General features: G+C 43.2%; 3 protein-coding genes across 3 annotated transcripts; 2 read left to right on the top strand and 1 right to left on the bottom strand.

The window, feature by feature from the left end:
* Positions 1 to 11,420: 11,420 nt before the first annotated feature.
* On the bottom strand, positions 11,421 to 15,291 carry NANP (N-acetylneuraminic acid phosphatase). Its single transcript, XM_056852932.1, has 2 exons — positions 15,196 to 15,291; positions 11,421 to 12,269 (listed from the first exon to the last, which is right to left on the bottom strand). Exons 1-2 carry the CDS (start codon positions 15,283 to 15,285, stop codon positions 11,547 to 11,549), a joined length of 813 nt encoding a protein of 270 aa, XP_056708910.1. The 5' UTR covers positions 15,286 to 15,291; the 3' UTR covers positions 11,421 to 11,546.
* Positions 15,292 to 23,209: 7,918 nt separating this feature from the next.
* Positions 23,210 to 34,443, top strand: LOC130480481 (sulfotransferase 6B1-like). Its single transcript, XM_056853022.1, has 7 exons — positions 23,210 to 23,411; positions 26,044 to 26,162; positions 28,320 to 28,409; positions 29,016 to 29,142; positions 30,652 to 30,746; positions 32,192 to 32,348; positions 34,298 to 34,443. Exons 1-7 carry the CDS (start codon positions 23,210 to 23,212, stop codon positions 34,426 to 34,428), a joined length of 921 nt encoding a protein of 306 aa, XP_056709000.1. The 3' UTR covers positions 34,429 to 34,443.
* A 7,303-nt stretch (positions 34,444 to 41,746) lies between these two features.
* Positions 41,747 to 68,758, top strand: EIF2AK2 (eukaryotic translation initiation factor 2 alpha kinase 2). Its single transcript, XM_056853350.1, has 15 exons — positions 41,747 to 41,868; positions 43,704 to 43,824; positions 46,463 to 46,677; positions 48,104 to 48,230; positions 49,495 to 49,565; positions 50,988 to 51,084; positions 51,644 to 51,678; positions 51,948 to 52,013; positions 54,316 to 54,435; positions 56,262 to 56,396; positions 56,603 to 56,698; positions 61,155 to 61,335; positions 63,198 to 63,332; positions 64,537 to 64,635; positions 68,648 to 68,758. Exons 1-15 carry the CDS (start codon positions 41,747 to 41,749, stop codon positions 68,756 to 68,758), a joined length of 1,731 nt encoding a protein of 576 aa, XP_056709328.1.
* The last annotated feature ends 2,738 nt before the right edge of the window (positions 68,759 to 71,496 follow it).

Genomic DNA, 71,496 nt, shown 5'->3' with positions numbered 1-71,496 from the left:
CTTGTAGCATAAAAAATGGGGAAATATATAACAAACACCTGCTCTAAAGACAGAAATGCACCTTTCCTTACTTTTAATTTTTTTTTCTTGTGGCTCATAAAAAGCTAGTTTTAAATCACACAAACCTGCTAATTTAAAAAGAACAGTGAGATGGACTGGGAAAGAAGCAATGCATCAAACACGGCAGATCTGTTATAAGGAGGAAATTATAAACTGGACATGGCATGTGGGTACAATAATAAAAAAAACCATTCCATGCTCATCTGAACCCAACAGGAAGGAGATAGCTGAACTCAGAGAGTAATCACACATTATGTTTTTCATGTGCTGTTCCTATAGATGTGCATTATGAGTTCCATGCTGGGAACTTCATTCCTAAATGCATGTAGGGTTGCCAGCTGGTGGAAGAGTTTTTTTGAGGGGGCAGGGTCAGTCTTCTTGATGTTGCACTGATATGCAATGTCACTTCTGGCAAAAAAAACCAGGAGTGAGGTTATCATACCAGGATGACACTTTAGGATTTAGAGTATCACCCAGGCACAACGTCACAGCCAGCAAATACCTGAAAGTGACATCACATTGCAGGCATGATATTGATGTGATGTGCTAGGATTCAGACAAAATCATAGAGTTTTGCCTGAATCCTAGAGCATCATGTCAGCATTACACAGGTGATGTAACATCACTTCCACCTATTAACCAGAAGTGATGTGGTGACGTTGGCGCAACCCCCTTTTAAATATATTTTCCCACACTGGCCCTCAGTGGGCCAGTAGGCAACCAAGAGAGAGGCCAAGGCAAGAGGTCTCCTGCCTCCGTGGAAGACTTTGTCTCCCTAGTGGTGACAAGGAGTCCACTTAATTCCCACCAGCTGGCCTTTAGTTGGCAGCAGGAAACTGCAGGCTCAGCCATGAGGTCTTGGGTATAGCAGGAGATGTGGCCCTCCCTAGGTACATATGGGCCTGATTCAGACCATGTGTACTGATGTTGCTGCACACAGGTTTCAGGTTGTAAAAATGGCACAAGACGAAAAGTTAAGCATCCCATCTCCTTACATCATGGTCCTGAGTCAACTCAGCCTGCATGTGCCTGGGAATTAAGTTCCTAGCACAGAACTTGCAACACATGCCTAATCAAATGGACCAAGAGAAGAAGTGAGCTAAATGTAATGTGTAGCTGGGCCCTCATACAAAGGAAAGATGAGAAAGAAAGCTAGGAAGACATTCTCAGTGCATTCATGAGAGGAATGCCTGTGCCGGGCTTAGGAGGCAACCCAGCGGCAGTGCCGAAACCTCTACCCGGCACAAAAAAACCGTGCATCCCTCATAGGGTTGGATGGGAGATACACCAGCAAAAAGCTGGCGTATCTCAACAAAAAAAAGGGGGCGTTCCTGAGCCGAAACGGCTCAGGAGGCCGACTAACATCTACCCCAGCGAGAGGCCATGGGGTAGGGACATAGGGTGGTGGCCATCAGCAATGGTGTGATGACACTTCTGGGAAAACCTAAAAGTGAAATCTCACCTATCTAGGAAGCTAGGTTTTACCATAGAGTTTCCAGTGATTCCTAGAGAGGACTCATATCACTTCTGGGTTATCCCGCAAGTGATGATGTCACACTGTCACCAATGGCATTTTGTTTTTAAAGTTCTTTCTCCTGCTAGCTACTAGAGTGCCAGTGGGCACATGGCAACCCTATTGGCCATGCATGAGCTTGAGTTCCATTTCACAAAGGTTGTCAATTTCAGAGCCCTCAGTTAAGATGAAGGTGGAAAGTTCTGTAGAACTTTTCTGAGGATGTTTGAGCATGGCCAGATTGTTGGGGTGGGCAACTACAGAAATTAAATTAACCAGAATAAATAACTACACATTTCCATGCATAAACATACAAACGTCCAGACTCAAGAAGATTTGAGATAAAATTTGAGCTATGCCTTGATAAAAAACAACAACACAGAATCTGCTGTAACAAGAATCACTTCTCATGTTCCTGGCTGAATTTTGCTACCACAATATTCCCATCTCAGACAGGAATCAGAGCTCAAATTCTGAACGTTCTGTACTTGATGCCCTGGTACGGCTAAACCGCACAGCCAGCATTGCGTGACTGACTTGATAAACTCAAGGTGTAGCATGCCAGAAAGACTGCCAAGTCTTTTGAATATGCTTTTGTTATCTCCTAGGCTGTAGGCTGCCAAGGTATGTGGTTTGGCAGAGTGGAAGCGAGCTTCTTGTTTTGTTTTGTTTTTGTTCCTCTGTGTCAACACAGTGGACTGGTCGATCAAAAATAGATTCTTATTAAGTTCTTGCACGCATGAGATACTAGCAAATACGGTGTTTCTCCCCCTAGGATAACTGGGAGACACAGGATGAATTCCTGTCCTTACTGTTTGCTTTGAGCACACAGTGGGTTTTTGGAAATGATTGCTGTATTATAGCCCAAATTAAGAATGCCACAATCAGAAGGAAAAGAAAGTGCTTTTCTTTTCCTGTTATGGTTCCGGCACATGGGCCTGAGACAACTTGAAATTGTCTTGTTAGTGAGGAATACTACATAAACAAAAGAACATAGTATATTCTATTCATTTTTATTTCAGAGAGAATGCAACAAAGGCAAATGGGGTACAGCTCAGTGGTAGAGTATGTATATTACATACATAAGATCCCAAGTTCACAGGCTGCTACTTATGGCAATCATTGACAAAAAGAATTTAAGGGTCACAGATAGTTAGGGTTGTCAGGTCTCCCCTCGCCACCGGTGGAAGCTTTGTTGTGGTGGGGCTGGGGGGATGTGATCCATGTGCTGCTTCTGGGTTTTCCCCAAAGCTAAGGGGACATTCTAGCACGTTTCTTTATAGAGTTTTTGGAGGAATGTGCTAGAGCGTCTCCATCGCTTCGGGGTATAGAATCATAGAATCATAGAGTTGGAAGGGACCACCAGGGTCATCTAGTCCAAACCCCTGCACAATGCAGGAAATTAACAACTACCTCACCCCACATCCCCAGTGACCCCAACCCTCCCCCGCCATGCAGGATCCCACAATCAAAGCACTCCCGACAGATGGCCATCTAGCCTCTGCTTAAAGACCTCCAAAGACGGGGACTCCACCACTCTCCGAGGCAGCACATTCCACCATCGAACAGCCCTCACCGTCAGAAAGTTCTTCCTAATGTTTAGGTGAAATCGCTTTTCTATAAGTTTAAATCCATTACTCCGTGTAATTGCCTGCCATTACCAGGCATCTGGGAACTCTAGGGATAATTCAGTCTGACACCCTTAGCATTGTACGTACTGCTAGTCCTGAAGCTTATTGTTAAGAAGGTGGACTGGGGACTACCACAATCAAAAGCTGCAGCACAATTCCAAATACTGGCTGTACTAATAGGCCCCTTATTGCTTCCTTGAGGTATTTCCCCCCCCCCTACTCGGGGAGTCAACTCTGGGGAAATCTACCACCTAAACCCAAGGAAAGGCATTGGTTGAATTCTGAGTCACACAAAAAATCCCAGTTCATGAAATGAACAAGCCTTGATTGATGCTTCTTTCCATTCCCTTCTATTTCCTGGTTTGACATTTGGCTTAAAACACCAACAACATGGTTTTGTTTCTTGCCTACAAAGAGGGATTCGAAAGCAGGATAAACTCAGGGTAAATCAGACTCATTCTCCTTACTGACAAGCTGGGTTTGTTTGCAACATCTGAATACAGCCTTAACGTAATGGAGTTAATGGAGATTTATTTGTGTATGAATTCTGATCATTACTGATGTAAAGTTTTGTTCGTGTATGTTAATTAAAAAAAACTATATGAGGAAGACACTGAATACCTCACTCAACAACAACAACACAACAATAGAATACCTTTATTGGCATCTTGAAATAATAAAACACACTGAACAGCCGGCAAAAATAGGTTAAAATCATTCTTATTATTCATTAGTAATGATAATTTATCGATTAAAATTGAAGTTTATAAAATACTTAAGCTCTCTTGAACCAGATGATATTTGGAGATTCTCTCAGTGAGGGCTGTAGCTAAAAAGGAGGCTACAAAAGCAGTGATGTTACTATCCTGATCTGCTAAAAGGAGGCGAGTCACTCTCTCCATGTAATCTGAATTTATCTGCTGAGAATTCCCTCAGCAGCTGAATGAGCATGCTGATGCAGCTAGCTACAATGCAGAGGCGGCGGCCTGATTACATTGTAAGAATATTTAAATGTATGCTAAGACCAAGGAACCATTACAAGCAAAAGTTCATGCCATAGTTGTAGCTAAATTGCTAGGCAGCATCTTAAGCCAGAGTATAGGATCATGATATGAGTTTTTCATTGCTCTTGGCCTCCCACTGGAGCTGGTGCTGGTTCAGATAGTCCATCACCTCATTAGTTTTTGAAGATAAGAAGAAAGGATAATGATAGAATTCCAAATCCCTGTTCAACCTCACTCGGTGATGATAAATATCACGGGAACAAGTTAGAACCCTACAGGACCCCAAGTAGGATTGCCAACCTCCAGGTACTAGCTGGAGATCCTTCTGTTACAACTGATCCCCAGTCAATAGAAATCAGTTCACCTGGAGAAAATGGCTGCTGTGGCGACTGGACTTTATGGCATTGAAGTCCCTCCCTTCCCCAAACCCCACCCCTCCTCAGGCTCCACCCTTAAAACCTCCTGCTGGTGGCGAAGAGGGACCCGGTAGCCATAGACCTCAACTGCCATGTTAAAAAAGCATTTTAAAAACAAAACCAAAAACATAGAGTTCTCTAAAAGGAACGGGGTTGGGGGAGAAATGCAACCCTCATTTTTAAATGCCTCTCTTCTGGTCAGAAAGAACTCCCAGGAAGCAGGAAGAATTTGAGTCCTCGCCTCTTGACGCGCTGCTTTGTAATTGACTGTAGTGCTTTCTGTAAGAGCAACATCACTCCCCCAAGCTTCCGTGTCCCGTGCTTTGCCTTATTCATGGGGATTTCACCCAGGCTGATCTCTTTAATAGAAGTTTCATGGGATCATTTACCTCCATGCCATTAAGAGCTTCAACAACTGATTTCCACACATTAGCCTCTGCTACATGGACAGGGCATTTTTTAGGGTCTACAAATTTTTATTGTGTCACGTATTTTTGTTGAAACCATCTGGCAACCCTATGGGCTTGACAATCCTAACAAAGAGAAAGGCCTATCACTACAGCACATGTAAATCATATGCAAGTCTGAATATGCCACCTGGTGCACACTATCTCAATTGCAATATGCTCTGGCTCAAAAATTATTGATAAAATTTAGCTTCCCAAATCCACATTTATCAACCTCACATGAAAAACTACATTTCAGAATATTTCAGTTTGCTGAAGTGTGTGTCAGTGCTGGGTGCGTTCACTTCCAACTGGAATCTCTGATAGGATCTTATAGAAATAAACCTTTCCTTTATGCAGACACTCAAAGGACCTGTGGAAAACAAATGTATTGTTTTATTTCCCCTAATGCATGTTAAGCCACTGTGTGTTGTGTGTCATCAAGGGACTAAAAGGAAATACTCAAGTATACACATTAAAATGGAGCAATTACTCAACTAATAACTATAAAGAATAAATCTAATATAGGTACAATCAACACGTTTCTATTATAACAGGCACTGATACAATTTAAATTATTCCTCTTTAAATCTGGTTTAGCATGTGCATCATAGAAGCACCATCCCATATTTCACAATATATGTCAGAATTATATTTCAAACTATTTCTTTAAAACAGCATTTTCTGGTTTAACCAAATCTCCATTTGTTAATCAAACAAGTGGATGGCTAGGAAAGCCATTCTTAAAATAGCATGAAAGGATTTAAAACTATTTGTTTAAATAATACCATTTAACACAAATAACATTAATTAATTCACTTTCCAACAAATCAACATTTCCTGTATGTGTATTTAACAGCAGTAAATGAAGGCCTTGCATCTCTTTAAAAAGTCATGAAACAGAAGTCTCCATAATCACATTATCCTATATTTATAAAGGTCAGGGCTAACTTCAGTCTTGGCTCATGGATCCGCTGATATGTATTAAATGTATAAAGAAAGAGCGCATGTTCAACACTTCTTTAAGGTAAGGCATACATTAATCTATGTTAAATTCAGGATCAGGCTGAGAACTTCCTAGTCCAGCGGTTTTCACGAGCACCCCAGGTACCAGCACTAGGTGATTCATGGGAAATTGGTGAGGGATGCACTGCTGGTACCCACTCTACCTTTTGCCTACCCCAATAGGTTTTATGGTATGCATGAATACAAGGTGCGCCATCACATTGGTATTGATGAAATGAGTGATACACTTTATAACTCAAAGAAATCAGCCATACTGCATGTTGTATGGAAACCTGAAACTGGATCAATGTTAATGGTCAATCTGATGGTGTGTTAACGGTGTGGGGGTGGGGGTGAGAAACATGTAAGTGCTGCGAAAATATTTCATTTGACAAAAGGCCCTTTGGGTACAACTTAATTTAAAATGCTAAGAAAATCAGAAAATGCAGACCAACAAAACCTTGCTATGCAAAACTCAAAAGAACATAAAACAACAGGATTACTGATTAGTATACAACAATTCACAAATGCATAATGCACAGAAAGCTCAAATATGCACATCAGAAACTAACTAGCTAACTCGCATATGTTTTTTCTCTTTCTCTCGACACAAACACACACAAATATATGAAGTCTAAGTCAGAATGAAAGCAAATAATATTTTCATCCAATGGCAGTTAGGAAGGAAGCACGTTGTTTCAGTTGCTGATCTGTTTTCACACTGAAAGAAAAAAGGAGAATATTCAGGACCCCTCTCAGTGAAATGCCAACAAAAAAATACAGTGAAAAACATCGTTTAGAAAACAAAGGTTTCAACATGTTTGCATCAGATGCTCTAACTAGTGAACAGGAGCTTTTTAGATGCTATGAAAATGTCATGCAGATATCAAAGAAAGATAGAGCATTAGGATTGTTAAACTGAAAAGAATAAAATATTAAGCACATTAGCTTAATGAAAATACCTATTTCTCCCATTAGAAGAAGAGTTGGTTTTTATATGCTGATTTTCTCTACCACTTAAGGCAGAATCAAACTGGCTATTGCCTTCCCTTCCCCTCCCCACAACGGACACCCTGTGAGGTGGGTGAGGGTGAGAGGTCACCCAGCTGGCTTCGTGTGTAGGAGTGGGGAAACAAATCCAGTTCACCAGATTAGCCTTCGCCGCTCATGTGGAGGAGTGGGGAATCAAACCCAGTTCTCCAGATCAAACTCCACCGCTCCAAACCACTGCTCTTAACCACTTCACCATGCTGGTGTACACCATTAAGTGAAGAAAGGTGCTCTTAGAGAACTGATTAATATATATACACACATACGTTTGTTGGGAAGGGGGTTAGTATTAGCTGTAAGTTGACCAAATGTTTCTTTTGTAACTTGTCTGCTGAGTGTATAAACTGTGGCTGTTAAAGCATGGCTAGAATGTCATTGGTTTGTCCGTTATTTATAATAGGGACAAAACTGGGATTGGAAAACCAAGGGAAGTTTCGCAATGGAAGTGGGTTGGTCCCGCAGGCGGGAGACGACCATGCATTTAGACAACAAGGATTTGCTACATTTGCGGGAGAACCGCAAGACAAAATAGCCATGCGTTTTCTTCCTATGTCTAAATTAATTGAAAGGGTTTTCCTGACTTTCTCGTGTCTTCATATGGCAGTCACAAACAGGAAATATCTTGGGAAAGGTTCTGATCCCCTGAGCGGCAGAGGTGGAGGAAGGAGCTCACATAGTGACGGCTCTGAAGTCATGAGCTGCAACCAGAAGCTACGCAGGGACATTCTGAGACCCTGGGGGCAATATCCATGCTAAATGATGCCCTAAGTCATGTGCCAGAGAGAAGCACTCTTCAGTAACATATAATAGGCAGAGCAGCCACCACTAATACTACAACTCTCAGGCCTTCTTTTTCATCTAACGCTGCTTGGATTGTTTCCATTCGTCAACCAAGTTTACAATCTACACCCACAGATTGACAGAGATAATTGCATTATATAGATCCCATTAAGATACAGCTGTTGTCTTGTGACACCTCGAAGGTATTCATGACTTGGTGGTGGTGATGGATCTAGGGCTGTTTCAGGTGCTCACTGCCCTTTTATACCCCCGTCTTGGCTGCTTGTTGCTAACGTATTTTTAGAGTAATATTTTGACTCTGTTTTACCCCAGCAGCCGCAGAATCACCAGTACACTGAGTAAGAATGGAGGTTAATAACTCTAGCTTTACATAAGAACATAAGAAAGGCCCTGCTGGATCAGACCAAGGCCCATCAAGTCCAGCAGTCTGTTCACACAGTGGCCAACCAGGTGCCTCTAGGAAGCCACTAACAAGACGAGTGCAGCAGCACCATCCTGCCTGTGTTCCACCGCACCCAAAATAATAGCCATGCTCCTCTGATACTAGAGAGAATAGGTATGCAGCATGACTAGTATCCATTCTAACTAACAGCCATGAATACCCCTCTCCTCCATGAATATGTCCACTCCCCTCTTAAAGCCCTCCAAGCTGGCAGCCATCACATCCTGGGGCAGGGAGTTCCACAATTTAACTATGCGTTGTGTGAAAAAATACTTCCTTTTATCTGATTTGAATCTCTCACCCTCCAGCTTTAGCAGATGACCCCGTGTTCTAGTATTATGGGAGAGGGAGAAAAACATCTCCCTGTCCATTCTCTCCAAACCATACATAATTTTATAGACCTCTATCATGTCTCCCCTCAGCCGCCTTCTTTCCAAGCTAAACAGTCCTAAGCGTCTTAACCGTTCCCCATAGGACAGTTCCTCTAGTCCCCTAATCATTTTGGTTGCTCTTTTCTGCACCTTCTCAAGCTCTTTTTTAGATGTGGTGACCAGAACTGTACACAGTATTCCAAGTGTGGTCTCACCATAGAGTTGTACAAGGGCAGTATGATATCAGCAGTTTTATTCTCTATTCCTCGTCTAATTATGGCCAGCATGGAATTTGCCTTTTTTACAGCAGCTGCACACTGGGTTGACATCTTCATTAAGCTATCCACTACCACCCCAAGATCCCTTTCTTGGTCTGTTGATGCCAGCACAGATCCCATCAGTGTATATGTGAAGTTGGGATTTTTTATCCCAATATGCATTACTTTACACTTACATTGAATCTCATTTGCCATTTTAATGCCCATTCTTCCAGTATGCAGAGATCCTTCTGGAGCTCTTCACAGTCCGATTTTGTTTTAACCACCCTAAATAATTTGGTGTCATCTGCAAACTTGGCTACTTTACTCTTTACCACTAAGGCCCTACATTCAGGACCTTTTAAAAACCCAGCTCTGCTGCTTAGCATCATCTAACTATAAAACCCTATACCTCAGTCAAGCAGCCTCCCAACTGGAAAGCACTTGTGGCAATGTTTTAGGAAAAGGTTAACTAAGAGCTACAACTGGGGTCCACAGTGATGCAGATAATGGAAGAGAGCAGAGTGATCCAAACTGTTGCTTTCTTAGAAGCTGTACTGCAGTCATTTACACAATGGCTGTTTACTCTGGCTTAGATGCTGTTGGAAGCAGGTCCCCCCTCATATACACACTTCCCCACAGCATTGTGGTGCTTCTATGCAGTTCCCAGGTATTTCTAATCTGTACTGTGATCCTTCCCCAACCTGCTTTGCTGCAACGTTTTGGGATAGACGTCAGTCGTGGTGGTGCCCATGTAGACAGAAAAATCTGGATCGTTCTGGTCTCGTCCACATCAGTGCCATTTTTCCATACACACACAATACTGGAGGGTTTTAAACAATCAGCAATTGAACATCGTTATTATTCTATCAGGTTCTCTGAATCGCCAAATAGATGTCTAAATATATTGCATTGTATTCTGTCGCCTCCACACAGTGAATGGAATTCAGAAACAGGTGGAAAGGGGAAAGGAGCACTGATGAGAGGAAAGGGGCAAGGGAGAAAGAGGTAAAAGAAGAAGAAACCCCCACCTTATTCAATCTGGTTTAGGTAGGGGCACTGCAACATGTATGCAACTTCCTGCTGCGTTCAGGGTTTTTTGGGCCAGAGGTTTGCCTCAGATGTAGGGTTGCCAACTACAGGCCAGGAAATTCCTGGAGATTTGGCTGCAGAGCTTGGGGAGTTTTGGGAGGGAGCTCCGCAGGGATACGATGCCACAGAGTCCACCCTCCAAAGTGGCCATTTTCTCCAAAGGAACTGATCTCTGTAGTTTGGAGATCAGTTGGAATTCCAGAACTCCACATCCCACCTAGCGGATAACATGTGGGAGATTTTGGGTCACCATTAGATAGCAGCAAACGGTCAGTGGAACAGCTCCTGCAGGAGATTCCAGGATCAATCCTTGGCATCTCCACTAAAAAGACATCTGCCTAAGACTGTGGAAAGCCGCTGCCAGATTGAGTAGACAATACTGACCTTGAAGGACTGATGGTCTGATTCAGTATCAGGCAGTTTAATGTGTTCATGCTGTACTCTTCTTTTATTTACTACTATATAGCAGTGCCATTTAGGTTTTGTGCCTCAGGCTGTTCCCAATTCAGTGAATCCAGAAGGCTCAGATTCAGTGAATTCTTCAAGGATCACCCAATGTACAAGTACTATTCAATTCTGGTAAAATATTCTGATCCATATTGCAGAAGGAACTAGGATATGCTCTACATTATTTTTTGATGTACCGAAAACCATACAGCTGATAATTGGAACTGCTTAGATCAAACTAGGAGCCCCAAAACAACACCTTTCAGATAAGCTGAGGCAAGAAAAAGCCTACATGCTTGTTCTGCACCCCTTGGAAATGGCTCTACCACACTGCTGTAAAATATTTTGCTAAAACAGTCATAAATCTTCAATACTGCACCACAAAATGCATATCCTTGTCATATCTCTGTTAAATTTATTGTGTTTGCATATACTTGAATGTCCGTCCATCCTGCCCCAGAGGGTTGGGTTCCTTTTTAAGAACATTCACTTCAAAAACCAACATATATTCATAAAACACTAGAACAGCAAAATTTAGAAGATGATAAAGATCAAAGTGGTGACCATACAAATCTTTAAATACTAATTTTGATTCATTGTGGATTAACTCTATAGTTCTAAAACTGCCCTCTCACCAGAAAGAACGATGAGTTTCTACAATCTCTTCTCAAGTCATACTGTTGACGGTAGATAGATTATTGTGAATCTTGACATAGCTTTTCATCTCTTATACACTTTGCAAAGAGATCAATCAGTAAATAATAGAGACTTTTCATGTCAACTGCCATTTCAGTTAATTCACAAATTATCTATATTGTTCATACCAATAAGCTTACCATGGTTGAGTGAGAAACTTTTGAGCATACGTAAAAGTAAATGGTGGACATGATGTAGAAATTAGAGAGAAATCAAATGTGCTTTGTAGCCAGTATACATTTTATGTTCACGTTACTGAGCAATTTAAGAAAACCAGTTTAAGCCCCACATTGAAAACATCCTTTGGCACTACCACTAGTAAGCTAAAGACCTAGAATCCTCACTGGAGCAATCGCATGCATTACAGATGCTAGCCATTTTGTTCATTTCTGAGTTAGCAACTCCATTGTTCTGTAGAAGCCCAGGGAGATCAAGGACAGAAGAAATTACATAGTGGGGGACTGGAGCAGCGTCTTTTGGGGCAGTTACTGTCCTATTTATCCAGACCGTTGCTTTCAAACCTGCATTCAGGCCTCCTTGAATGTCTGTATCTAGAGAGTCACCAACCATCACACAATCCTGAGGCTGAACACCCAGAAGTTCACAGCAGTGATGAAATATGGATGACGCCGGTTTCTCTTCTTTCTGCTCTCCACCCACTACGATAGCATCGAAGTAGGGCTGGCAAGCACAAGCTTCGATCTTTTCTCTCTGGGTCTGTGTGTCTCCGTTTGTCAGTAGAAGCAAACGGACAACTTTTCTAAGGTCACTGAGCATCCCTCTGGTCTCATCTGCTAAGGTCAAATGTTTCAGGCGGGTGGTTTTCCAAAGGAAATAACATTCCGAAGCCAGATTGCGATTGGCGTTTCCTCCCTTTGTCTCTTGTATCGCTTCTTCCCAGTGTTGAATCCTTAGGTCAGTAATACACATCTTAGCAGGATCATGACACTCTTTGAGAAGTTTGGCTTGGACTTTATCACAGATCATGTGAGCTTCTCTCTCATCACAGTGATGCACTGACTGCAAAGCATCTATCACCTATTAGCAAAACAGAACCATGTTAGTGTGATGGATTATTTTTCCGGTCCTAGGAAAGAAAATTGTAGCAGTGGAACAAACATGGGGTTAAGAGCATCATTTGCATCAGTGAGCCTTTTAGGATGCTTTTAGTCTTGCTGCGTGTATTTGCAGAGCCTCAGACCAGGTCCCTGGACCCCACACTGAATCTGGATGGGTTCCCTCAATGTCTCTTCTTTAACTCTTACTCATTGTGGGTTTTTAAAAATTTCTTTTCTCTAACGTGTGCTTCTCCATAAGCCTCCTCCACTCATGTCACACTGATATGAGTGAGTGATAAAAGTTTATTCTGCGGCCAAAGGCCATCACAATCCGCCAATCAAAACAACATAAAAATATCATAAAATAACATTAAAATAACTTTAAAACAGTCTGACCCACAAGAAACTAGTATTTAAATATGTTAAGTTCCCTGATTAAAAACAGCGTTAGCTCGGATTTTCTTAGCTGCTAAAGCAAAGAGTGACACTTTGTAGGAAACATCAGGATTGGTGTCTGATAGGAGAAAGAGCAGCTTCTCTGGATCTGGAGAAAGATTTAGGGCCTTTAGAATCGCTCCGAGGAATTTAAGTTCCTCCTTCTGTGTGCTGATGCTGCCCCCGGTAAGTAGAGGGTCCAGGGCTGTAGTACCCTCCAACTCTTCCTCAGGTGGCATCCTTCCCACTCCCCCAGGGCTGCCTCGCCATTTTTCTCCACATGAGGTCCCACACCAGCCTCTTCTGCCTTGCCCTCTTTTGGGCCCTGCCCACCCAACAGCAGTGTTGTGTCACTTCCTGTACAGCCCTGTTTACATTGAGCCAGGCCATCTGGAGCATACTGCTGCCCAGGACTTGTCCCCACACCTGGTTCACACAGCTACTACATTTGGATGCTTTCTTCTCTCGCAGAAGTTACTTGCAGCAAACATGGAATGTGAGCTGCGAGTCCTGTATCTCAACTGCTTCTGCACTGTTCAGAATTTCAACATGTACCTCTAAAGTTACAGAAATGTCTAAAATGGATACCCATGCAATTCCTGCCCTTCCTTATATTGCTCAACCAAATAAACAAAGCCGCCAAAGTGGGTTGCTAGTGAATGTTACACCTACACCTAGAGAAAGCCGTTAGCAATGGGGGTTACTACACTTGTATTCCCAGCGAGTTTGAAAATGTTATAAAAAATACTGCTCACACTTTCTATGTATTCCCACCGATGTATTAAGAGTTTGAAAACGTTATAAAAAATACTGTTCGCACTTTGTTTGGCCCCTTTAGCTGTGACGACCTCTTCCAACCATTCATAAGCCGTGGTATCCAAAAACCCTTTTAAAGCGATATTTTTTATAACATTTTCAAACTCTTAATACATCGCTGGGAATACAAAGTGCGGTAACCCCTAATTTTAGACCTATGCTTCTGTAAATTAGTTTCTGGTAATACTATTGGGCCCTGACCTGGATGGCCCACGCTAGCCTGATCTCGTCAGATCTCAGAAGCTAAGCAGGGTCAGCCCTGGTTAGTCTTTGGATGGGAGACCACCAAGGAAGTCCAGGGTTGCTGTGCAGAGGAAGGCACTGGCAAACCACCTCTGTTAGTCTCTTGCCATGAAAACCCCAAAAAGGGGTCGCCATAAGTCGGCTGCGACTTGACGGCACTTTACACACACACAATGCTATTGGAGTTTCAGTTTTTATACGACACTTGCAACAGTAGTTATCCTGTTGTAACAACATGGTATAACACAGTGGTTCCCAAAGAGGGCAGTACTACCCCGAGGGGGGTGGGATTACCTGGGGGCACTAAGAGGCAAGGGGGCAGCAGGGGGGCGCGAGATGTGGCCCCCTTCAACTGTGTTGTTCACTAATTTACAATAGACCAAGGTAAGGCACCATGCTGGCAAATTTGGTGGAAACTATCAGATCCCCCCCGACTTTGAAGAGCTGGTACCACTGGATCAAGTTCATCAGTTTTGTTGAATAAATTTCAACCAAAAAGTCTTAATTTGATTTTGAACAATGTGCAACTGATTGGTACTATTTTGAAATTTTATTTTATTATCTTCTTTAGTGAGTCATGCAAAACCCCTATTTTGAATAATGCTTTTTATAGGGTAGGGGGTGCTGGGGTCGAGTTCGTGGAACCAGGGGGGCGGTGGCCCGAAAATTTTGGGAACCCCTGGTATAACATATGGGGGTGGAAGAGAGAGAAAAGTTGGTACATTAGAATTTTGTTTATGTAAAGATAAATGTTTGGTTTTTTTTGGGGGGGGCCATCAGGTCAGAGCTGAATTATGGAGACCCCAAGGGGTTTTCAAGGGAAGACACGTTGCCTTTGCTTGCTTCTGTAGCAACCCTGGACTCCCTGGGTGGTCTCCCTTCCAAATACCAACCAGGGCAGACCCTGCTTAGCTTCCGAGATCTTGTTATGTAGAAAATACTCGCAATACTGATAACAAGAAGCTGGAGAAAAAAACAGTACAACTCACTATATTTAAAAATTCATTAACAAAGTGCTAACAATAAGACAACCACAACAAAGTGCAGGATTACAAAAAATTACACACAAAATATATACAAAAATAGTTATTTACAGGATAGTTATCACGAGCATAATAGCAAACTCCAAATAACCAGTCAACAGTCTGTGTCCAAGGCAAAAAAATTCTTCAGATCCAACTATGGACGACAATTTGATTTGACACTTTGTTAAATGAATTTTTGAATATAGTGAGTTGCACTGATTTTCTCCTCTAGCTGCCGAGATCTGGCTCGCCTGGGCCATCGAAGTCAGGGCATAGCCAGAAATGGGATCCCCCACAACCCCAACATGCTGCCTCCTTCCTTCCTGCAGCGCAGTTCTTCCTTGTCCCTTTCGTGCAAGGGGGCGGGGAAAGAGGGGATGGACGTACCGCCTCGATGGCTGCCCTGCTCGCCGCGGCCGTGTCGATCAGCGTGTTGTCCAAGTCGAAGAAGACCGCCTTGATCCCTTGCAGCCCCATGGCCGCCGCCGCAGCTGCTACTGATGCCACCTGCGCTCCGGGACGCCGCCCTCCTCCCGGGCCAGCCAGCGGGCTCGCGCTCGCTGGAAGCGCCCAGGAGCCGCGAGGCTGCACGCGCGGAAAAAGGGGACGATGACGACTGCAGCCGACCAGCTGGGCGCCGCGGCCGGGGACCGCGGCCGGAGTGGTACTGCGCGTGCGCAATGCGTTCCACGGGGTGGCGGACCTCTAGCGCAGCGTCCAATGCACGCCCAAGGGAAGGGGAGGCGCTCGGGGAGATCATGTCCAGCGCTGGAGGAAATCTGCCTTCCCTTTCGTTTTTTGTTTTTTTTAATTTTTATTGGTTTTTAGGATACAAAATTAAAAAGGGACTGGAAAGGGAAAGGGGAAACAAGAAGGAATAGTTTTACAATAGTAGAAAAGGGCAAGAGTCCAGTAGCACCTCAAAGACTAACAAAGATATTTTCTGGCAGGGTGTGAGCTTTCGTGAGCCACAGCTCACTTCTTCAGATACAGCTAGAATGTGAATCCATCTGTCTTTTAAGTAAAGGAGAGTGAATTCAGACAAGCATTAGTATGTAAATGTTAACAGTACGTAAGTGTGAATAGCAGGCATGATGGGATGAGGTGCGGTACGCACAAGAGTCTGTGATGTCCAGGGGAGAGATGGGTGTGGAGAAATCAGCATTGGTACTGAGCCATGAATGCAAGGTCTTTATTCAGCCCAGGTAAATGCATTGACTTTAGTTTGAATATCAACTGTAATTCAGCAGTTTCTCTTTTCAATCTCCCTTTCACACATGCCTTTCACACATCTCCCTTTCCATCACGCCTGCTATTCACATTTACATACTGCTAACATTTACATACTAATTCTTGTCTGAATTCACTCTCCTCTACTTAAAGACAGAGGGATTCACATTCTAGCTGTATCTGAAGAAGTGAGCTGTGGCTCACGAAAGCTCATACCCTGCCAGAACATATTTTTGTTCGTCTTTAAGGTGCTACTGGACTCTTGCCCTTTTCTACTATTGTAAAACTATTCCTTCTTGTTTCTCCTTTCCAGTCACTTTTTAATTTTGTATCCTAAAAACCAATAAATATTTTTTAAAAAAAAAACAAAAAACATCCCCAGCGAGCCAGGCTCAGGGGGGATAACAATAATTAAAACATAAGTACATCCAATATATAAATCCAGTACATCCTTAAAACCATAATCATTAAAACCATTAAAACCCTACTCAGATGGCCGTAACTAACCCTAGGTGCCACAGCGACAAATGTCAGCAGATCCGCCTACCGGATTTCAAGATGGGGGCGGGATGGGGAGGCCAGTAAAGATGGGTCTTCTTGCGGCTGTCCTCAATTATAGGCCTTGTGGAATAGCTCCGTTTTACAGGTCCTGCGGAATACTAAATAATAGAAACTAATACACTGCCTCTTGTCATCAGAGGATCTTCATTGCCTTATCCATTCAGAAGCTTTTTGCTGATGTGTTCTGTATAACCGAAAGGTTTGCGTATTCTTCCAATAAATATTAATGAAATGTTAAATGTCTCTTACTGTTTTATTTCTTCCATTACCGAAAAAATACAGTAACTTTTTCAATAGCTATTAAGATGTGAAGGTTTTAAATAGCCACTCTATCATCAGAGTCCAAAATAACATGCTTCCTACCTTTGACTTGCGCTACAGAGCTAGAGAAAGGATCTCTATGGTGAACCTGATTTTTATTTGTAGGTTGCACATCAAGAAACTGCAGAATGAGAGATACAGATCTGGCTAAGCAGATGTTGCCACACCAATTTTGTATATTTTGTAATTGTGAAGCAAAAATTTAGTGTAAACAGGAAAGTTCCAAAACTAGCATAGAAGGCAAATTACAGATTTCAAATTTTGGGTTTTATTAAAAATCCAAGTGCTGTGACATGCAAAGCAATTTTACAGTTTGAGGTTGGCCATAACAGGATTATAATTGCTTCATTCCAGTCATGGTAGAATTTGCTAGAGGGAAATGCATGTGTCAGGCTGGCAGGAAATAGAATGATTCACTGCCTTGTCCTCAGTTTCCTGATCGGACTTTCGCATGTATATACGTGCTCAAGAAGAAACAACATATTAATAAGAATACAAAAAAAGAAAAGAAAAGGTGGATAAAGGGATGGCAAGGAATCTTAGGGACCTGTACATCCTGGCAGATACATTGCTATGGTGGGCTACAGCACTGTTCAGGCCAATTCATACATTATGGAGTACACGTGTTGGCTCTGGGGACCACACCCTGTGTAACAGTCAGATGGGAGTTGTGGGTTTTCCTCAGTACCTGTGTGTGCAGTGTCCACTTAAGATTGGGACACAGCATGCATAGAGAACAGACGCTAGAATTTCCCTCATAGTTTCTTGACTGGAAATGTTCCTGACGGGCAGTATTTGGCCCCCTGGGAAAACCCACAAATTCCCTGTAAGTGGAAGACTAACAAAACATGCAAAAGAGCGTGGTATTGGTTAAAGTGTCAGACTAGGATCTGGGAGACCCAGGCTCAAATCCCCGCTCTGTCAATCAATCAGTAATTTATTTGCAGTCATAGACCATCAAATAAAGCAAATTTACATAGTTAAATAGAATAGGATAAAAACAAATACAAAATAGATTTGCTATTAAAATGGTTAAAAATGGCAAGATTATCAAGATGCATAACTAATTAATATCCGGACAAATACTAAATGTGGGCAAAATTAGAATGCTTGATAATATCCTAAAATTACAGTGGCTAAAACTAGAAGGAAAAACAAACAAACAAACATGTATTCAAACTGCAGGATCAACTGGTATCCATTCTCTATTTCCTTAGCTATTGTAGGTTCTTAAGCAAACTCTGCCTGATTTTAATTGCTAGCCAAGCAAACCTGGCCATGCTTGCAGATAAGTTAGCCATTGTATCCGATAGGAGGAGCTCTAAACGTCGCTTTCTTAAAGGTCTGGGGCAGTCCACTAATAATGGGATCAATGAGCCTGTACGAATGTGATCATAAAGATTACACTCAAATAGCACGTGTTCGATTGTTTCAAGTGCATCGTGTTTACATATGCATTTACGTGCTTCTACTGGTCCCCGCTCTGTCATGGAAGCTTGCTGATGACCTAGGGCAACTCATGTACTCTCAGCCTGACCTACCTCATAGGGTTGTTGTGAAGATAAAATGGAGGAGAGGAGAATGATGTAAGCTGCTTTGGGTCCCCATGGGGGAGAAAGGCAGGATATAAATCAAGAAAATAAAAGACTAGGCTAAGTATTTTGCTGTAGCAGTCTCGTGTTCCGGTACATGTCAGTAACGTGAGAACATAGTTTCATTAAAAAAATATTGTACATGTTTAAACAAATTTTAGAAATTATTCATATTCATTATTGAAAAGAGCTGTTCACAAACATAATGTTGTCCAAAACATAAGCAGAATGTTTAAAGGAGACTTCATTTGAGGATAATTTGGTCCTAGATATGAAATTTACTAACAGTAACATCAGAATCAGCAGAGCAATGGCTCTGTAATAGAGAGTACTATTTACCAGTATATTGACATTGTAGTCATAAGCAGAGTTACACCCTTGAATTCTATTGAATCAATGGGCTCAGAAGGGTGTAACTCTGCTTATGACTGCACTGGCAATCACATAATAAAAGAAATAATTTCTCACGCTGAAACTGATTTTCAGCACCATCCTTAATTAACAGTGTTATATTCTTTTAAATCGTTAACTTCAAGGGACTTAGAAGGGTGTAACTCTGGTTGGAAACATCAAAAGGAAATCCAGTGCCACTTTAAAGACAAACCAAATTTATTCCAGCATATGCTTTTGTGAGTCAGGGCTCATTTCATCAGTTGCAAGGATAACTCTGTAAGGGTCTTTAAAATATGCCTTTTACTTGAGAAAGTATTTTTCTTCACCCATTCTTGAGATAACAGCCACTCACTACCTCTTCCTCAGGTACTTTCTACCTGCCTGGCTATGTCATTGCATTTGGCAGCTATCTTAGCTGGCAACACTATGCAGGTGTTACTTTGCTTCAAGAGCAGGGGAATCAAGAACAGATGCTCTTCTTCAGGATCAGGAGGCCGGAACAGAGCATGTGCAGTGGGTCCAGCCAGAACAGCTTCCTTACAAGCTTATATTATGTTCAGTTGCCTTGAGCTCCTGTGCAATGCTCCAGCCTCCCCCCCCCCACCCCCAATATCTGCTCTGGCACCCCACAGTGTTGCCCAGAGGAGCAGATTGACAGGCTGTGCAGTACCCCATGGGTCATACATTTGACACCACTGCAGTAGAGCTAGGGGTATTACAAGTATTGAAAAATAAAGTCTGGAACAAATCAGAGAAGACTAGAAAACCATAGTAAAGAGAGGATATGTAGAGCTTAAAAAAGCAAGACAAAACACCACTTTTTAAAAGTGTATAGTGCCCAGGCTTTTCTTTCTTACCTGCTAAAAGAGATTCATCAAATGTAATGAATGTGAAAAGTAAGAGCAAACCACCGGTTGTTTCTGCTCACTTCATCTGCCCCACAATAAAAGGAGTAGTTGTTTACTACCTGTCTTACTATTTTTGTAATAGCTCTCCAGGTACAGCCACACACTCTATCAAACCAGTCATATCTGATATATGATGACAAGCTTATACAAGATGAAATGATTAATATAGCCAGGTGGATGTCAAATTACAGCAGTAAAGCTTTCTTTATGAATGTTTGTAAAACTATAACCTTTAGACAGAATTAAACGTCACCTACTTTTCAACCTTTGTTTTGAAGATAATGTGTAACTACTGAGATGTTGAAAAAAGGCCACAAGAAGGACAGGGAAAAACCTGACAGTCATACTTTCGTCAGGGTATTATTATTATTGGGTTGGCAATGAGGGGTTATCAATCCAGTATGAAAAGCAGAGGAGGAGGATTGAAGAATAGAGGATAGTGATGCAGGTTCATGTAAAAAAATACCAGCTATATCTTAAAACAAATTAACAACTATTTATTGCTAAGTTGGTTATGACATGGTAAAAATTCCTGCTTTAATTAGAAGACATATTTCTGTGTGGAGCTGAGATTTTAATTAGTGTTGGCAATTGGGAATATGGAACCAACCAGAAAGCTGCAGTGACTCGACGTTAATCGATTCAGGATGAGAGAGATGTGAATTTACACCTGAGTAAACAGCTCAAATTCGGGCACTCCAGCTGAACTGGTTTACAAATAAGGCTGTTTATCCTAACCTAAAGGGAACTTTAGACTGCTTTTCAAAGGTATCCTGAGAATGGAAAATACATCACCTGGCAGGATTCAGAGGAGGATTGGTTTCCTGATTAAGCCTCTGTCATCTGTTATTCATTAATCTCCTATTATAAATTTGTTGATACGCTGGGAACTATAGTTCTAAATCAAACCAGTTTTCTAGGATTAAGTAGATGGTGGCATAGTGTTTTGCCAGTTTGATGTATAAGGTTACCATCAGAATACTCTTCCTGCATGGGCTACTTAACAACATTAATACCATTATTTTATAAACTTAATATTTTTAATAGTGGGAACTGGAATTTCTTATGTGTAACTACCAAGACTTACCATCTGGCCTGCGGGGGGGGGGGGGAGTTGTACTCATCGAATGCAGCCAGGTGCTTTTCAACAACCTCTCTGTTCAACCAGCAGCCCAGACACTGTGCCTTGCCTACTACAATCTCTAGATGAGCCTGTTCTCTTGTTCAGGGGAAAAAAATGAGGCAAAATAGGCATTGAGCCTATTTGGGACTGTGGTATAATGCTGTGGCATGTTGTAAATAAAAGGTAAAGGTCCCCTGTGCAAGCACCAGGTCATTCCTGACCTATGGGGAGACGTCACATCCCGACGTTTACTAGGCAGACTTTGTTTACGGGGTGGTTTGCCAGTGCCTTCCCCAGTCATCTACCCTTTACCCCCAGTTAGCTGGGTCCTAATTTTACCGACCTCGGAAGGATGGAAGGCTGAGTCAACCTTGAGCCGGCTACTTGAAACCGACTTCCGTCGGGATTGAACTCAGGTCATGAGTAGAGCTTGGACTGCAGTACTGCAGCTCACCGCTCTGTGCCACGGGGCTCCTATGTTGTAAGTAGGAAACTATCTATGTAATTTCTGTACTGCTTAATGTGTCTTGTGAATACTTATGCTATGCTTCAGTTCTTTCAGGTGGCTCCAGACTTCTAAAATCCTAATGCATTGGGTATTGAATGTCCCATTTGGTCGATTGTACTGTTTCACTATGTGTAATCTGCCTTGAGTCCCTGTGAGAAAGGTAGACTGTAAATAACGTAAATAAAACAAATAGGAGTGAGGGAGCCTTTCTTACCTTGTCCAAAAAGCCATTCTGTCAGGGGGAGTCAGAGCAGAGAATACTTGGGTAGAGGCATCTGTGGTTCTTACCCCTTCACACAGGGTGGCATCTTCAGAAGGCTTTGCTAAGCCAAGCTGTCTCATCAGAGCATATTGAGATAGACAGTCCTGCAGATACATGGGCCCTAGGCCATGAAGGGCTTTGAAGGTAATACTCAGCACCTCGAATTGAACCGTTTTGTCAGGATTCAGTTTCAACTTGTTCACCCTTGCCAGTTTAACCACCATAGCTTTGCTCTCCAATCTATTAATCTGTTTTAAATCAAGTATTTCAGGTATGTGGCATAATGATATAGCAATGGGACGTTTTAGGCACTTCTGGAATGTTGCAGGAGGAAATCCTGGTTTCTTACGAATCCAAATATACCAGCATATTATGTGTACCCTAGCCCTTGATGTCCCCCTCTCAGTGGATTTTTGATCTGCACAGGGCCACCCATAGGAATTAGATATATGATACTAGTCTACTTTATAATGCTGTTGTAAGCATTGCAGCAAGGCATGTGAAGTGCTTTGAATGTGTCTGCATTTCTTATGTTTTGTGCTGTTTTATTGCATTGTTTTCTAATGGGGTAATTCATTTTTATTACAACCGTTTATACTGCCCCTCTTACATTGGTTACTGAGCCCCGTGGCGCAGAGTGGTAAGCTGCAGTACTGCAGTCCAAGCTCTGCTCACGACCTGAGTTCGATCCCGACGGAAGTAGGTTTCAGGTAGCCGGCTCAAGGTTGACTCAGCCTTCCATTACTTCTGAGGTCGGTAAAATGAGGACCCAGCTAGCTGGGGTAAAGGTAGATGACTGGGGAAGGCACTGGCAAACCACCCCGTAAACAAAGTCTGCCTAGTAAACGTCGGGATGTGACGTCACCCCATGGGTCAGGAATGACCCGGTGCTTGCACAGGGGACCTTTACCTTTTTTACCTTACATTGGTTAAATTTTGTTATCCACCTTGAGCCTCGGTAAGAAAGGCAGGCTATAAATAAAGAAGCAAACAAAAAAAGATATGTATGATTATTCCTAGTTCTGAAGCAAATGAAATATGCCCAGATTCTTATGATTTTAAAAATTAATATCACAGAGTTACCACAGAAGTGGAAAAGTAATAGGTGTATATTCGTGTTATTCTTTGTATAGTCAGGAGCTGCATTTAGATGATTTCCATCTGTTCTTTCCACCCCTGGAGGACCTCTTGCGTGACAGTCCCTAGTTCATTTTTTTTTCTCTCTCAGCAACGGTACCGCCCTGCCAGGAAAAAGTTTAAGTAACTCTTAATTACCCACAGTTGTTGAAACCAGATACATTTACAAGTCAGGGTGTAAATCAAAGTTTGGTGCGTGAGCTCGGGTGATGCAAGGTGGTTTTCTCTTCAGCAATATCCTTCCTGTCTTGAGCAACAGAGTCCGGGCAAGAGCCAGAATCCTCTTTTACCCCTTAGCTGAAGGGCAGCCGCTTCCTTCCCTTAAAAAGGAGCAGGACGAGACAGAGCCAGCAGCAAAAGTCAACCATGGCCAACAAAAAGACAGCTGCCGCTCAATATTTTGAGGATTTTTTGGCTGCCGTTAAAGAGAAGGAGAACGAAGAACTGCTGATGAGTTTCCGAGGAGTGCTGTATCCTGAACGCCTTTGCAGCCCTGAGACCTTCGAAGCGCTGGAAGCCCTGGAAGCCAGAAAGGATGATGTTCTCATAGTTGCTTATCCAAAATGCGGTAAGTGTCCACTTTTGAAGCTCGACATTAAAAAGGGAAGGGCTTTAGTTATCACTTCGCCTCTGGCCATTGATAATGGATGTGCAAGTTAATTTGTAAAGAACGAAAAAGCTGCCCTGGGCTCCAGTTTACCTGAAAATCACACCTGTTTTCTTCCATGGGCACTGCTTCCTGTCCCAATAGGCTGAGATGTGCAATGCAAAAAAGGAAAAACCCCTTGAATGCACTCTTCCGACACGTTTTCAGATTATTTGTTTTAGTGGCAATGTAAACGAGTTTGTTAGGCAGCAGACTCCACAAACCCGTTTTGGAAGAAGTGTTTTCTGCAGTGCTGTACTTTTGCAAACGCCCTTGAAACAATGCTGAAGTTAAGTTAGGATTGGCTTCGGAATATGGGAACCCAGGGAACTGTATCGACAGGTTCAGCCCAGAGAACTAACATGGATGTCACTGTGAGCAATTCAATTAATTACAAGGGTGCCCCTTTTTTATCAAGAAGACCCACTTGCAGAGAGGGAATAGGCACCGTTAGGATTATGGCAATACACCAGCTATAGCAACCCATACATGTAGGGGCAAGATTGCATGAGATGTAGAGAAACTTTATTATTCCCATCCTTCTCATTTCCCTGCATCTCATGCAATCTTGCCCCTACATGTATGGGTTGCTATAGCTAGTGTATTGCCATAATCCAGTGTACTATATTAGGCATTAGTATAGTTGTGTTTTTTCTGTCCCTGAGCGTAGCCTTTGGAGCTGAAAAGTTGTGGGGGGAGAGATTATGGGGAAAGGGGCTTTTTAATCCCCCCCATCCAAAAATCACCATCCTTCTAGCTCCTGTTTTGCTTCACTGGGAAACAAATGCCATAAGGCAGGGGTCGGCAAACTCATTAGTCAAAAGAGCCAAATATCAACAATACAACGATTGAGATTTCTTTTGAGAGCCAAATTTCTTAAACTTAAACTATATAGGTAGGTACACTGTTTATTAACTTAATAAACTTTAATTAAAGTTTTAAGTCTTAATTAAACTATAGGTACACTGAATAAAACTTGATATCATACTTAATAGTGATCTTATTTATTCATAAAAATTAAATTGTAAGTCCCTGCCATTTCCCCCTTCCCGTCCGTAGTCCTCGTCTGGAGGCCTGGTCTACCGCCATAAAAGCCTATTGGTAGACCTGGCCTCCGGCTGAGTCCCATTGGGAGGCCAGGTCTACCCATTGGCTTTCTTGGCAGTAGACCTGGCCTCCGGAGGCCCTTAGAAGCCAATGGGTAGACCTGGCCTCTGAAGGGGGACTTTTCCCCCTCCTTGGAGTCCAGGTCTACCGCCAAGAAAGCCCGTGGGTAGACATGGCCTCCCAATGGGACTCAGCCGGAGGCTAGGTCTACCAAAGGAAGCCCGCCCCGCCCAACAGCTGATAGGCGGGGGGGCAGGAACCGCCGAGCCGCCCGCCCAGCAATCACACGGCTAGAGGGGAGGGGAGGCTTTAGCCTCCCAACCATTGAGGGCAAGGGAAAGGGGGACCCGGCCATTCTCCACGGCGGGGGGGGGGGGGAGAGACAATGCGCCCTCTCGCCCGCTCTCTCCCAGGCGCGCCAGCTCCGCAGCCCGGCTGCCGGCACGAGCGGGCGCAAGAGCAGGGGCTCCGAGCCAAGTTCGGAGAGCCGCACTCAGCGGGCCAAAGAGCCGCATGCGGCTCTGGAGCCGCAGTTTTGAGACCCCTGCCTTAAGGGAAAGAGTTTTAAAAGACCCTAGCTGCATGTTCTATATGTAGAAAAATGTTGTAGTGGCACTGCATTAATCTGTTCATCTGGAATACTCAACATTGGCCATCTTCTGTTTGGTGGGATGTTTTAGGTTTAGAAGCTCCTGAGATAATGGCCTTTCTTGTTACTGGCAGATGTCTACTTAAGTTTTGAAAGATTATAGGGTTGCCAACTCAGTGTTGGGACATTCCTGGAGATTTGAGGATGGAGCCTGGGGAGGACTTCCATTTCTCCCGTACTCTGTGGTATATTACCCAATCTGCCCTTTGAAGCTGCCATTTCCTCCAGGGGAACCGATCAGGGTGCAAACTCTGGGTTGGGAAATTCCTGGAGATTTGGGGATGGAACCTGGTGGGGGTGGGGAGCAAAGAGACCTCAGCAGGTTATAATGCCATAGAGTTTACCTTCTGACGCAGCCATTTTCTCCAGGGAAACTGATCTCTGTCACCTGGCGATCAGTTGTAATTCTGGAAGATCTCCAGGGTCCACCTGGAGCAGGGTTTCCAGCTCTGAGTTGGGAAATACCTGGAGATTTTTGGGGTGGAGCCTGAGGAGGGCAGGGTTTGGAGAGGGGAGGGACTTCAATGCTATAGAGTCCAATGGCCAAAGTGGCCATTTTCTCCAGGTGAATTGATCTCTATTGGCTGGAGATCAGTTGTAATACCAGGAGATGTCCAGCCACCACCTGGAGGTTGGCAACGCTATGAAAGAAAGTGGTAGTTATTTTTATGCTGGTGGCCACAGGTGTAGCAGAGTTATGCATGCTTAAATTCTGCATGTTTCATGTAAATGTATCCTGAGTTGGGTGGCTAATGTCCCTGGAATCTCCTTATGACTCCATTCCCTTTTCTGTTCCAGGCACTAACTGGATGCTACATATTATGAATGAAATGATAGCTGCTATTCCAAGTAACAGGGATTTACCACCACCCAACCACTTCCAAATGCTTGAATTTGGACCCCCAGAAAAAGTTCAGGTCAGTATGAATTCATAGAATTAGTTTAGGAATCAATTGGGGTTTAACTGTACAATCCTATGTAGAGTTACTCCAGTCTAAGCCCATTAATTTCAGTGAGAGACTAGTAAACTCGGCATAGGACAGCACTGTAAATGTGTTTAGTTTACAATATCCCACACAGGAATATGACACTGTACTCATTGTCACAGAGAGTTAGAAATATAAAATGATCATACTTCTATTGAATGGTCTAACTTGGTTGCCAGTGGGCTAGCCTAGATTTCCCCTGACAACCTAGACATATCCTGCCCTACAGTATATACTATGGAAGCAAAGCTAAAGGAGGATTGCCAGGCAATTCCTGGTAAACAACGGGAGGGTTGTAAAGGGGAGAGCAAATGGGGGGCATGGAGTTCCTGGCTATTCCTAAAGCTACTCGGACGTGACAAAAGGTAGCTGTAGGAACCACCAGATTTTCCAGCGATTCGTAGAGCTACCGTTTGTCACTTCTGGATAGCTCTAGAAATCATTAGGAACTCCATGGTCAGAACCTAGGGTCCAACCTCCAGGTACTAGCTGGAGATCTCCTGCCATTACAACTGATCTCCAGCTGATAGAGATCAGTTCACCTGGAGAAAATGGCCGCTTTGACAATTGGACTCTATGGTATTGAAATCCCTCCCCTCCCCAAGCTCCGCCCCAAAAACCTCCTGCTGGTGACGAAGAGGGACCTGGCAACCCTATCAGAACCTCCTGTGGTATACAAGGCCTTATTTTTCTTTTAAATGTTTATCCCCAGGACAATCACACCCCTCCCATTTGGTTCCAGTTTCTGCCCGCCAACCAGCTGAGCTGAGGCAAAGTCTGCAATTTACCTGGAGATCTCCCTCCATAAGCAGGCAAATGGGAGATTGAAAAGGAGATATGTGTAAAGAGGATGCTGTCCTTTGCATGGTCACACTTCCCTAACAGTCACACACATGCATACAGACACACACGTGCACAGGCCTAACAGGTCCTTTTCAGTTCTCCCTCCCATGCGTGTAAAAAGGTCATAGCCAATCTGGGTCTGGTAGCAACAACCCAACAGAACCTTGGCCAATAGAGAAACACTAACATATCAAAGAGATCCCATGTTTTCATTTCTAGCTATGAAACTTTGCCTACCTGGCAGGGTGAGGTTTTTCCCAGCCTTGGTTCCACCACAAGCTCTGGTCAGTCCCCATAAATATCAACCCCCTTCTGCTGTCATCCATGAAACCTGCTTCTTGTGCTCACAGATTAACTCAAGCCAGGAAGAAGCAAAGGCATACTGAGCTACTGGGTCCATCTTGTGCTGGGAAATTTCAGTGAGGACTCACTCCTCATTCCTACAGGTTATGCCCGTGGAAGTGAATTGAACAATTCTGGCAGATATGGGAATTATATCTGGGCATTGGAGTCCTAGCATCACTAACAAATGATATCAATTGAAAGATTGAGGTGTTCAGGGTCAGCATATTTGCAAATATATTGATGTGAGGGAAAAGCAAAAGCTAATTCTCTTTTTTGAAATATTAATGCCACCTCCACTATTAGAAATAATATCATTGGTTGTCAGTCCAAAATTAACAAGGGAAATCTGGCCATTAACACTCAAGGGCTATTTATGCATGGTAATTAGCAGCCCATTCCAGGCTGAAATGCCCCGCATATTTTTTTGAATGTTTCATGCTGAACCGTCATTCTGGAAGTGACTGCGAAGCCAGCTCATATCTGCTTTGCATTACAAAAGAACCCATTTAACATGACCTTTGGTGTTTGCTCTGCACTTGGCTCGAATAATCCCCTGAACGAACCATGCAAAACAACAGTGGCGCCTTAGCTATGCACAAGCTGATAGCTATGCAAACAGGAACGAAGGAGCAGGCGAGTGGGGGTGGAATTTCTCCTTTTGCGTCTTGACCGTGAATAGGCATTTTAAAGTTGCATTTTAAAAAAGAGCTGTGAGAGAGCATCAAAATTGACCATGCATAAATGGCCATGTATTTCTGTGACTGAAGAAAACTATGGGTTAGATCCCACAGATCTGTTACACTAATAGCAGTGCTTTCTTCTAGTGAGATGAAACTTCCCCTGATGCAAGCACCTTCAAGTTACAACAGCGACATTAATTTGATGTAAATTTAATTTTAGAACATGAAAAACCAGCCCTCGCCACGTGTCTTTGCTACTCACCTCCTTTATGATGACATCCCCAAGTCTTTCATTCAGAAAAAGACAAAGGTAAGTAACCATCTTTGTGACTACTCTTATTGTACCTCATAGCAGTAATTGGGGACACTGGATATTGAAATAATGCAGATCTCATAATATCAGTTCTGCAAAAGTTACACGTATTGTAAATTCCGTTGTGCTAGTGGGCACATTGTTTCCTTTCATGACATCTCTGCACAGACAATGCCTCTGGAACTGAGGTGCCTTCAGACGTGGGGTTTACCATATCTCTGGGCCAATTCACACATTACAAAGTCCACATAGAGAAACGAATCCACAGTGAACTTAAGAGTCTTTCCTCACATCCAGAAGTCTCCTGGCAAAAATTCTTTTTGGACCCAGATTTGGCAATCAGTTGGATGCTGAATATGAAGCAAAGGGTGCCTCTGAGGAAAAATTACTTGAACACGTCTACTCCACTCAGCTTCTTGCCTCTTGTTGTGGCACTCTCTACTTCCCCAGAGCAAGTGTGAGAAATCCAAAACATTTAAGTGGGATAGGAGGATCTCCTCGCAGATTTTGATGCATTAATAGGTTCACATAATCTGGGATACTACTATTTAATTTAAACCACAGACATGTAATGTTATATACCTTTTGTTATTGTTTTAACAGATATTGGTGATATTTCGAAATCCCAAAGATGCAGCTGTATCCTTCTTCCATTTCTACAACAAAAATCCTTTGCTTCCAACTATCGCTTCATGGGATGAGTTCTTTCAAATGTTCATGAGTGGTGAAGGTATGTTTTATTAGAAATTTTTCCCTTGTGAATTTCAAAACTGTAGCAGTCTATTCCAAAATTCCGTCCAGTTTTAATATGGGAAAAGAAAGACACTTCAGACTAGGCACAATTTAGGGTCTTGAAATACACTGTAATATGTTGGAGTGAAACTTTAAACAGTTTCAGATGACCAAGGAGTGGCTTCCATGTGGACCTTCTGCTTGCAGCCAATCCAAATAGGAGGGCAGGGATAAGCTCACCTTCAAAATGCATGCCAACACTTCTGCACTGATGCAAAGGAGGAAAAGGGAGATGGTGGTAGTATCCCTACCTGCTCGCTGCTGATACTACAGCAGAGACACCTTTTTTTGCCCTTCCTGTAGAAGCCACCCACAAAGAGTTTAAATTATTTTCACACATTTTGACAGTCTTTTATATCAAGGTTAATCAGTCTGAGTCACAGTTACTCACAGTTTAGTTCATGCAACCAAGACGGTTTCAGCTAATAACTTTTAATTCATATAGATTTTAAATCTTATGGGCCAGAGTTAAGCACTTGCAAGTCTTATTGACTTCAGTAGAAGTATTAAGCACAAAATCAAACCTTCCCCACTAAAACTGATAGGATTTTAAAGTGTTTGACTTTGACTGGATCTACATTCAGCAGTGGGGACTGTTGTAGTGAAAAATAGCATCCAAAACTTTCATTGTGTACATAGTTCTGTATGTACTCTTTTTTGGGGGGATTATAGACCAAATTATTTTGTTTTAGTGATCATAAGGCTAATAATTTTTGATTACTGATATGAAATAGAATGATTAAAGCATTCTTCAAAGTGGTCTGGAATCTGTTGTAAAAGGGCATTTCTTCCTCATTTTGTAATAATGTTAATATTGGGGAGCATCTGATATACATTTGTAATCCTAAGAATAACTAGCATAGCATTGTGAAACTGCTTCCATATTCTCTAGAAGAATGCAAAATATCCATATTTTACTACTTGTATCATGGAGTGTATTAATGCAATCCTAAGAATATTTTCCTGGGAACAAACCCCAGCAAATAAAATGTGATTGACCTGGTGAGACCAGTTTAGAATTGCCCTCTAGCAATGCAATTTTAAGAACAGTTTCCTTGGAGTAAGCCCTACTGAATAAATCAGTAGGATTATTGGTAGACCTGTTTAGGATTGTTCTCTTACTCTGCAATGTTAAGCAGAATTACACTTTATGAGCATATTGACTTCTATGGACTATGCTGTAGCATTGCACTGTTAGGCTTATTGGTTGATTTCGCTGTATGTAAAATCAATATATCATGGCGAAGATGGAATTCAGATTCATTTATTTATATAGGGTGAATTCAACCATTTCCTCACTAGCCAGTTATCACGTTGATTTGTATCAATTGATTTTACATGTTATGAAAATGAACCTTCAATTGTATGTTAAGCATCTGCCTTAAACTGAAACAAATGGTGTAGTGTAATATTCTCCAGGGTTGACACATGTTGCATTTCATTTCAGTTTGTTTCAAGTCCTATTTTGACCATGCTCTTGCTTGGGACAAACATATGGATGATGAAAATATCAAGATCGTCACATTTGAAGACATGAAAGAAGTGAGCATTCTCAGAAATATTTTACCCACTCAGTTTTCTGATTCGATGAGATCATCCAGGGAATACTCTTAAACAAAAACAAAAAAATGCATTCCAAGTTTGAAGAAGACATACATAATGGATAATCTTTTATTTTCTTCTACATTATTTTGTAGTTTGTAATATCATTCATATGTTTTCAAAGCAAGATCCCATTTTATTATCTTCAAGGAGAGGAAATTAGAAAGGTTGTGATCATCCAGTAGTTGATTGACATTAAACCAATGAGATAATTGTTTTATGATATACTTTTTTCAGTGTTGTTTCAAGGCATCACATAAAATATAAATTAATGTGATGTAAGTTTAAATCTATCCAAAGTCCCATCTTAAGTATATTATTATTTTGTTCTTGTACTTACATCCAGCCAAAATATAGGCTGGATGTAAGAACAAGAACAAAATAATAATATACTTAAGATGGGACTTTGGATAGATTTAAACTTACCAGTTTTGGTGCTGCAAAGTCTTCCAGTTTTTTAAAAACATTTTTCATTTAGAAGGGCTTTTTTAATGGATGTGAATTTGGCTCATTGGGTTGGATCAAGTGATCCGTGCCACATTCTCCTCCCCTAGCACACTCTTCTGACCCTAGGAAGTGGGTTCCTGGGGTCATGGGACCCATGTGCACTAGTGGCCATGTGCGGGGGGAGGGCCTGCAGCGAGGATGTAGAAAAGCACATTATTCTCTCCTACTTTCTTAAGCACAGCTGTGCTCATGGAAGAAGGAAGAGGGGAAATTTCTCCCCCCTTCCACATGATTTCTGCAAATGTGGGAGTACTTTTCCTGGGGTAAGAAGGGACCACTCAGGGGAGACGGTGGCAAAGGTACATATCAGCTAATGCCTTCTACTGATGGATCTCTAGATCTGACCCATTGGAAATGTAAATTTTTGGCTCTATGAAATAGAAAATACTTGCATTTCAGTAAATGTAAGTGCAGAAATGGAATTTAAAAAGTTTTGTGGAATAGTATTTAATTATAGGAAATCTAAATAGAAATAGAAATGAAAAGTTGTAGAGTGGATTGATTGTTTAATTTTATATTGCTGACCAGTTTTTAAAGAGAGTAATATTTTGTATAGTGTTTTAACCAAAATGTATTGTTTTATACTGCTGGTTTGGGTAGGGCGATGTACCTGCAAACATTTTATGTTTGGTCTAAGGACCATAAGGATTTAAAAAATCAAATGTTGATGCTTTGCAATCAAACATTTTTGTGATGAGAACTTATCTACTGATGTTGTATATTTGATGCACCTAGTGACTATGGTTAAGCAGCCTACATTTATTGTGCCTTCCTTATCCTTGGGTTTTAGGGAAGGTTAGTATTTAACAACTTGCACAAAAATGTGGCGACAATATTTATGAAATAATAACTACATTTACTGTGTTGTTATTTTATAGAACCTTTATGAAGGAATGAAACAAATAGCCGCGTTTTATGAGCTGCCCCTGCCTGACGAGACCATTCAGTCTTTAGCAGACAAAGCCACATTTCAAGAAATGAGCAACAAATCCAGTGAAACTCATGGTTCATTTGCTTCTGTCCTTTTCAGGAAAGGTACTGTTTTATGCAGAATAATAATCTCATTCCAAAGTCCTGCATTGTGTTCTAAAGTGAGAAGTGGAGATGGTTTGCCATTGCCTTCCTCTGTAGAGTCTTCCTTGGAGGTCTCCCTTCCAAGTACTGATGCTGCTTAGTTTCTGAAATCAGATGAGATTGGGCTATACTATGCCACCTTCCCTCCCCAAGACATCAATAGCTAAAAGCAAAATTTTAGTAAACATTTATTTTGATACAAGTTCAATCTTCCTCCCCATATCATAAATAAAAAGAGGGGGTTGGCCATTGCCTGCCTCTAAGTGTGGGTCCCCCAGAGCAAATAATAGTTCTTACTTCTGAATGTGTCGGTCCAGAAGAGAGAGATTTTATTGCTGAAATAAACAACTTCTCTTTGAGAGTGTAGTTATTAATGTTTCCATGACTGTCACTGTATCTGCTGTTGCTGGCAAGAATGTGTAAAAACTTCCACCCATGTGGTTTTGCTGAATTGCGATATGCCAACTGCAGTTTCTGAACAGTCCTTAAAGGCATTCCATGGACAACATGCTACAGTAGTCTATTCAGTGGTCAGGTCATCCTTCTTGAGGGGCATCCATAACTGCCGCACCATCTAAGAATAACAGGATAGCATGGCCATGGGTGCTACCTGAGCCTTTTAGAACAATTCATAAATTCTGATACCTGGCTGAGGCCTTGCAACAGTCCTTTTAGAGTCCGGGGGTGGAGTCTAGACTAAGGTTGTTTATGCATGGGAGTTTTATTTGGGGCTCAAAGGTCGCTCGACCCACACTTTTCTGTTGTGAATCTATGCATCAGCAGTCACCAAGCTCAAATCAGGAAGCATTTGAGTTTCTGCCCCTTAAAACACTGCTTTGTAATTGGCTTTAGTGTTTTCTGTGAGAAAAACATCTATTCCCACCCCCCGTGGGAAACCCAATTGCTTTTTAACAAACCTTTTCAAAAAATTGAGCTCTTTAAAAGGAATGGGGGTGTGTGCTTTGGCTTATGCATGGAGATTTCACCTTGGCTGATCTCAGGAGAGATTGAAGAATCGGGTTATTACAGAAACGGGAAGACCCAAGATTGGCCAGGGCTGGGCACAAGGTCATCTCTAATGGATGGAAAACTAATGGATGGTTGTTCCAAGGAACAACCGAGTCAGACAGAGGGTGAATGTGAGTGAAAGTACCTATGCATAAATGACCTAAGTGTGAGGTGGAACCAAGATCAGAACTGAATGATTTTGGATGGATCCAGAGGTGGACCTGAGTGATTTGGAATGGAACCCAGTAAAAAAGTTGTCTATTCATCCAAGGCATGCAGTTAAAGCAAAAACCTAGCCAGGGGAATAGAAAAGGTATTTGCCCATTGCAATGGGCCACGAAAGCTAATGAACAGGATAGGACATTTTTTACAGTCGATTGACAACACTGTGTGTGCTGGATCCTTCATGGGCAATGCAATCCAGTGTGGTGTAGTGGCTAGAGTGTTGAACTAGGATATAGCAAACCTAAAGTCAAATCCCCACTCTGCCAGGAAGCTTGTTCACATTATTGTTATGAGGATAATGTGAGGACAGGAGAACAGTGAATGCTGCCCTGAGCTCCCTGATGGAAGAGTGAGATAAAAATATGCTAAATAAATACACAGATAGAACCTCATCCAGCATAGACAACGCAGAAAATCCCAGATCACTTGGAATATCACCTCCACATTGTTTGGATGTTGATCAAAGAAGATGCCTACATCTGTAACTGTGATTCATCTTTTAATCTTGAATGATAAAAGAATCCCATGTGTTCATATGATACAGAAGGCAGGTGTTCTGAGTAAATCAGAACAATAAAGTTACTTGTTTTTACAGTCCAGAATTATGTATCTATTGTCTGAACCCCTATGTATGAAGCCATAAATTTTATAATTAATTTGTCTTTGTTCCTATATAGGTGCAGTGGGTGACTGGAAGACATTGTTCACTGAAGCTCAGAGCAAGGAAATGGATGCAAAATTTGAAGAGTGTTTAGCAGGAACTAAATTGGGTGCTATGTTAAAATATGATAAATTCTGCACATTTTAAATTTGGCAACATCAGCAGTGCCATCCTAAGGAGGCAAGTCTCCTTAGAATGGTACTGCAAAAACATGGTGTTATGCTTATTAGCTATCCATTTTCTAAATGGGGATACAGTAAGTAAAGTGGAACAGATGTCTATGCACACAAAATTAACACACACACACACACACACACACATTTTTTGTTTCAAAGTCATGGACCTAAATTATTCATAATTTAAGTGGGAGGAGTTTAGATATTCACATTTATGTGTCATGAAAGGATTTTGTTCTTTGTGTGCCCCTGTCCTACTGTAAAGATATGGGACTAATTTTAATCTCTACAAATCCTATTTAACCTTTTGTACCTTCTGCTGAAATAGTTGAAACTACTTAGGGGACCCATGCCCATATTTTTTGGATTTATACTTAACAGTACAATCTCCGCATTACCTAGATTGTCACACTTATACATACACAATCCATATACGCGCCCCTTATATGCCCTTTCTGTGCTAATTAGCAAAACAGCTGAGAGACTGGACTGAATCTGTTCAGATTTTGATAGCATTAGGCTTAAAACACTACCTCTTAGTGTGCAAAATGTGTGCAATAGTACTGACCTATCATACAAGGTTGTTGCGAGGACTATTGAGAATATGTATGTGAACCACTTTGAATATTTGAAAGTTATATGTATGTGTAAAGTGCTGTCAAATTACAGCTGATTTATGGCAACCCCAGCAAGGCAAGTGAGAAGCAGAGGTGCTTTGCCTTTGCCTTGCTCTTCAGAGTCTTCCTTGGTGGTCTTCCTGCCAAGGACTAACCCAGCTTAGCTTCCAAGATCTGACGAGATCGGGCTATACTATACCATTCCACATCCTGAAAGAGTTATAAAGATGCTGATTATGATGATAAACATCTTATTTGATGCAAAAATCCTGTTTCAATTTTGCTTCCCCATCATATGAATCAAAACCATAAGTCTTTTGTTTTAACCCCATTTTCTGTTTCCTCGTGCTAAAATTTCCGATGTGGAAAAATGTGGAGACTGTTATACTTTGCGCTGTCAGGCCTTAAATGAAGACTTAGAAGAAAATAACTGTACTGCTGCTGCCTACAAGTGTACTCTTAAGCCATGTTACATCCTTCTAAGTCTACCTAGAAAGTGTAACTGTTTAGGATTGCACTGTACTTCACTAATTTGGCATCAAGACTAAAAAGAGAGAAAATAAAAGACAACTTTTAATACAGAAAATTACTGATCTAGGACAGAAGCCTAAATTAATCACACCCCAATTTTGGTTGATTATAAATTGGTTTATGGATGAAAGAACCTGAAACTGAAAATTGAAAAATGTCTGTACAGCATGTATTTGAAAGAGACTTCTGCGCCATCTTGTGTCTGCTACTAATATAGGCAATAATTCAACTATTTGTCTTTGCTGGATTTTATTAAGATAAACAAAGAAACAGCCAACATGAAACTGAATATTCAACAGGTAGTGCCATAGAAAAAATATCTGTTAATAACATGCCTGTATTATCAGATTACCGTAATACAATGGAATTATGTAGCAAGCTATTAAAATATATCAGCTTCATGAACTCTGGAGAATAAAACTCCAAGAATTGGATTTATTTCAAGCCCAAATTATGCAATCTCATTTATACATTGATACCACCATTGCTGTCCTCAACCACAGGCCTGGCAGAACATCTCTGTCTTACGGGTCCTGCAGAATTGAACGAAGTCCCGCAGGGCCCAGGTCTCAGTCAACAGAGAATTCCACCAGGCTGGGGCCATGGTTGAAAAAGCCCAGGTTGAAGACAGCTGGATATGTTTTGGGCCGGGGACCACCGGAAGGTTGGTTCCAGCCAAGTGCAGCACTCTTTGGGGGGTATATTGGGAGAGGTGGTGCCTCAGATACGATGGTCCCACACTGTTTAGGGATTTAAAGGTCAGTACAAAAATCTTGAACCTGATCCAGTATCAATCTGGAGCCAGTGCAGCTGGGGGAGCACTACTTGTATGTGTGCTCTCCAAGGGGTCCATGTAAGGACCCACACCGCAAGCTTCCTGGCAGAGAGGGGATTTGACTTCAGGTTAGCTATATCCGAGTTCTTTCCTGGATGACATCTGATTTTGTGGCAGTAGCAAACAGCAGGAGTCCAGCAGCACCTTAAAGACTAACAACGTTTCTGGCGGGGTATGTGTTTTTGTGAGTCACAGCTCACTTCTACCTGAAGTGTTATATCTGAAGCTGTGACACACCCTGCCAGAATCTTTTTTTTTGGGGGGGGGGGTTAGTCATTAAGGTGCCCTGACCTGGATGGCCCAGGCTAGCCTGATCTCGTCAGATCTCAGAAGCTAAGCAGGGTCAGCCCTGGTTAGTATTTGGGTGGGAGACCACCAAGGAATACCAGCGTTGCTGTGCAGAGGAAGGCACTGGCAAACCACCTTTGTTCGTCTCTTGCCATGAAAACCCCAAAAGGGGTTGCCATAAGTCGGCTGCGACTTGACGGCACTTGACACACACACACACACTAAGGTGTAGATAATTCACAGTGGGTAGCCGTGTTAGTTTGTCTGCAGTAGTAGAAAAGAGCAAGAGTCCAGTAGCACCTTAAAGACTAACAAAAATATTTTCTGGCAGGATATCAGCTTTTGTGAGCCACAGCTCACTTCTTCAGATACAGCTAGAATCTAGCTAGAATGCTAGATACATTCTAGCTGTATCTGAAGAAGTGAGCTGTGGCTCACGAAAGCTCATACCCTGCCAGAAAATATTCTTGTTAGTCTTTCAGGTGCTACTGGACTCTTGCCCTTTTCTACTAAGGTGTAGGGTTGACAACTGATCTCCAGCCGATAGGGATCAGTTCCCCTGGAGAAAACGGCCGCTTTGGCAATTGGACTCTTGTGGCATTGAAGTCCCTCCCCTCCCCAAACCCCGTCCTCCTCAGGCTCCGCCCCAAAAACCTTCAGGGACCTGGAAACCCATTAAGGTGCTGCCGAGCTCTTGCCCTTTCCTACTGCTACAGGCAGACGAACGTGGCCGCCCATCGTGATCGTTCTGCTTTGGTGCTCATGCTGGTTGGCCTAGCTGTCCAAAGTCGGGGGCCGTCCTCAGCCGTCGAGTGGGACGGCGGCTCTCGCGGTCGCGTTTCGCGTGGAACTGCCCCCCCCGCCCTCTGTGGGCGAAAACGCGTGGTCGCTTTAGCCTCTTTTATCCCGTTTCAGCCAGGATTCAGCCAGGATCAAACGCATGCGTTTTCACCGAACATGTGCTCGATCCTGGCCATTTATTCATGGCAGGTTTTGCCTTGGAGTTGCCACTCTTTAGATGCACTTTCCCCCCATCCATATTCTCAAAACTCAACAATAAGCCGCCATGCAGAGTTTTGAGACTTCAGATGGGGAAAATGTGCGTCTATAGAGTGACAAATCCAATGCAAAACCTTCCATGAATAAATGGGCCATTTATTCATGGAAGGTTTTGCATTGGATTTGCCACTCTCTAGATGCACATTTCCCCCATCTGAAGTCTCAAAACTCTGCATGGCGGCTTATTGTTGAGTTTTGAGAATATGGATGGGGAATAAAGGAGGCTAAAGCGACCGCGCGTTTTCGCCCTGCGTCTGCACGCGCAACGCGCGCTTGGCGCGCGGGAGGACGGCCGCGCCCACCCAAGGAGCCTCGTGCCGAAAGGACGGCCGCGTTCCAAGCGCCCCGGGACTCCTGCTGAACCTGCGGCGGGTCCAACGACCCAGCAAAACCGGGGGAGGGGGCGGGCGCTCAGCCGGGCGTCGTCCGTCCCCCCCCGTCGAGTCCCTCCGAGGCCCCTCCTTTCAGTTTCGGTTTCGTGTTGCCGCCGCGGAAGGAGCGGGGCGCGCCCCGAGGGCGGGCAAGGGAGGAAACCAGCCCCGGGGAAACGAAAGCGGGGGAGAGGCGCGCGGGGCGAGCAAGTCCGTGCCCGGCGACGCGCGTAAGTCGAAGGGGGTCTTGTTTGGGCAGGAGGGGGCGGGGGCGAGCGGGCGAGGGCTGAGGGAGGGCCGAGCGGGTGGGGGCGAAGGGCCAGGGCCCGGCGGGTCTGTCGCGAGCAGGGGGGGGTGGGAGTGGCGCGCGGCCCCTCGAAGAGCTGCTGTCCGGCGGCCTTTAGGCTTTTGCGCAGGGAAAGTTGCAAAGGGAGGAAATGTGGCCTCGCCCCATGGCTGTCTTGGGGCGAAAACGCACGGTGGCTTGAGCCTCCTTTCTTCCCTGTTCCAGCCAGGATTCAGCCAGGATCGAACGCACGAATGTTCTTCCCTGTTCCAGCCAGGATTCAGCCAGGATCGAACGCACGAACGTTCGTGCGTTCGATCCTGGCTGAGTCCTGGCTGGAACAGGGAAGAACGTCCGTGCGTTCGATCCTGGCTGAACGTTCTTCGAACGTTCGTGCGTTCGATCCTGGCTGAATCCTGGCTGGAACAGGGAAGAGAGGAGGCTCAAGCCACCGTGCGTTTTCGCCCTTAGTGTGGGCTATATTCTACTTACCCGTAGCACTGCTACACTTATATGCAATACTGAAAAACAAAAACGTTAAGATTAAGAATACTTACCTGATAGGAGGAACCATTCTGATTGACTTGCGTTTGTGTACTTCGTATTTTGCAATTTTGCATTTTTGTATTTAATGTACATACTGTCTTCTTATAGTTAAGTATTCACTTGGGATCTTGCCCTTCATTATAGAGTAGTCTCGCATTGAAATCGTGTGCGGGTTTTGTTTTCTCAGCAATACCCCACAGCTCAGAGCCTTTTTTTCTTTCTAGCCTCCAGGTAGTAGCTGGAGATCTCCCGCTATTACAACTGGTCTCCAGCCGATAGGGATCAGCTCCCCTGGAGAAAAGGGGACAATTTGGCAATTGGACTCTATGGGATTGAAGTCCCTCCCCTCCCCAAACCCCGCCCTCCTCAGGCTCCGCCCCAAAAACCTCCTGCCGGTGGCGAACAGGGACCTGGCAACCCTATTCAGAACTGGGAGTCAGATTTGATTTTTTACCACTACCGCTTAATGTAGTTTTGCAGGCAACTGCACCTCGCACCCACTCCATGCTTGCCTAATTATATCAGTTGTTTCTGCTGCTCAGGTCCCATTGCTGATGGGAGTAAGCCTGAGCAAGGGGTTCTTTGCTTACCAACTCCTGAGCTTCTATGACTGGGTGCCTGTCCAAACAACTGTCTCTGAAGGTGCCTTCTGTTGCTTTCCTAGGTGTGGCCTTGAGTCATGACCATGTATAAGGGTTGCCAACCTCCAGGACTAGCTGGAGATCTGCTATTACAACTGATCTCCAGCCGATAGAGATCAGTTCACCTGGAGGAAATGGCCGCTTTGGCAATTGGACTCTAGGGCATTGAAGTCCCTCCCCAACCCTCCCCTCCTCAGGCTCCGCCCCAAAAACATCTCGCTGGTTGCGAAGAGGGTCCTGGCAACCCCTACTGCAGCTTGATCCTGTGTATGCTGACGTGGAAGTAACTCATTTGAGTTCCAGTGCTTTGAAATATTTCAGGCTGTAATCCTAATCAGTGGCAGACTGGGTCTAAAAATATTGATTGCCAGGAAGACAAAGAGGGCCCAACCACAACTATAAGGCTTTCATTTAATTTTTATAAGAAATAAATAAAAATTTCAAAAAATACATGCGGAATAAAAGGTACAATTAAAATTTTAGTTGCATACAGCAATACTATTGGAACTTCTATTATATTTTCAAGCTACTAAAAGGTCATTAACATTTTTAACATATTGTCTAATGTTTAAGAGGCCCCACTTCATCAGGGGCCCACAGGGCCCACTTGCCATCGGGCAAGCTGACACCCTGGCCAGTCTACCACTGATCCTAATCATGTTTACTTGGGAGTAACTGTCACTGAGTTTAGTTTGGAGTAATGTGCAATAGAGCCCTGTGGCGCAGAGTGGTAAGCTGCAGTACTGCAGTTCCAAGCTCTGCTCATGACCTGAGTTTGATCCCAATGGAAGTTGGTTTCAGGTAGCCGGCTCAAGGTTGACTCAGCCTTCCATCCTTCCGAGGTCGGTGAAATGAGTACCCAGCTTGCTGGGGGTAAAGGGAAGATGACTGGGGAAGGCACTGGCAAACCACCCCACAAACAAAGTCTGCCTAGTAAATGTCGGGATGTGACGTCACCCCATGGGTCAGGAATGACCCAGTGCTTGCACAGGGCACCTTTACCTTAATGTGCAATAGGATTGCTCTGACGATTGTCTGACAAAGGGAGCTTGGACTCTCGGAAGCTTATACCCGGGAAATCTTGTTGGTCTCTAAGACCCTATTGGACACTGAATTTAAAGTGACGACTTTAGCTTTATCAGAGATGCACCTCTTCAGCTGTTCGTGGAGTGTGTGGAGTTTGGGGAGTGGGTTAACAACAGGCCAGACAGGCATTTGCACTGGAAACAATGGAAACTGCCTGAAGGCCCATTGGATATAATGGTGCCGAGTTGTTTTCTATTGCCCCAGAAGGTCGAACCAGAAACAGCGGGTTGAAATTAAATCAAAAGAGTTTCCATCTAGACATTAGGAAGAATTTTCTAACAGTTAGAGCGGTTCCTCAGTGGAATAGGCTTCCTCAGGAGGAGGTGAGCTCTCCTTCCCTGGAGGTTTTTAAGAGGTTAGATTGCCATCTGTCAGCAATGCTGATTTTATAACCTGAGGCAGATAATGAGAGGGAAGGCATCTTGGCCATCTTCTGAGCACGTAGTAGGGGTCACTGAGGGTTTTTGGGGGGGAGGTAGTTGTGAATTTCCTGCATTGTGCAGGGGGTTGGACTAGATGATCCTGGTGTTCCCTTCCAACTCTATGATTATATAATGGGAGCCTCCAGTGCCAATTACCTTGAATAAATTTCATTGAAACATATAGAAGTACTGTGAAGATACTGCTCACCATTTTATGTTTGTAACATTTTGTGATGCTGTTGCTGTCCCCATGGACCTGTTGGGAGCCCCTTTATTATCCTAGAGATTTCTGCAATGACGTGTGTAGGAAGAGTGGCAGATACGTTCTGTATTCTTCCCATTGGGAATCCTCTATGATTGCTGGGGTGCTTTACCATTGAGATTGGTGTGTGGCCACTGAGCTTCTAATTACCTTGCTAGAGAAAGGAGGCAGTGGCAGAAGCAAAGGGGTGGAAGGGAACCTTTGTAGGAACTTTTGTCCTGGACCACCGAAGACCTAGAGGAACCACTGTTCTGTCGTTTTGCATTTCAGCATAACTGAGACATGCAAATTAAAAATGCAATGTCTTTTAATCAGAATTTCTTTCGTCCTCATAGGCATACAGTAATGGCAGACAATCAGGCTGCGCAACGGGTGCACATGGCTAACCTTAATGAATACTGTCAGAGGAAAAAATTAAAATGCGACTATAAAGATGTTGATGTTACAGGTCCTCCTCATGATCTTGTGTAAGTTTTCAAAGGCTATCAAGAGGGATTGGGGGTACGTTATGTAAAATGTGAGCAGGAATTCTCTTCCACTCTGGACATGGAAAGGATTGACAAACCAATAGCTCATTTTTTAAATCTGTGGGTGGGGTACATGGCCATGGCGGAGTAATTTGTCTGGCTAATTCCTTGCAGGAAGGGTAGGATAAAAAGCTGTCTAATAATTGGTAGCTGTTGGGAGCAGTTTGGGGACTGTGTGAGCAAGGCCTACATTGTACAAGTTTGAGACACTTGGGCATACTTCCCTTAGTAATTCCTTACTATCTTGAGTGAAGAAGTAGGTGCCAGCTGGCAGGGTGTTGAGAAGTGCAACATCCTACCTCTCTACCCTTCTCATGAGTGGTGTGGAGTCTTCTAGAAGAAGAAGAAGAGTTGGTTTTATATGCCGACCTTCACCTACCACTTAAGGGAGATTCAAAACTTACAATCACCTTCCCTTTCCCTCCCCACAACAGACATCCTGTGAGGTGAGTGAGGCTGAGAGAGTGAATTGCCCAAGGTCACCCAGCTGGCTTCATGTGGAGGAGTGGGGAAACAAATCCAGTTCACCAGATTAGCCTCCACCGCTCATGTGGAGGAGTGGGGAATCAAACCCAGTTCTCCAGATCAGACTCCACCGCTCCAAACACTGCTCTTAATGTCAGAGTCTTTCTTGCATCCTTATGTCAGTTCAGTCTTTAGGAAAGGAATGTTACCTGTTTGCATCCATAGCCAATATTGTATGTGCATTTGCTACTTTGTAAAATAGTTCAGTGGCAATAGCAGGAGATTAGTTGTGTTTCATTTCCAAGCAAAAATAGACTGTTTTCACTTTATAGTCACTGAGAACACAGTGTTTCTTGGCCAAGTGCATGTAGATCAGAAAATAATCCTTGGAGTGTTTGAAAGGAATTGGATTAATCCTGAAAGGAATGATGGCAAATGACTGTGTGAATGAACTGAATTTTCAGATGGGCATTAGAATGCATTAAACGGACTGTTTCACAAATGGCCAGAGTATAATCGTTTGGATTGACAATTCAAATGTAAGGATCCTGCTAAATTGCCTAATTCCCAGCAACTTTCTTTGCCCTCGAGGAAATGCAGTGTGTTTGTGGGTGCCCATTGAATACTCTGAGATGATTTCTGAAACTCGTGGTGTTTTATGCAGACAGCTACTTTTGAACATTTCCCTTGTATTCATTTAAGACATTTTTTTAGGATAGTTCTGTTCCACTTACTGGTCTCGGAGACCTCTTTCACTGAGCAATTAAGAACTCTCGAGAAAATTCTCCAGCTTTTTGAGCATTTACTTATTAAAAGAGAGACGCACTCAAGGCCTGGGGCTCAATTGGGAAACAAACCTTGGGTTGACATCCCAAGTGACATCCCTATACAGACCATACTGTAAGCAACCTATCACTCATCACTCGATGCATTCTCGTGGGCATTCTGAAGGAACCACTGCATTCTAACGACCATTCACTATCATATTTGTTACATGTCCCTTCTGTGTTTGTTATATGAAGTTGCACTCTCCTCCCCTAATTGCCACTGCTTGAAATGGCATTTACTGTATGGCACAACTTGACCAAATACTACTTGGCCATAAAATCTCTATGCTTGCTTCCTTTCTTTCACCTCTGGAAGTGGTGAATATTTTCAAGTGCTGGCAGTGTGCAAAAAGGAATTACGCATATTTCAGTATATAATTTAAACATTCAGAAACTGAGATTTACAGAAATGAAAGCTACCTGAGATTTTATTTTTATTCAGGGATATTGAAAGTGTTTTGTGAATTGTTTTTATTATTACAGCTTCACTGTAATGGTGGTAATAGATAATAGAGAATATCCCCCAGCAATGGGTAAATCCAAGAAGGATGCAAGAAGTCAAGCAGCAAAATTAGCTTGGGATGTTATACAACAGGAAAATAAGGTGAGTGGATTGTGCTGAGTGCAGCTACTGGGATACTGCTGATGTTTGAGAAACATTTTAGCCAGAAAATGGCAATATATATTTGACCCCTGACCATTTATGTATTTACTTCATTTATACCCTTCCTTTATCTCCAATGGGGACCTAAACTGGCTTAGGTCAGCATGGTACAGTGGTTAGGAGCAGCGGATTCTGAAGAACTGTGTTTGATTCCCCACTACTCCACTTGAGGGGCGGACTCTAATCCACTACTTCCCAACACACACACACACGCACACACACACAGAGGATGGTATAGCCCAGTGATGGCGAACCTTTTAGAGACCGAGTGCCCAAACTGCAACCCAAAACCCACTTATTTATCACCAAGTGCCAATACGGCAATTTAACCTGAATACTGAGGTTTTAGTTTAGAAAAAACAACTCATACATTCACATATTTTGATTGATATTCCCTTCTTGGGGAATTTGCATAAATAAGAGGCTTAAAGCTGGGCTGGCTAAGAGCAAGGAAGACTCCTCTATAATCATAGAGTTGGAAATTTCTTTTAGAAATGAGACTTGGGGGAAGCTAGGTAGACAGACAGAGATACATCCTGGCCGAACAGGAGGGTCAAAGATATGGTCCACATCTGAGAACAAAGCCACTGTAGTACCAGCCACATGGGACACCTGAAGCTTCATGGACCTTTGTCTATCAAGGTCAGTACTGTCTATTCACTGCAAAGCAGGTGTTCTACTGTTGAACCACCCCCAGCTCAAGTACTTCTGAATTCCATAGATTTCAAGGGGAGAAAAGTATTTTCTTCTATTTAGCTCTCAGACTGAAACCAAGAGGACTAAAGGCCAAACCATACATTAGGTTGAAGATCCATTACTAGATCTCCACATGGTTTTTTCACCCTAAAATGCAGCCATAGGGACAGACCACACTGGGCTGGGAGGATATTAACTTTCTTCATTTTCCCAATTAAAAATGTCTTCCCCAACTGGATGGCTACTGTTCCTGGTAGACAAATCTTTTTCTGTCTTCTTTCCTTGCTAGGAGATAATTGTACCTGGTGTGGAGGGGAGGGTTCAGCTGAGAAGTTAGTACCTTGTTGTCTCTGTAAAGGGCCTTTTTAAAACAGCTGCACCCTGGGACCTAGTTCAGAATTAGATATATAGGTGAGTCAGCACGGCGCTTAACATTCTGTAAGGGGGAAAAAACAATTTTGATTGAAAAGGCAGTTGGAATGGGGTGAAGAGAGTCAGTTGGATGGTAAGGGATGATGAGAAGCTGACAGAGTAAGCAGGGATAAAAAGAAAAAAGGCAGAGCAATCAATGTGGTAATACCTACCCAGGAAAGCAGAATGGAAGAAACTGAAGATGGGCGGGGCCCCGACAAACAGCTGAGCTCCCCTTCAAACTGAAGACAGGCGGGGCCCCCGACAAACAGCTGAGCTGCCCCGCAGCTCAGCTGAGAGGAGGGGGGCGTGGCAAGGTGCTCGGCCACAGCTTCCCTGTCCAAACTGAAAACAGGCGGGGGGCCCGACAAACAGCTGAGCTGCAGCTGAGAGAGAAGGAGGGGCTTGCCCCGGTGCAAGGAGAGGGAAGGCGCTAGCGCAGGCTTGGGGAGCATGGGCTTCAGGAGAAGGAGCACCGCACCACGGCAACACGGGACAGCCCTAGGCAGATGCGAGGGCTCCGCGTGTGCCCACATAGAGGGCTCTGCGTGCTGGCGACACGCATGCCATAGGTTCACCAACATGGGTATAGCCTGATCTCATCAGATCTTGGAATCTAAGCAGGATTGGTACTTGGAGGAGAGACCACCAAGGAAGCCTCTGCAGACAAAGGGAATAACAAACCACCTCTGCTTCTCACTTGCCTTGAAAGCCCATTGCTGGGGTTGCCATAAGTCAGCTGTGAAGGCACTTTACACATACACACACACACACACACACACACAAATAGTGTGTTTGTGTGTGTATATACACACATGCTATTCTTTTCCAGTTGTTGACTATATAGTGGCTTCGGCTGGGGAAGGCGGGATAGAAATTGAAAATAATAAATAAATAACATGACACACACACACACACACACACACACACACGTATTAGTCTATAGAGTTATATGTACTAAAAATGGCTTGATGGCACAAAATGGTGAGAGAAGTTGAGAGTCAGTTAAACAGTTGGGGGAAACAAAGAGAAGTATGAAAGTGGCCTCCTGAACCCCTGTGAGTTTGCAGAATCCTGCATGAGGAGAACAAATATATATGCAGATCTAATGTTTGGCCAGTGACTGATCTTAACAGGTAGTTAAAACCTTACTTGGCACGTTCTTTAGAATAAAAAAAAATTGAACACATTTAAGGGCATTTTCATACTGTGTCTACAAACCCAAGACCTGTATTTTCTTTCTGTTTTTGGTTTGCCATCATGGACACAAGAAAAATATTAACTCATTATTCAGCAGGATGATATCTTAAGATGTGTCAGTCTCCCCTGCCAAATGGAAACACGAGGTTTAGTGTCAGAGCAGACATAGCCCATTCCTCTTGTTAGCAAAGGGAGAATTCAGTTTGGCCCTAGGAGTCAACAGCCAGCCTCTGCTATGAAGTAGGTTAATTTGTGCATTTCCTTTTTATAGGCACATTCTGCTTCAGGACTACTGCAGCAGCCGCAGCGGCCTCTGTCCCCATCCGCACCACCACCACAATTGCCACAGCCTATTTCAAATGTTCCTGATATTACATCTTCACCTTCTGCGAACTATATCAGCTTGCTCAATGAATATGCTTCAAAGAATAAAGTATCTGTTCAGTACCCTTTGAAGGATAAACGTGGAGAAGACCATAAGCCAAAGTGAGTTATCCATAATCCTGGGAAGGATGCTGGTGTGGGGAGGAGTGGGGGTTGGATCTTTTTAAAATTAATGCTGTTGGTGACATGTAGATGGTATGCCAATAAAGGTACTGAAATTTGATTGAAATTTGACATGTAGATGTTGGTGGGTTCAGTTTAGCACCAAGAGTTTCTTTTCAGTTCTAAATATCCTATTTTCTCTGCAGGAAGTCAGTACAAATGTATAATGAAGAATTTGGGATCAGAGCTGGACATATATTGTTTAACAGTTTTATAAAATTCTGTACAAATGAGCAGATGGCTAAATTAGAGCAGATGGCAAAATTAGAGCAGCATAATTTAAGCTAGGTGTACTTGTACAGCAGCCAAAAAATCTTAACAATAACACAAAAACATATGATTTAACATGCCAGTAAAATGTAGTGGATCTTATGGTTTGCAAATAAATACTGGATTTTGAGAATACAATACTTTCTTAAGGCTATTTTATTGTGTGAGAATCACAAAAGAATGTTATATGAACTGGCTTATGTATCCACCCCTCTGCTTCCATGTGTTCCTGTCAGCAATGTAATGTATAGCATGATTTGCCATGTGGAAACTATCTATATTGTTATGAGTTTTCCTACCAACGGTGCTGGACAGCCATACTTTCGTTTGCGGGCAAGGAAAGTCCTCACATGGAAGCAGAGAGCATGTGGATTAGGTAATATATGGTGAACCAGACCACAATTTCAAACAGATCTTGTCAGTCATGCTAGAAATTGCTTTGTGTGTGTGTAAAGTGCCTTCAAGTCGCAGCCAACTTATGGCGACCCCTTTTGGGGGTTTTCATGGCAAGAGCTTAACAGCGGTGGTTTTGCCAGTGCCTTCCTCTGCATTACTAGCTTTTAAATGAGAACTGATGTCAATTTCTCCGCCAGATACTAAGTTCTGATCTTGTGCAATGACTGTGGATATGAAGGTTATGCTGAGCCCTGATTCAGAGGAATGTGGGTGGGAAAGGCTGAAAACATATGCCTTGTGAAATAGATACCTGGAATACTTGTAGCCTAGGCTGCTTCTTTCCTGTAGGATTGAAATAACTAGACTTTATTGCTGCTGTGGCCACAGTAGCATCCTGTGCAAGAAAGTGATACAGGGATGGATAACCCTGCTTCTGATTTGGCTAGATATAGCAGGAAATATCCTTTTTGGTGTAGTTCTACTTTGCCAGTGCTAAGAACCCAGATAGGATGCAAGAGGATAGCAGTGGCTCTATCCTTTCCACTGGCCCCTCCCTGTGTCATATTCTAGAAATGAGCACCCCTGGCTCCCAGTAATGGTACCAGGTCTAGAGGTACCTATGTGATTCACTGGGAGCCTGATATCACACTTTGCTGAAATATATTCAGTGACCATTGATTTCCCCCCTTTTGTTATCTAGCTTTTTCTGTGCCTGTGAAATTGGTGGTAAAATTTATGGTGAAGGTACAGGAAACAACAAGCAAAGAGCAAAATTTAATGCAGCCAAGCAAGCGTATGAAAAGTTGATGGCCCAACCAGCTTTAAGGGTATGTATTACACTTAGAGTAAAGATACATTCATCAATGCTTTCATTAATTATTATTTCACCATGCAAGTTTAAAACAGACTTATTCCAAATACTTCACATCAAGTTCCTGGTTGAAAGAAATACATACTGCCTTTCTAGGAACAAAACCTGTGGTGTAGGTCATGTTTTACATTGTCTTGTATTCTTTTGGTGTTCTAAAAATAGCCTTATTTTCTGGACAGAAATAGCATACTCAAAGGCCTCAGTTTGACTAATGGAGTATTAAGCTGAAAGGTAAACATTTAAAAAGGGATTGAGAAGTAAGGTTTGAAAAGTGAGCTTCACATGTAGTCCTGGGTGTGGGTACAGCCACCTCTTAGCAGAAGGTACTGTCAGATGGAGTTTTCCCTGGATTCAGGGTATGAAGTTGGATATAGCTGACACAATACAACGCCTGACATATTCATGATTGAATCAGCAATATCAGATACTGCAAAAGCCTCCCCCCTTCCTGACAATTCTCAGTTTCTGTATTTCTACTTCTGAAAATATCGGAATTAGGAATCATGTTGGGAGGCAGTAGGGTGGAGGGACTGTGCGTAAGCTGGTCCATGGCAAATTAGCCCTTTTAAAGTTTAAAGGGCATTATGAGCTATGGGTGGTAGACCTGGCCTCCGGAGGACTGGTCTGCCCATTAGAAATAATGCTTCTTTAAAGTTTAAATTCAGCATGTCACTGACCCTCTGAGGGCCAAGACAGGCTTCCTCTCTCTCCTTCCCTCCCCATTGCTGCTGCCTATTTGGGGAGGAGGCAAGCACTTAAAAATTATCATTTTATTTTCCTTTTAGTTGAGAAATGGCACAATTATCATTTTCACTGAATTGGGAGTAGTGTTCTTGACATTACTTTCCAGATTGTAACAAAACTCCCAGTATTTAATGAAAACAATAATCATGCCTTCCTGACTTTCCAATAAAAAATTAAACGATAGTTTTTAAGTGCACACTCCTAGCATAGATCCTACAGAAATGTCATCTGACAGAAAGGATTTATGTGAGTAGAGCAGACTTTTCCCGCCAAAGCCGCAAATGTCCCCAGAAATCTACTCCCAGGGGACCCCCTCAGGAACAGCATGGAGGGGGACAAATGGATGATCTGCATTGGATGGGAGGAAGCAGCATTCATAACTTGACTTTTTTGCTATCAGAGTAACAGATGTACTTAGAAAAGAAATCATTTCCTTTAATTTGATGGTTACTGGATTAACCCATATTGTTTTCCAGGCAGAACAAAATGTGCCTATAAAAATGTTTGCCAGCAAATCCCAGGAAACATCAGAAGGGGCATCTATGAAGTAAGTTACATTTGCCCGGCTGGCTACCTGTATTGTATAACAACTGCCTCCAGATATCCAAGCATGGCTATGTCACTGCTATGTAAGGTTGCCAGGTGGGTGGCTTTGGTGGGCAATTGCCTGCCAATCCACCCAGCTGCTCCGGAGTGGAAATCCCGGAAGTGATGTAATTGCATTGCATTGCTCGTGCAGTTGCCCCAGCCTCACCTCCTAAAACCTCCTGTCAATGGAGAAGGGGGACCTGGCAACCCTACTGCTATGTCAAGTGCCCCTGCCAGAGGGGAGCTTCTGTGTCTATATTGTGATTCCTTGATGAGGGAAATGCATCACTTTGCTTCTGCTGTTTCTGGATCCACTGTCCTTTCTCTCCTGTTCCAGAAAAAGCACCAAGTCAGGAAGAACTGGAATGTGTAACTGGGGGGCGGGGGAGAGTGGTATGCTTATATGTCTGTTGGCTCTGAGATTTCTAAAAGGGGAAGACCGAGCCAATGCTGGGGGCTGCTGTCATGCCATAAGCATAAGGCCCCCTTTTTTTGGGTGGGGGGAGTAGCGTATGCTCAAAGTTAATTGAAAACCTGTACAATAAAAACCAAACACAAAAAGGCAGCAAGTTCCATGTAGAAGCATAAATGGCAGGAGATTTTACACAAATTTAAAAAAAGCAATTTCAAGACCCGAAAGTTCTTCAGAACAGCACTACCTTTGGTTTATGCTGCAGTGTTTCCTCCGGTTTTTGGCAAGCAGAGAAACAGTCTTCATAGTCTTTGTTCTAGGGTTAAAAATAAATCAAAAGAAGTATACAGTTACCTAATCTTCAGAAGTCCAGTTCTTTTGACAGCATGTGCCACAGTTGAAAACACTGATGCCACTTTAAATTGTAATTCAGACAGGTCTGTTTAGGAGACGAAGGATCTTGATTAGTAACATTACGATTTTTCTACTGTGCAGTCTCTCTGTGATAGAGTGCTTTTATTCTCCTTACCAAGATTCTGTCATTGAATTAAACAATGGAGATATTGTAAAGAGAAATGGAACATCTCCCTTACTTTGAAATTTGAAGAATTCTCTCCTGCCACAGTAATCAATTAACAGTTGATAATTTTGGATATTTGTTGAAGTTGTTTGAAAGAAGTTGGCATATCGTAACTCCCAGGTGATGATTCCGTTAAGGAAATAGCAAATTTACCCAGGGAGGGGATGGATACAAATAAAACACCAATGTGAAAGTTCAGGATTTCATAGTACTTTACCTTGGAAGACTGAAATAATTGACTTGCGCTTAAATGTGTCGTGTGGTTAGGAAAAACTGGTCTGATCTGGCAGGACCCTTATGTTCTTAACTTCTGTGGGGGTTTTTCATACCTTGAGATCAATGGATTAAATTCAACAAATACTACTGAAATTTATTTATTTGCTTTGCAGTGGTATGGACTCTGACTTGGAATGTAAGGACGTAACTGACAAACTGGCTACTAAAATTGGTGCTATGCAACTAAGTGAAGTTTCTTCGTCTCCTCTGGTATGATATGAAAATCGATTGTCAACTATTTATTTTTGGTTCTGCATTCCGAAAATACATTAATTCTTCTCCTAGGATGACACCAACAAGATTGGTGGTCTATATATTTACAAAAATAATAGACCACAACTGTAAAATTAAACATATGTTGAGCAGGCCGGGAACAAGTTATGGGAAGCAACAGGCAGCAGCGAGGAAGATAGTTTAGAAGTGTAGAGGGGAGCAGAGTTAAACCTTTCTAAGCTCATTGACTTCCATCGGTGGCTACTTGCCAGTGGCTACTTGCTGAGACTTGGGAAGTGCAGGAGATCTGGGAACCACGTAGCGGGCATTGAATCACCTGACTCTCAGAATGATTAGTGTTCAGAGATGATGTTGTTTGTGTTGAGCACTGTGGGATCTGCTGGTGGAGGGATCAGGGATTTAATTTTTAGCCCAAGACTTATGATATCTAATGATATCTAATTTAGGATTTTGAGAGAAACCACTGAATCTAAACATTTGGCACCAAAGTATTATTGTTATATTGAAACTGATTTTTCTCTTTTTGTTAATATAGGCAAGTCCCAGAGTTCCCCATGTGAAACCTAAAAGGTATATCTCAGTCTAACTTACTTACCAGGGTGGTTGTGAGGATAAAACTGGGAAGGGAGAACCATGTATGTCTCCATATGCTATTTGGAGGAAGGGCAAGATAAAAATGGACCAGAGGGATAATGTGCATCTTTTGAGATTTGTATCCTAATCTTTGTACCTTAATTGGTTATCAGCTGGTGAAAATGATCAAAATGTAATGTTCCTATGCATCTGCATTAGCTACATAAGAGTACAAGGTTTAATTTTAACGTTTTTATTTTCCTAAGGAAAGATGCAGTGTTGGCACCCAAATTTTCAAAGCTGCATCAAAGCAAATACACGACCAATGAAAGGTAAGACGAAATTGCTGTTGAATATTCAATAAGCGTTATTTTTACTCTGTTTTCACTTGGATTTGATAAAAGTAGTGAAGTGAGATCCAATTTAGATCTACTTAGAAAGATGTATGTTTGGCAGGTAATGGCAAAAACCTAATGTCCAGGAAGAGTACAGGCTTCTCCATTTACTGCAGGGGCCAGGACAACTCTGTATATGTAGTGTGGATGTGTGTACTTGGTGCCTGTGTAAGTGGAACTTCCCTGTGTGCTTCAACGCTCCCATACATGTAATGATCCCCTAGATCATGGGTATCAAATATAAGGGCCGGGGGTCTGATCCGGCCCCTTGAGGGCTGTTATCCGATCCGCAAGCCATCCAAGGCAACCTGCCCAGTCCTTATTTGGGCTGGCCAGCCCACTGTGGGCTAGCCAGCCGAGGCAGCCATCCCCCCACACTCTCAGTCTGGTCTGGCGAGGCATGGCCTAGCCCGAATAAGTGACATTCATGTCATATCTGGCCCTCGTAACACCCCTGCCCTAGATTATAGATAATGGGTTTTGTACAAATCATAGCATTAATGTTGCTGCTGTACCAGACCTTGGAAGGTGGTTTACAAAACTGAGCTACATCTTGTGGTGTAGGTAACTGCACCCTAAAATACTAATGGCATGAAACAATCCGTGTTTATTACTCCCAGATCAGCATGCTTAGGATTGCAGCCTATAGACCTAATAAATTTTACATTGATTTCTTAGTTCAGTACTTTATCTGGAGAAGTTCTTCATTCTCTGTATTGAGCAGATGATTCCACCCTCTGTTTTGAGCAGATGATTCCACCTTCTGTATTACCAATTGCTAAGGTCTGCAATTCTTGTTCCACCCCTTGTGCTGCAGATGTTATACCCCATGTTTCCCTGGCCCCATTATTTTCCAAGGGATAACTCCTTGGGAATTAAAGACAATAAAGAGAATCAATGCTTAGTTTTCCTCACAAGCCACAGAAATAAGATTTGTTACAAGCTTTATCTGTCCATGCCAGTAGCCACATATAATGGTTTGTCAATGGGGTGAAAATGCCCCATTGAAAACAGCGAGGCTAGGTGTTGTAGCTACACCGCTGTTGAGAGGGGTGTTCCCTGGGCGAAAGGGGTTAGGAAGCTGCATAAAGGCAGCTGCACCCCTAGGAATGCCCAGGGAATGCCTCCTAGGATGCCAGTTCCACTGGAATGCTGCCAGGAGTCAGCGCCTGCTCCCGCGGTGTAGTGTCCTGGTACTGGCATGGATGCCACCTGTGATGGTGTGAGTGCCCCTTATCACGGATTAAATGGGCACATACCGGCCGACTCCTAAGGAGCTTCACACACCCTCTTCAGGATTGCAGCCTTATAATGCCTGGGAGGCTTAATTAGATCTGATGAATCTATGTGAACTTGTGATGATATGTACTAGGATTACTGTTTCTGTATTAGCTGTGGAAAACCCAGATTTCTGCATAATGCATAGATTTGTTATTGATTGCCACTACAATTTAGATAAATGTCCATGCTCCAGGGTATCTTGCTCTGTGTTTGTGTTGGCAAGTAACAACAGTTTTCTGTCATTTTCAGACAGGGATAATTTGGGCATTCTTTGTTTAAACTAGAATAATGGAAGTTATTGCCATAAAAAAAGAAATAACTCTATCTTGATTTTTCACCATTATCTTTGTATACTGTTTATATGTTCCTTGGAATTGAATTTTAAAGGACCATTTTTAAAAACATGAAGATATGACTGGGACTTCCTTAACAGTGCAGTTCTAAGCAGAGTTACACCCTGAGTTGACTTCAGTGGATTTAGAAGAGAGAAGGGGCTGTGGCTTAGTTGTAGAGCATCTGCTTGGCATGCAGAAGGTCCCAGGTTCAATCCCCAGTATCTCCAGTTAAATAGACTAGGCAGTTAGGTGATGTGAAAGACCCCTGCATGAGACGCTGGAGGGCCGCTGCCAGTCTGAGTAGACAGTACTGACTTTGATGGACCAAGGCTCTGATTCAGTATAAGGCAGCTTCATGTGTTCAAGAGTGTAACTCTGCTTAGGACCACACTGTAAATGTTATAATTGAAACTAAGGATTAGAGTGTGGAAACAGGGCATTGGAGACATCATTTGGAGGCATCATTCAGCATGCAAAAGACAGGGCAAATGATCTGTCTTCTAACATACTTTGTCTTGGCCTGCTTGGATCTAGAATCGTCATAATCATGGGGACTGTATTGCCACCTTAACATGTTCAAAGATTTTGCCATATATAATACTCACTTTCATTTCTTGAAACAGGTTTCTTGATGAATTTGAAGATATAGAGAAAATTGGGCGTGGTGGATTTGGGTGTGTTTTCAAGGCAAAGCATACAATTGATAGGAGAGTGTGTGCAGTCAAACGAGTGAAACTCAATTCGTAAGTAATCCTATGCTTACTTTATTAAACAGTTAACAGCTCTTAAATTTTAATGGGAAGAATAACACATTTAATTGTTTGGCCTTTGATAATTTTAGATTTAATTGGGGTGTAATATCACTGATATATGCCACTACTCTTCAGTTTCTTGGTTGTGCATTACTGATTTTTTTTTTTTTTTTACATAAAACTGAAGTGCCCACAAATAGTGATTTTATCCTCGGCTAGTATTATAGCAGAGAAACATTTATAAAATGTGTGAGGAAATATACCCAGCTTTGTTTTGCTTCTAAGATCCTTTTTATAGGTACCTGTAGTGGCATGTTTGTTGTTGACTCTACAGTTGTGTAGAGAGCCAGCGTGGTGTAGTGGTTAAGAGCGGTGGTTTGGAGTGGTGGACTCTGATCTGGAGAACCGGATTTGATTCCCCACTCTTCTATATAAGTGGTGGAGGCTAATCTGGTGAACTGGATTTGTTTCCCAGCTCCTACACATGAAGCCAGCTGGGTGACCTTGGCCTAGTCACAGCTCTGATAAAGCTCTCTCAGCCCCACCTACCTCACAAGGGTGTCTGTTGTGGGGAGGGGAAGGAAAGGTGATTGTAAGCTGGTTTGATTCTGCCTTAAGCGGTAGAGAAAGTCGGCATATAAAAACCAACTCTTCTTGTTCTCATACCAAGATAAGCTGCTCTGAGACTGGCTTTGGGGGTTACCGCACTTTGTATTCCCAGCGATGTATTAAGAGTTTGAAAATGTTGTAAAAAACATTGCTTTAAAAGGGTTTTTGGATACCATGGCTTATGAATGATTGGAAGACGTCTTCACAGCTAAAGGGGCCAAACAAAGTGCGAACAGTATTTTTGATAACATTTTCAAACTCTTAATACATCGCTGGGAATACAAGTGCGGTAACAGCCTTTGTCAGGAAGAGCGGCATAGAAGAATGGATAATAAATTAGTGCATAATTTTAATCTACTTGCTTTGCCCTGAGAGTGGGTTGGATCCAGAGGTATTTTTCGACTGATATAAACTGCCAGGGGAAGGAGAGACAGTTTTTTTTTTGCCAGTTTTCCTTTCTACCAGGAACATCATTTTTGGGAGCTCAGTAGACTCCAACAGGAGAGGGAAATTGGTGACAATCACCCCCACCCTTCCACTGGCAGAAGTAACTTACACTCGCAGAAAGCAACCTTTGCATTCACACCAGAGTGCTTAAATAATGGCCAAGTAACATCTGTATCTGTGACTTTCATATTGCATGCTGTCAGGATGCAATGTGGGCAGATGTTTTTATATGCACCCACACTGATCTGATAACAGCTGTGGTGACAGTGGCAGTCACCCTGTTATAGGTAAATGCAGCGGGGGGCTAAATGGTTTGCATCTCTTAGCCATTTCATTTGAAAGCAGTGAACAAGTAAATGGAATGCAATCATATTAAAGTTGCAAGGAAATAGATTTTTTGATAATGCCAATTCTATGCTTTGTAAATTAAAATATTTTAAATTAATGATTGATCTTTTTATTTTACTGAGATTTTTGTGGTTGGAACTTTAGAAACATCTCAATTATAGTAATGACACAACATCATTCCTTTGTAGTATTTCCTTTTTACGTTTCTGATATTTTTTTCCGTACAACTTATGATTGAGTTCCAAATCAGAAACCTCATTTTTGAAAATAATTTATAATTATCTAATTAATTTCTCTCTTTTTTGTTTTTATTGCACTTAATCCAATAAACAACAGATTTTTAGAATAACTGTCACCATTTTAGGGTATCCCTTTTGAATGTTTGTAATGAGTCTTTTTTTCCCAACCAGTAGAGAAAAAGACATGGCAGAAGCTAAACGGGAAGTCGAAGTTTTAGCAGACCTTTACCATGAAAACATTGTCCGATATTATGGTTGCTGGATTGGAAAAGACAGTCTTGGATTAGAGGACAGCATACATGATAATAGGTAAATCCATGGCATAATGTTCTTTGAGTTCATTTTCTATGCCAGTATTGAAAAGTACTCTGAGGCAGCAACAATCCCTGCCCATGACAGATGGTAAGACATTGGTAAGACATGGCTCACAAAATTTTAGCTGTGAGGAGGGGGGAAATGGGATTTTCCTTCCCCGTTATTTGTAATGGGGCTTTATTTGCTCCTGTTAATTGCAGACTTTATAATCTCATGCCTATCAACAAGTGTGATACAGCCTCCAAACACCTGGCTAGTTTGTCCGGGGCGGTATCTGGTTGGCCGTCCATCAACAGGTAAATCTGGGTGTCATCAGTGTACTGATGACAACCCAGCCCAAAACTCCAGACAAGCTGGGCAAGGGGGTGCATATAGTTGTTAAACAACATAGAATCATAGATGGTTAATAAAAACCTTTTCTCCAATAGTCCCACAGAGGTTAAACATGTACAGTAACCTCCAGGAGGCAGTTAAGCATTACTTGGACAAGGTAGAAGAGGAACAGCATTTGCCTGCTTAAACCTGTAATGGTATATAATATCCTGGAGGAGGGAGATTGAAGTTGTGAAATAGATGTTTTGATGCATAACAGAGGTCTATTGACTTTATTATATTTGATGTAATTCACTTGATTTCATTTCTCTGGGTCTTTCCTTGGCCACTGTTCTGGTTGTTGAGTGACTACGTGTGTACAGCACTGGTGCTCATCAACCACAGGCCTGGCAGAATATCTCCATCTTACAGGCCCTGCGGAACTGCACCAGATTACGCAGGGCCCGGGTCTCATTTGACAGAGAGTTCCAGCAGGCCGGGGCCAGGACCTAAAATGGACAGCCGGGAACTTCTCAGGCTGGGGACTACCAGCAAGTTGTAATTTGCTGAGCGTAACACTCTTTGGGGGGCATACTGGGAGAGGTGGTCCCGCAGGAACGATGGTCCCAGACCATTTAGGGCTTTAAAGGTTAATACCAACACCTTGGACTTGATATGGTACTCCACCTGGAGCCAGTGCAGTTGCCTGAGCACAGGTTGAATGTGTGCTCTCAGCGGAGTCCTGGTAAGGACCCTCGCTGTGGCATTCTGGACCAGCTGGAGCTTCCGTAGCAGCCTCAAGGGCAGCCCTACATAGAGCAAGTTACAGTAGTCTAGCCTGGAGGTGAGCGTAGCGTAGATCACTGTGGCTCAGACCACTCAGGGTGGGAAAAGTACGGCACTAGCTGCCTAGCCTGGTGGAGATGGAAAAAAGCCGCCTTGGCTACAGCTGTGACCTGAACCTCCATTGACAAGGAGGTGTCTAGGATCACACCCATACTCTTAACTGTGGATACAGCTGTCAGTTGCACACCATCAAGAGCTGGGAGCCGGTGCACCACTTCCGACCCTCCCTGACCCAGCCATAGGACCTCCGTCTTTGATGGATTTAATTTCAGTCAACTCTGTTTCAGCCAATTTGTCACAGCCTCCAAACACCTGTCCAGTGTGTCTGGGGTGGTACCTGGTTGGCTGTCCATCAACAAATGTATCTGGGTGTCAGATAGCCAAGCTCTCCTTGGCGTCCCACACTAGGCCAACACGCTCAGTGCTGGGGATCTCTGGGCCAGGAAGAGCCCTGAAGGAGAAAGATTCCTCGGTGAGTATTGTCACCTTCCCAGCCCATTGTCTGAGTCTGATGAAGGACTGAGAAACCTGGGGGCGGGGGGGAGCAGTTGTTTCAGGGCAACAGTTTCGCCCTCCCTCATGCAGGTCTCGGTCACACATACCAGGTCTACTCCCTGTGCTACAAAGTAGTCCTTCAGGGGTGTGATCTTATTAGCAATGGACAACAAAGAGTCATACAGGAGATCATTTTATTGCCCCCTGTTAATCTTGGCCCATTTTATAAAGTGGCTCCTCCTCCTTTCACTAGTGGAGAATCTAGTAGGATCCAACCCTTAACCAATGCGAAAGCAGGTTACTTGACAGCTAGCGTGTAAGTAATGAATATTTATGTTCTTATATATGTTTCTAACTCTTGTATTATCAAGTTATAAAATATGTTTAATAATGATTTTAAGTTGTTACATATAACAATTGAATGTACAAAGCGAAAGTCCCTATAAGCCAAGTTGCCTTCAATCTTAGAAGTTAATAACACAATTGTATTATTGTGTTATAATGTGTGGGGTCTGAAACCCTCAGCCGGTACTCCCTGGTCCGTTCCCCGTAGTAGAGCCCGTGGCTGTGGAGTTTCCTCGGCCTCAGACCACTCAGTCAGGGAATCAGAACTCTCTTCCCCGTCTGAGTCCGCCAGGGTTGTGGGCTCTTTGCAGCCAGCCCGTCCCGGCTATCCTTGGCCTCCACCCCACACCCCGTTTTAAAGGCTTCCTGCCCTGACTCCACCCCTTCTGAGCCCATAAGGCTCTGTGCCCCGCTTCCCCTCCGCGGCCGCTCTGGTCATCTGCCAGTTTCCGCGGCCACACCCCCGCCCTGCCCTTGCACGGCCGCCGCTAAGCTGGGCTTCGGGCATGGTCTCCACCTCCGACCCCTGCAGCGGTCCGTCACCTCCACGGGGCTTGTGAAGTCCGGTGCGCCGCGCTTCCCCGCTCCCACCGGCTGGTCCCTGCTCGGGTTGTCGTCCTGCGGGGGGGAGAGAAGGGGCCTGTGAGGCTGTGCCTTGGCGGCCTGTATGCCGACCAGGGGCAGCATCACTCTCCTCCGCCCTCCCAGTTCCATCTACCCCGTGGCCTGGAACAAAGGGCGGGTCTCCCTGACGCCGCCGGCTGCTGTTCCCGGCCGGTGTTGTGGCGCGGTCGGAATCCCGCCTGCCGGAGTGCAAGGTGAGTCGGGAACCCGGGGCGAGGCCTGCGACACCCTGGCCAGGGTCATCATTATAATATTATAGTGGTTCCTGAAGAAGACCTAAAAAAAGGTCGAAACAGGGTGATAAAATAACCGGACCCCTGTAAAGCAAGAACCGCACCCCAATACACAGGGGAAGATCGGAACCTCAAAGCTACAGACACTAGGAGCCACTTACGTAGAACTTCAACTCGCGTTATTTTACGTTGTGCTCTAGTGTTCTATTTACTGTCAATGTTAACAGTCCTTTACATCTGTAACTTTGTGATTTATGTTGGGGCAACAATGTATGTTCCCAAGAATATGATATGAATTACAATATCATTTTTCTATCTTATGTTTGCTTTATATGCATATTAATACACTTTAAGGCTTCATAAGACTGCTGGTTTATTTCTGCAAGCTTTGCCAACAGCTATTGCAGCAACAGCCCATCTCAGTCCAACTAGCAAGGGCAAGCCTGTGGAGCCAATGCTCTCCTCTGGTTGGAAGGAACATGTACTTACAGATAGAGTGCAGAAGCAGGGCATGGGAAGGCTCAGCATGGCTACAGCATGGCAGCAGTGGAGCTGTTACAGCACGTATGGTTACAGCATTGCAGCAGTGGAGCTGTTTCAGCTTCCTTCTTCAGGCAAAAACATTTGATGGCTCTGGGAGAGAGAGAACCGACCAAAGTTGCATCCAGCTGTGGCCGCCTACACAAAGTGATGGCTCGAGGGAGACACACTCATGTACTTCCCAGCGCGCAGCAGGATCAGCTGCAGTGCCAGCGTGCTGGAGAAAAGCGAGTGGCTGACTGCTCCCAGCCTCCGATTGACATGTTCATGGAGGAGAGGAGTATTCATGGCTACTAGTTAAAATGGATACTAGTCATGATGCATACCTATTCTCTCCAGGATCAGAGGAGCCTGCCGAATATATTGGGTGCTGTGGAACACAGGCAGGATGGTGCTGCTGCAGTTGTCTTGTTTGGGGGCTTCCTAGAGGCACCTGTTTGGTCACTGTGTGAACAGACTGCTGGACTTGCTGGGCCTTGGTCTGATCCAGCAGGGCTTTTCTTATGTTCTTATGGGTTCTTTATTCTCTTGTAAGTACAGCAAGGAGGGGGGAGGGGAGGGGTGCTCCTCTGCTTCTGCTACTCGCCCAGGCCCTGGCAGATGACGGGCTTTGTTGCCTTTTGCTGATGCTGCCTTTTGGCCCTCACTCCCAGGCCTGGTTCCTTCTCAGCCCTAAAAATACCAGACCACTTATATGCCCAATATTTTCTCAGTCCCCCCCCCCCAGTCTACAGAAATACTGGACTGTTTGGGACAATACTAGACCCCTGGTAACCGTAATTAGAGGTAGTCAGAGTAGTGTATGGCCTGTGGTCACCCCTGTAATTGGGGGCTTCCTTTTGATTATGCATGCCTTTTCTCCCCTTTGGAAGTCTCCTTTCTCTCCCCGTGCATTTTGCCTGTGTTTTCCAGATGCTGTGTTAGCCAGAATCTGGAAAATGCGGGCAAAACATGCAGGGAGAGCGGGGCAACCTCTGACGGGCAGAAAAGGCATGCATAATCAAAAGGAAGCTCCAAAGCAGTCGGCGGGGGTGACCGTGGGGAAACGTCCCTGCATAAAAGGCCTATGTAAAATTGGGTCTGTGGGTCAGGTTTGTGCACATGGGTATACTTGCTGTATGAATGAAGCCTTTTTCCTAACTAGGTACTCTGGCATTGACTGAAGTTTAATTATAGGCAGAAATCAAAAAGGTTGGGTTAATAAGTTCAGAGCTTAACTCAAATGAGCTGCTTAATTCAGGTGAAATCTGCTATAGCTAAACTCAGATATGTTAAATTGTGCATTGCAGCATTCATTTACACTGAAGAATTGTATGCTGCCCATTTTAATACTGTGCCATGCTTTTAATTTTTGCAGCTTACCATGTGACTGTCTCTTCATAGAAATGGAATTTTGTGAGAAGGGAACACTGGTTGATTGGATTAATAGAAAAAGAGATACGAAAAGGTGCAAGGATGAATCCCTAATGAAATTCCAGCAAATAGTGGAAGGGGTGGCATATATTCATTCAAAAGACTTAATTCATAGAGATCTCAAGGTAAGTAAATAGGGGGTAGATAAAATGCAGTAGCTGGTCACAAATTGTTAGCTTCCTCTGTTCTGCATTGGAATTCTGTTTGTCCCATTCCAGAGGCTCAGGTTGGGCAATACTAACCACACACAAACCTAATTTAAAACATATATAATACTCAGGCTTTTATCTAAGCATTCTTATTTTTTTTTAAATTCATTCAGATTCTTGTCTACCAGTATCTGAAGCATACTTTCAACCCCCTTGGTCAAAAGTATTATTCTCTTAGCTGTACCTATGAGAGAGAATGTCTAATAAACGCCAGCCGTAGTCCTCAGAGACTGCAACCTGGATACCATGAATAATAGGCTTGCCTTTCTCTTTGTCTTTCATCAGAGGATCCTCTGTAAACATTCTTCTTTGGTAAAAAGGCAACAGTTTATAGCATAGAGGTTTATGACTCACTAAAATGATTCATCTCTAAAGCAATAGACCAGGGGTCCTCAGACTTTTTAAACAGGGGGCCAGTTCACTGTCCCTCAAACACTGTTGGGGGCCGGCCGCCCCCCCTGCCCCCTGGGAAGGCAGCCAGGCGCCCAGGCAAAGAAAAGTTAACTTGTGGCAGGAGGACATGCCGCCCCTCCCCCAGGTGCCTCTCCATGGCCGACACCCCCCTTCGCTGGGCTGTGAGACCCCCCAGCCACCGCGTGCCCTCCTTTCTCACCTCCTGGAGCGGGAGGCGGGCTGGGCTGGCCCCCTGCTTGGCAAAGAGCGCCTGAGGGGGAGGGGGAAGGGCGCGGGAGGAGGCCGGTGGGAGATGGGGGTCTCAGCCCTCCCCTGAGGCGCTGCCACCCAAGCCCCCCACGCGGGGGCCCCGGCGCTCGCTTGCCCGCTCGCCTCGCAGGCAGACGGGGATGTTCTTCCAGCCCGGCATGGCTCCTTCAGGGCTGCGGCGGCTGCTGCAGCAGGAGGAGCAGCGGCGGCGAGGGGCACATTGTAGTCTGAGGTGGTGCCTCCCGTCCCCCGAGCCGCGCACGCACCTGGGGAAAGGAAGGCGGCGGCGGCTCTTCAGGGAAGCCACGGTAGGGAAGGCGTAGAGGCGGCGGCGGCTCCTGGGTCAGCGCAGGTGTCGCTGCTCCGCTGCTGCCACCGACGCTTTATATGGTGAACGGCCGCCTTAGTTTGGGGAAGGGACGGGCGCGGCGGCGGCTCCCGAGGGAGGAGGGGGCCGGGTTCAGGACCCTGGAGGGCCGGATCCAGCCCGTGGGCCGTAGTTTGAGGACCCCTGCAGTAGACCTTATTGGTTTAAAGAAAGCTCTGTGAGATTTCGAAAGTCGGAACAGTGACTCTGTTGCGTCCTTAGTAGCACCCGAAAACCCTGGGCTTTCTGAAACGTTACTTCTTCATGAGTGTGAGGCAGAGAGTGAACACAGAGTTACACAGAAAGTCTTCTGACTGAATCCGTCTGAGTGCTGAGTGAGTCTTGAGTGAACCTGACAGTTGGAAATGTCCGTTAGAACTAACTGCCACCTGAAGGGAGGGGCCGACTCAACAGGAGCACAGAGCCCCCTGCCAATCAAACTAGGCCCAGTGTTAAATCCAACAGATACTGCCTGGAGTACATCCCAAAGATTAGAAATTGTTGGTAGCCTGTCATTAGTAGACTGCATTTATTCATCATGGACAAATCTTAACTGGGATTCCCTACGCGAAAAGGGAGAAGTGAAGTGTCTGTACAAGCCCAGCAACAAACCACATTGTGCACATCCAAGCTTTATGTCTGTCTACTGCACTGGTGAAATCCAGCCTTTGTAATATGTAACATATATAACTGGAAACAGAATTTTTTAAAAATGTAACATATCCTAATGTGTGCTTTATATTTATAGCCTCTAAATATATTAATATCTAAAGAAGATAAAATAAAGATAAGTGATTTTGGATTGGTAACGTCGGGTGTACGTGATCCATCAGTACAACGGACAAAAAACAGAGGGACAAAAGGCTATAGGGCCCCTGAACAGGTAATTCTTTTAAAACTTGATTTGTGTACATGCATTGACACATTTCTCCTAGGGAAACTCTTCATTTGATTTGTGTCTACATGGATAAGCTGAATAATCTGTGTTGCAGTGTGACTCCCATGTCAGAGTCACACGGCTGTAGAATTGAGGTTTGATCACACATGCAAGGCCTTCATAAAATGAACAGGAACTATACCCAAAGAGTATGAGGAGGTTCTTGTAGGTTATCTGGGCTGTGTGACTAATCTGCATGGCTATTGTGGACTGTAGTCTTTGTTAGTCTGGAGGGACCACAAAACGCAGCATACAAACAAGGATAAAAGAACATGAAAGATACTACAGACTTGGCCAACCTGAGAAATCAGCAGTGGCTGAACATGGACTGACACAAACAGGACACAGGGTCTTTTTCCAAGACACTGAAAGACTGGACAATTCTACCAACTATTTTGTCAGATTGCAGAGAGAAGCCATTGAAATTCATAAACATCAGCATAACTTTAACAGAAAAGAAGAGAGTTTAAGAATGAATAAGGCTTGGCTTCCTGTCCTGAAAACCTCCAGACTAATAAAGACTACAGTCCACAATAGCCATGCAGATTAGCTTTGGATTTCACACATCAACAGATCACTTCAGGATACAATGGTTCCATATTAACATACCACACCCTCATTAGCACATTATCCTGATACTTACAGGACAATGATTAGCACATTACCTTTGATACTTTTTGCAGGACAATGATTCAGCTCAAACCCAACCCCCTTCTGACTATATATTACTCTTCCTACACACTTGACACAGAGACACTGTCCTTCAGTGTTACTCCTCTGAAGATGCCGGCCACAGCCGCTGGCGAAACGTCAGGAAAGAAAAAACCAAGACCATGGTCACACAGCCTGGATAACCTACAAGAACCAATGAACTCTGACCGTGAAAGCCTTCGACAATATTTAGTATGATGAGGTCTTGCGATACCACTATGCAAAGTTAAATCTTTTGTCTTTGTGTTCTTTTTGGAAGTTCCCAAATGATATTAAGTTGGAAATAATATGAAGTTTATGTTTAGACAAACTTGCACCTGGTTACAAATTTTATTTCTGTCCGATCGACAGGATTAAGCTCTATAAAAATGTCCTGTTGAAACATATTCTAAACACATAGACGTGTACATGTGAAATGTCCATTTTGTGCTCTCTGCAGGCAGGGGTACGTTATGGAGAAAAAGTGGATATCTTTCCTTTAGGATTAATTTTTATTGAAATGCTTTGCATATTTGAAACAGATTATGAGAAAAGCAAGGTAAGTTATCAGAAAACTCTCTTATTTTTTGCCTGCATGTATTACTTAAGATGAGTGCATAGGAAAATATTCCAAAACAACATCCCACAAACACATGTAGTAGAAAAAAAATTACTGAAGAAAGCGGGCCTAGGAAAAAGGTGGCTGGAGACATTTTGGAGTTAACTTGCTCCAGCATCTCTGCTGTTCTAGCACTTACAGAGAAAAGAGTTTGTTGATCGTTCATAGGATACTGCCACCTGACAGTTCATCTTTCTCTGCTGGCATCACTATACACAGGAAGTGTATATGCCAGGTTTCTTGGGTCTAGCAACAACAAAAGGGAAAAAACCCTTAACCCTATAAAACTAGAATAAAGTACCCAAAAGGTAAGGAATCAACATGAAATCCTGGGCTAATATTAATGCAAGTGATTTTGTGGATAATATATAATAAATTTAATACAAACACAAAATTAGTATAAATATAAACAATTTGTTGTAGGGCTACATACAAGTTGTTTATATTTATATTAATTTTGCGTTTGTATTAAATTTATTATATATTATTCACAAAACCACTTGCATTAATATTAGCCCAGGATTTCATGTTGATTCCTTACCTTTGAGGTTTCTTGGGTCACCAGACGGAGGCCCCTTCTGTAGAGTACTAGTGTTCAAAACTGTGCCCCCCACCAGAGTGTGATATAGAACTCTGAGCATGCAGTCTGCAAGTTTAAATGCTCATTCCACCTGTTACTGAAGTATCCCTCTCCCAAATCATGGTCTGATTCAAGTGACAAGACTATACAATTTGCCTCTCTTCTGCCACTATATTTTACATCCCAACATTCTACCCCACATGTGCATATTCTGTTCTGGGATCTTTGTATCTGTTAAAGAATGAACAACACATTCCCAGTTCTGACTGTTAGTTGTGTTAGTTTCTGGTGCATTTTGAGGCTATCTGCATATAAAATCTCAGCTTTCTGGGTGGCTTGGAAGTATTTTAACCATTCAGGGATATACACTTGAGCATTTAGGGAAGGGATTCTTTAGACCCCCCCCCCACTTTAGAGCGGTCTTCAACATATGTCACATTTTTTTAAAAAAATTGGTAATCCAGATGTATTGGACTACGAGTGACAGACTAGGATTCTTCTTCTGCATCACTGCTCTTTTTTCCATGATGAAAGTTTTTTCAAAACCTCTCTTGAAACTGAAAAACAGGACAGAAAAACAGAAAAAAGCACTATATTTGACTGGCTCATACCATGCTATCTATTACCAAACGAATCCAGGCTCCTTTGCCTTGATAGGCTCTTCATGCTGATATAACTCAGGACACCTTCCCTCGGCACTGAAAGAGGAGGTTATATCCTCTTTAAAAAAACCATCCCTCCAGAAATATGTGGCCAATTATTGCCCGGTCTCTAACCTCCCCTTTCTTGGTAAGGCAATTGAGAGAATAGTAACGGACCAACTCCAGGTCTTCCTGGATAACTCATCTGCTCTAGACCCTTTTCATTCTGGCTTCAGGCCAGGCTATGGGACAGAGATGGTTCTGCTAGCTTTATTTGACAACCTCCATCTGTGGGTAGACAAAGGCCATGCCTTCTTGGACTTATCTGCAGCCTTTGATACAGTAGATCATACCATCTTGTTGAGGCTCTTGGAGGCAGAAGTAGGTATTAGAGGATGCATGCTGAACTGGTTCAAATCATTTCTCACAGATTGAAATGAGGGTTTCTGTGGGAGACCAGTTGTCATCAGTGTGGGACCTTTTCTGTGGAGTTCCAGAGGGTGCTGTTCTGTCCCCCATGCTTTCCAATGTCTATGTAAAGCTCTTAGGACAAATCATTCATAGCTTTGGGTTTGGATGTCATCAATATGTGGAAGATACCCAACTCTATATATGCTTTTCCAAATCCCCTGGTGATGCGGTAGAGGTCCTGAATAACTGCCTGGCTGCTGTGGTAAAATGGCTAAGAGTGAACAGATTGAAATTAAACTCTGAAAAGACAGACCTTCCCGCTTTAAATACTGCTCCAGTCGTACTGACCATACGCTGTAGTTTTCAGCTGTGAGCCTTTCCGCTGGGAAGAACGTCTGTGCCTGCGTCTGTGCCATTTTCCTGTCTTAGCTTCCGCACCTGTAGCCTCTGGACGTCTTGGACTCTGTAGTGCTGCTACCACACTCACACCTGTGGTACAGCGGTTCCCGCTGGGCCCATAACCCTATCGTGAGTTCAGCAGATTTAATCAGATGCCCAAGAAACTCCACCAGACGGTATCTGCTACCAAAGTGCTAGTTTATTCACAGTGCAGTTCAAAAAGCTCTATATACAATTCAGCAGAGCCTCTGGCTTAGTCAGTATATTCACCCCAACACTGAGCCCTAGAGGCCATGCCACTTATATACATATCTCATGCATAGATAATTGCCTGGCCACCTGCAGTATTGCATCATACTACCGGTTCCATCCAGTTCTCTCCAGTCCACTCTGCTGGAGTAAGTCATTTCTACACCTTGCATCAGCTAGATTAAGTGGATCTATTCTCACTGACAGCTCCTTCTCAGCTGTCCTATCAAAATAATACAGCATGCTTGCATATTCTTGACAGTAACGCTGGTTGGAAAGGAGGAGATCTTGAAGGACGTTATACTCCCTACTTTTGATGGGAGTTCAGCTGTCCCTTGCTGACTCAGTTAAGAGCCTTGTGGTTACACTGGACCCAGCATTATTACTGGAGAAGAAAGTTAATGCAGTTGCAAAAAAGGCTTTCTTCCAACTCAGTCTAGTGTGAAAGATGGCCCCTTACCTTGATACAGCTGATATCGCCACCAGGGTTTACGCTACAGTAACATTGAGAGTGGACTACTGTAATGCACTGTACATTGGTCTCCCCTCAAAATCAACTCGGAAACTCCAGTTGGTGCAGAATTCCAAGACTCAGCTATTATTGGGAGCTAAATGGAGCACTCATATTACTCCCATCTTGCAGGCACGTCACGGGCTGCCCATCAGTTACCAGGCTCAATTTAAAATATCAGCTATCACATGCAAAGCCCTTCATTGCCTTGGACCCTCATATACGCGCGACCATCTCTCCCCCTGTGCTCCACCATGACAGCTTCGCTCATCCGAGCAAGGCTTTCTGCAGGAACCAACCTGCAAATGGGCAAAATCAGCAACTGCTCATACATGTGTCTTCTCTGTTGTGACCCCCTTATGGAACAGCCTGCCTGAGGTCAAGAAGGCTCCCACTCTCCTGGCTTTCCTCAAACGATGCAAAACTGAATTATTCAAGAGGGCTTTTCTACACAGGCAATAGTATTGGACTGTACTAAATGATTCACCATGTTAATTGGAAAAATTATTAGGGACTGTGGTTTATACTACTGTAAATAGCTTGCTGAAACTAGTATCCTACTGTGGAACTTTGCATCACTTAATGCAGCATGTTAACACTTCTATTTTGCTTCAGTTCTGGTTTTAGACTTCTGGTTAGTTCTACAACCTAATCCTATTGTATTGTTCATTGAATGTCCCATCCTGTCGATTGTATTGACTTACTCTGTGTAACATGCCTTGAGTCCAAATGAGAAAGGCAGACTATAAATAATGTAAATAAATGATATAATTTATATAGTTGCCAACTCTGTTCCTTCTTCATTAAGTTATGCAAAGAGATTACATTATCTATGCACATTAGTTTCTGCTCTGTCCGGTCATCAGTGTGGGAAGGCATTCATTTGGCCAAGTAGGGAAAATAGGCAGATGCTGTCTATCTCAAAATTGCTTTTTGATTTAAGCAGTGAAAACTTCTGTTAGTTGATTTGTTTATAAATTGTATTTAATCTATCTGTGTCATTTTTTCAGGAGTGGGGCAACATTAAAGAATGTATCTTTCCCCAAAAAATGGTTAAGGAGTTTCCAACAGAGGTATACTGCAGTGAAATATCTTTCATAATTTTTCTCACCCATTCCCCATTACAGTTTTTCTTACAAATACTATTTTCTTTCCTTACAGGCAGCTCTAATTAAAAAAATGCTTTCAGTAGAACCATCTAAGAGACCTTCAGCAGCTACGATCTTGGAATTTTTAAATCGAGGAGAACAGAATGGCCTACACACTTGTTAACTAATTTCTCAGTACATAAGCACAGGATTTTGGTCTAAAGGTTTCTTTGCTATAATTAAATCTAAAAATGTCATCCTAATACATACGTGGCATGCAAGTAACACAAACTGCTTGGGCTTTTTATGACGGAAGGATTTTGCCTCTTTAAGAATGCCCTGATCTGTTGGAGATGCTTTTTGTAGGCTGAATCAGTATGCAAAGTCATAATCGGGTACGCAAGGAAACATTCTCAGTGATGTCTTCCAGGTTATGGAACCAACCATCTAGCCACTGATGGATGGGCTGTATTAGCTTCTCTGCCTTTCAGTGAAGCAAGTACTCATTGTTCGAACATGCTGTTTGATGGCAGTAATGAGGGAAACTTGATTTTGTTGGCTTTTTTTAATGCTTAAATTTTATACTTTTTTACTGTGTGGCCATGTTGGGCTTTTAATCCCATTTGTCTAAATGGAGAACATTTTTAAAGGATGTGATCTGGCCCATTAATGTCGCCTATCCATTATTTAATATGATCGTATATAATTATTCAGAGCTAGAATACTGCTTATTTAACCCTTGCTTCTTGAAAGATAATGGTCTGCGCTAAATCTTCAAGTAGATAAATAAAAGCAACGTACATCAGGGGTGGGCAGCTGGTAGATCACATTCTTCTGGTCGATCATGGGCTCAGAAGCCACAGTGAATCCTCATTAACCCATTGCTGTAAATACAGCACTTAGGATAAGCCTTTCCCCACCTCCTGATTTCCTAAATCTTCCACCCCTTTGAGTGCTGGCTCACATTGCAATGGCAGCCACTCTAGTTGGTTGCACTGTAGTGGGACTGCTTTCTAGCAAATTTGTAATCTCTTTTCTTAAAAATTGCAAGTAAAAAGGGGTAATCGCTTTTCTTGGCCTTGCCTGTAAAATGGTGACATTAATTGGTTTCCTTTGACCAGGTTTTTGTGCAGTATTTTTAGGAACCATTGAGATGCGAATTTGTACTTTAAGTAGGGTTTACATGATGCAGCAGATAATTGTGCTCATTTCCAACTTCTGATGGATTCCTTTTATAATTGGCTTCACCTCCTGGGTAGACCCCGTAGCCTCGGCACAAAGAATAAAATTTCAAGCTCTACGTCATACTAAAGAAACTTGCTCAGGTGTTCAGAGGCCAAGTGTTTCATGCAAGCCAGAGATCGTTGTCATCCCAGTTCAAATGACACTGTTTGTATTTTCCTAGTTTGAAAATGCGCAGCATACGATTGTTTGCCACTATGGTCCCTATCCTGTCCAAACTGACCTGTTCAAATCACCAAAGAACATTTTCTGAACAAATACCATTTTCTACCCATGGGGGGTAAATCTGCTTCCAAAACAGGTTAGCTTTTATTGATATGTTCCCCACAGCCGTGAACCCCTTCTTTCTTTTGTTCTGTATTTACTAAAGGTGTACAACATCCACAGCTAAGACAACCCTGGTCAATTTACTTTGTCTGTAGTCTGGCAACTGAACTCCCTGTAATTCTTATTGCCCTCCCAGTGTATTAAAATGAAATAGACCAAGCTTTTGTGAAAGCAAAAATGTTCTCCCTGCTGTAAATTTTGTGAATCCCTTTTATTCAGTTCAGCTCCATAGGATCTTGAAATCTTATGTCTTTTCTGATTTGCTTTCAATGCATTTTAGACAATTCTTTTGTGAATCGGAGGATGTTGTTGAAATTAATAAGAACCTTTTTAAAAATACAGCTCTTCAGTTGGTTCAGCTTTACTGATGTTTGAGATGTATTGTTTCTGGGGCTGCTTAGTATAATGGATTTTTTTCATTGTGGATATGTAGATGAAAAATGGCTTATCCTTCTCCACCTGAGTGGTTGTGTTGGAGGGAGTCATAGTAACATTTAATCAGTTCTGTCATTCTTTAAAGCTCTAACACTGCTGCCACATCACTCTGACTGCTGATGCAGAAACTTCAGTGATGTCCTGTTGGTGTGAGTCTGTGTAGGGCTGTCTTCTTGCTGGATACAGACTTCAGGACAAATTCTAATTAAAACATGGCCCTGTGTCTGATGGCACTGCACTCCACAATCTCCATAGCTGGTACCAAGGGAACAGGACTGTGTCAGTTTCCACAGAGCTCCATAGGATAGCATTTACTCCCCTGATAAGTATATACATGATTACATCCCACAGTCTAGCTGTTGGTATTGCCAAAGACATACCGACACCTGAGAGATGCAGGTTTGACTTACGAGTTGGTCCCATAACAGTCTGGCCGGTTCCACCTAAGCTCCAGGTCTCTACCTGGGTCCTTTACCAGGTCTTTTTAGCTCCTGCACTGGTTGCTGCGCCCTCCTACAGGGTTTCGCCATGAGATAGCTAGGCTAGCAAGGTCTGGGGGAGATGTTCCTTCCTAGCCCCTAAGAGCCCTTGGAAACTCAAGACAAAAGCTGTGCAAAAAAAATTCCGGTAAATTATGGGTTGGAGTTTATTGGACCCAGATTTTTTCAGGACTCTTGAAATAAGCCGAATACCCGTAACGGTAAATGGGTATTCCGGCTTTAATTCTGGGTTTCCTGAAAAAAATTGGATTATAGTATACATGGAATTTTTTTAGGTCGGGGTGGGGGATTTTTCGATGAAGAGTCATCGAATTTTCATGGTGGCTGCAAGGGACTCTCCTTGCATGAACCCCAAAGTTTGGTAAAGTTTTGGACCGGGGGTCCAATTTTATGGGCCCCTGAAGGGGTCGCCCCCATT

The sequence above is a fragment of the Euleptes europaea genome, chromosome 7 (assembly GCF_029931775.1).
Source record: "Euleptes europaea isolate rEulEur1 chromosome 7, rEulEur1.hap1, whole genome shotgun sequence".
In the NCBI taxonomy this organism is placed as follows: Eukaryota; Metazoa; Chordata; class Lepidosauria; order Squamata; family Sphaerodactylidae; genus Euleptes; species Euleptes europaea.
Note: the sequence above shows the minus strand (reverse complement) of the source record. Positions and strands in the feature narration are given on the sequence as shown.

What these genes read in the sequence shown, in the direction of transcription:
- NANP (XM_056852932.1), bottom strand. Translation starts at nt 15,285, where the DNA reads ATGGGGCTGCAAGGGATCAAGGCGGTCTTCTTCGACTTGGACAACACG. An exon ending in GCAGGGCAGCCATCGAGGCG is followed by an intron (nt 12,270 to 15,195) that starts GTACGTCCATCC and finishes TTTTGCTAATAG; the next exon opens with GTGATAGATGCTTTGCAGTC.
- LOC130480481 (XM_056853022.1), top strand. Translation starts at nt 23,210, where the DNA reads ATGGCCAACAAAAAGACAGCTGCCGCTCAATATTTTGAGGATTTTTTG. An exon ending in TCATTCAGAAAAAGACAAAG is followed by an intron (nt 28,410 to 29,015) that starts GTAAGTAACCAT and finishes TTGTTTTAACAG; the next exon opens with ATATTGGTGATATTTCGAAA. An exon ending in AATGTTCATGAGTGGTGAAG is followed by an intron (nt 29,143 to 30,651) that starts GTATGTTTTATT and finishes ATTTCATTTCAG; the next exon opens with TTTGTTTCAAGTCCTATTTT.
- EIF2AK2 (XM_056853350.1), top strand. Translation starts at nt 41,747, where the DNA reads ATGGCAGACAATCAGGCTGCGCAACGGGTGCACATGGCTAACCTTAAT. An exon ending in AAGTTTCTTCGTCTCCTCTG is followed by an intron (nt 51,085 to 51,643) that starts GTATGATATGAA and finishes TTGTTAATATAG; the next exon opens with GCAAGTCCCAGAGTTCCCCA. An exon ending in AAATACACGACCAATGAAAG is followed by an intron (nt 52,014 to 54,315) that starts GTAAGACGAAAT and finishes TTCTTGAAACAG; the next exon opens with GTTTCTTGATGAATTTGAAG.